Genomic DNA, 50,786 nt, shown 5'->3' on the forward strand with positions numbered 1-50,786 from the left:
TGCAACAACGATTCTTTGGGCAAAAATTAAATATGGAAAAAATTGTCATGGTCAGTGCATCCTAAAGACAGAACAGACCTACCAAATTTTCATGAAACCACAATTCAACCATCAAATAATAAAAAACCAAAAGAAAAAGAAAAACGAATTAGCAAAATGGACACTATTGTAGTAGTTGAACGTCTACTTTATCAATCCAATCGCATTAATTATTAAACAACCCATCCACAAAATCACAACCATTTTTTCTCCCTTTTTCTTTTTCTTTTTCTTTTTCTTTTTCTTTTCCACAAAAAAAAGTCAAATTTTTCTTCAAAAAACTACCAAAAGAATCATAGAATGCAGAGAATCGGGGCCGAATTCGCCGCTGTATTTGCTCATTCGCTATGTTCGCGATGCAGCAGACCATCTCGTCTCCTGCCGTCGATATCCACCGTCCAAATCGACGATGGACGACCAGTCGTACGCTTAAAGTCGACCAATGGCCGTGATACGATGCGCCCCGTCTGGGCACCGTTATTTTCTAAAGCATCCTTGCCCCATCGTCCGGTCCCACCAATTAGGAACGCCCACGTTTATGTCCTCGTTCAATTCTCCGCATCAATTCTATTCCTTGCGTATAATGCCTCGCGGACCGTTATAAACAACTTCTATTATTGGCGAATAGCGTTAATCTACCAGGAAGTCTTTAGCTAATCCTGATCCGCCACTTGCGCATGGAAAAATGCTATTTTTTTATGCAAATAAATAAAGACGGCGCTCGTCACTCATCGGAGAGGTCAAAGAAGGAAAGGGGAGGGGAAGGAGGCCGCGGAGATCCGTCGTTGAAGGATCGGAATGTGGAAGCTCGCGCGAGTGGCCTGGAGCCTACGCCAGGCCCGGCGGATGTCGATCCCCGGTCCCTGTATCGTCAGCAAGCGGGGCACCGACATACTCCATGATCCATGGTTCAATAAGGTACGGTCAGCCTCCGGCTCCTCCTATGGGACCCTGTTTCTGATTTCTTGGAGATCTCTCTGGGATGGGATGGATCGTTAGGCTTATGAAACTCCTCCTTTTCTCAGGAAAACCATCTATTTTTTTTTGTTCTCCCTTCCTGGTTTGTGGGACATTTTGTTTGTCAGAGATCATGAAACAGCTTTACGTTAGCAGGTTAAAGATTGATGAGACTGTTGAACTGAGGCCTGCGGTTTTTGTGGGGATTATAGTATTTGATGAGACTATAAATGCTGATTTATCTATCATTTGCAACGAACTAGTTAATCACAAAGGAATCCAGTTGAGCCTCAGTGGCACACAATTGAATTTTCTCTCAAGGATGTATATTTTTTATTTATATCTCCTTCCTGGTTCATTGACATTCTTTTGTGCAATATCTTTAACATACTGTCGATCTCGGTGCTAACTTTGTCATTTCCACGATGATATATTCAAAATTAACTTTTTCTTTCATCCTTCAAAGCAGTTCAATGTTGATGCATTGAAAAATGTGAAGTATGGAATTTCCTTTTACAATGTCTCTTTACTCAAGTGCTGTTTTTTCTCAATATATATTTCATTCCTAGTTTATTGCCTTATATACCTTTTCGAAATATCATAAGATACCATTGATTTGGGTGTTAATTTTTGTTGTTTTTACCATGATGTACTACAAACTTTTATTTTTCTTTGGTACTTCTAAGCAGTTCAATGTCTTTATGCACTAAAAAAATTGGAAAAATGATATTTTTTCCTTTTACAGTGTCTCTTTGCTAATGTTCCATCAATTTTGACAATGGAATTGAAATGATCTTTACGCAACACATTGCCCTCATCTTATTTGAAACTTATTTTGGTTCAGGATACTGCTTTTCCTTTGACTGAAAGAGATCGTCTTGGGCTTCGTGGTCTTCTTCCTCCTCGTGTTATATCATTTGAGCAACAACATCAACGTTTTAGTGAGTCAAAGGAATCTTTTGTAGCCTGGGCATGTTCAATTATTTGGAGATTTTGCTGTTCATTATACATGTATTTCTGCACATAGCAGTTTTTGCTTTACATTTCATATAGCTTATTTTGGTTGCCTAAATTGTGTAAACATACTTTGTCAGGTCAGTGCATACCTTCTGCACCAGAGGTTTCCTGATTTAAAACTATTGCTCATTTGTTTGTCTACCTAATCATGTATGTGTTTATGTAAACTTCTTGAGGCTAATAAAGCGAATTCTGTTGAACTAATTGAAGCCTAACACCTTTTATTATGTACTTAGAATGTTTATGTATGCATGAGTTACTTATGATACATATTATGCAACATTTCTTTTATATAATATTTTGTTCTTTGAAAATCTTTAAGATAATTACTGTAAAATGCAATTCAATAAGTGTCTTTTCTGCATAATGCAGCAAGTTTTCTATAGTAAGTTCAACATTTATGAAAAAATGATTAACTTATTCTACCTTCCTGAACAACTTGTTGCAATGCAACATAGTTAGGGCTAGTACGATAATATTTCTAAACTATTGAAAGATATCCGTATTAGACTGATGTTTTCTATTGCTTTGACTGGAAACTTTTACTAATCTGGACTCTCTTCATTTGGTCTTTCTTTTTTACTTTTAGATGACTGTTTTATCAATAAATTTATCTAGAACTGGGACATGCTTCTAGTATAAATAATCTATTGTATATTTTGTCAATACTAAGCCTTATTTGTGTACATGCAATATGAAATTTCAGATATATTGTAGTTTAGATACCAGATGAAGCTATCATATAGCAGTGTTATGAAAAACTGGACTAGATTGGCATGTTCGACCAGTTAAACTGGAAACCAAAAGCCAAAGCTTTCCAGGTTGATTAATGGAAGATGGGTTGCCATTGTGTTTTTAAATTTCTAGTGAAATTGAAAAGAAAAGAACACTAATTTCAATATTAATTAGCAATACAAATAAGTTTTAGATTCTTTGGTTTCTATTTTTCCAAAATGGATAGTGGAAATGTTTATCCAACCAAACATGACCTTAGTCTTTTTGGCTATTAGTTAGTATGAGAAGTTTTCTCCAGTATGGATAAGAACCACATTACAATTGACGTTTGTCTTTTTTTTTTTTAAATACTAGAAATTCATTTTCTTAATTATTGAAACTATAATGCCTAATGGATTGAACTCCAATGCAGCCTTTATTGCACTTGTAATAAAGTACTTTACTTTTCTCATTGTGAACCAATGGACTAGAGTAAGTTTATCCTTGAGCCTGAAATCCTTAATTTCTCACTATTTTAAATTGAGAAGAATAACATTTCTTATTTTCTTTTATAGAATAATACCACAGATATCAAGCTTAACTAAATTGAGAAACCTACACAAGTACACATTATTTATCCCAAATTGCTAACCATCATGGTTATCTTCATGCATCTGAATTCTTTATTTCACATCTATCATGTGCAAATTTCACTCACCCATTTTATGTATGTGTTGTCTGTGACTTGTTTCTGATTTTCTTCTATATATTATTTCGCTTTAATATTTCTTCTGGGTTCTTACCTTCTCTTTCTCAGTGGACGCATATCATTCGCTGGAGCATAATACCAGAGGTGAAAAAGAAACTACTGTATCTCTAGCAAAGTGGCGGATACTGAATAGACTGCATGATAGAAATGAGACACTATACTACAGGGTGGGCTTGTTGAGTGACAATACCTCTTAGATGTTTTAATGATGTTTATGGACAATTCTGTGAAACTATTGATATTCTTCTCTCTTCAGGCTCTCATTGACAACATAAAGGACTTTGCTCCAATTGTTTACACTCCAACTGTGGGTTTGGTGTGTGAAAACTATGGAGGTTTGTATAGACGGCCACGTGGCATGTATTTCAGTGCAAAGGACAAAGGAGAGATGATGTCCATGATTCATAATTGGCCTTCTAAGCAGGTATATGTACATAAATCACCAATAAATAGTTATAGGATGTGGACAAGAATGCTTTTTGAGGTAGGTTTTATCATATAGATAACTTAGAATTGGAGAGCTGGAATTGCTGGTTTAGAGTTTAATTGGAGAATTTTAAAATAATTATGGATCCTTATGAGATGAAACAAAAACTAGCTCATCAATTCCAAGTGATAAGAGTTTATTAGAAGAGTGTTGTAAAAGAAAGTTGATATGCTAGTATTACTTATGATGTGAGATATGAAGTGACAGTTGCCATCATAAAATTTCTTAATCAAGGCTTACTTTTGTTTATTACTTTTTGACTGATATTGAAATTACTAAAGAATTTATGATGATTTGCCAAATAGCATATTAGTCAAATAGTAGAAGTTTGAAAGAACATCTCTAACTAGGAGACTATCAGGTCAATGGTCATTAAATGTTAAGGGGCAGATTAGTTTTAAAGTGTAATAAATTTATTCTTAAATGTTTATTCCACTTTTCTTCCGAATCTATTTTGTTCATGTTTCGGAGTGAGTTTCTTACATTTTTGTTCAACACAAACAATGCCTCTTGACGTATCAATCATCTTGATATTTGCACCCTTTGTGATGTTTAACCCAGGTCAAGATAAATTGAGACAATCTTATTTTTCTTAGCTTATGTTCATTAAGACAATGTCAAAACCATGGTTTCAAATCTCATTTTGTTTCGCCTGATACAAGCGAAACATTTCGTTTCACCCACCGATCGGCATCGGCACAAGTGTCAGCACACCTCGAGGCCCCGTGGATGCGTAGCCGGGCCCAGAGGTGTCGCGTGGGTCCGATGACGTGTCTGGAAGCATTGCGTTGGCTTGGCGACACGTCCGGAGGCCTTGTGCTGGCTTGGCAACACGTCCGGAGGCCTTGCGCTGGCTTGATGACACGTTCGAAGGCCTCGCGCTGGCTTGGCAATGTGTTCGGAGGCGTTGCGCAGCCCTTGCGATGTCGTTGAAGGTGTCACGTTGGCCCAAAGGGAGGCCGCCAATGATGCGTAGCGTGGAATAGGGGAATGGGGGCAGGACCTAGGTTTAATTAAAAACTCTAGGTTAATAATTTTAATTAACTCCTAGTTATGATCGAGATAATTTAAATAGACTTAATCAAGGCCTAATAAAATTATCCTTTTTTTTTTAAATATTTTTTTACTTAATATATTGTATATTTAAAAATACCGAAACTATGACGGCATAGCACGATATGGTACCGAAACTGTATCGTTCGTAGGATCGAAATCTCGACATGGGTTGAGATTTTAAACCATGGTCAAAATTGTACCATTCTAAATGCAACACAAAATTCAAGTTCGAACTTAATTATATAGTTGTCTTATTTTATTCTTTTTCTTTTTCATCTTCTTTCTCCAATTTTTCACGAGTACCATACATCGAAATATCGGCGACATGATGCTGAGATTAGGGATGTAAACAAGTCGAACCGAGCCAAACAGTATTAGGCTCGAGCTCGGCTCGTTTAAGTTATATTCGGGCTCGAGCTCGGCTCGAGCTCGAATCGAGCATTTATCACAAGGCTCGAGCTCGACTCGTTTTAGAATTATCAAGCTCGCGAACAGTTCGTGCTCGGCTCGTTATTAGCTCGATTATCAAAGTTAACGAGCCTAACTCGTTAAGCGAACTCGGGCTCGTTTAGAGCTCGTTTTTGACTCATTTTAGAGCTTGTTTTTTTGGCTCATTTTAAAGCTCATTTTAAGGCTCATTTTAGAGCTCATTTTTTTGCTCATTTTAGAGCTCGTTTTTTGGTTCGGTTTAAGGCTCGTTTCAAGGCTCGTTTTTTTGGCTCGCGAGCCTATAAACGAACATGCTCGCGAGCTCACAAGCTGAATATCCTTAAGCTCGAGCTCGGCTCGATAAAACTGTCGAGCTCGAAATCGAGCTCGAGCTCGGCTCGATAAGATAAACGAACGAACTCGAACGAGCTTTTTACCGAATCGAGCTCCGAATAGCTCGCAAACCATTTGGTTCATTTATATCCCTAGCTGAGATAGTATCATTCCAATCAAAGACCGAATTTGAACTTCAACTTGATCACAATTAAAGACTTGATTGGATCACAATCGAAGAGACTTTTGCATCCTCAACTTGAAGAAACATATCATGTAGATATTGAGAATCACCAGTTCGAGAGTCATAGTGTTTCCCTCCAATGGTGAAGAAGCTTCTTTAAGCAAAAATGGTCTGAGCTGAAGATGACTACACCTTTGCACCTAAATAAAGTGCATCCAGGTGTGATTGTAAGTGTGGCAAAAATTGAAATAGGCTTTTTGGCATGCAGATATCAAGTGATAGTCATATTTCAGGTGAAAAAGATAGAGTTTGAAAATCTGGACACCTCAACACTAATGTTAGCTGCACAAAAATTTCTAACCAGCCAAAGATGTCTCCATATTTGGGACCAATTCTGATCCAGTGTTTTTGTTTCCCAATAGCTCATGGAAAAATATGATCAACTAACAATAAATAGCCAAAAATTATTAGAGTTGCCAATTCCCACCGTCCTTTGCACAATAAAGCTAAGTTATAATCTCGGTTGTTCAAGATGTCCAGACTTCCAAGAGTGGTAGGCTTGCAAATAAGATTCCAACTACAAGATAGTGCACCAAAGATTGAGTGCTAGAGCTATGATGCCAAAAGAATCCTTTCCTTAGCTTGCTTAGCTGAGTGCATACTCATGTGGGAGTTAAGCATGCATGGACGATTAATAATCTCGAGATGACACTCTTAGTTAATGCCAGCCGGGAATATATTGTGCCATGAATCTAACCTCCTCAAGAAATAGAGAGATTCAATAATCTTTGTTCAGTCTCATAATAGTGGGTTGATATTCCAAATATTAGAAGAGGTGTTTGTGAGGCTTTGTAAAACTTCCTAACGCACGATGAGGTAGGTGAGGCCTCCCAATGGAAGGCTTTGCAAGACTCCCTAATGCATAGTGAGGTAGGAGACATCCTCTTTTGACTCATTCTCTATCTTGCTAATGATGATGAGGCTTCCAAGCCTTAACAAGACAATCTTGCAAGTGTTTCCAATGATGCTAATGCTCCATGTTGAATACTGCCAACGATTCCCTTAATAATAGGGATTATGATTGATTTGGATTAGCTTGATTATAGAGCTTCAGATTGATTGTAATTAATGATTGATAGACATACCATAATTATATGATCCTTTTTTCCTCCTTATGTATATAAATACCTACATGTAAGTAGATTATTGTATATGAAATAGATTATCTTTTTCTCTTTTACATGGTATAAGAGCAGGTTCTCCTTCTGACCTAGTTTTGTTTTTCCTGCCGCTACTACTATTGTTGTGCCTTCTGCTACTACCTCCGCTTGTTGCTATTGCCGTCTAGTGTTGTTGCTTCATGTTGTTGCCGCCACCTTCTACTATCACTGCCTGCTGCTGGATCAACCAGCGCTGCCGCTTCCTGTTACTCCTCCTGTTGCTATTGCCCTAAACCCTATTGTTGCCGCCTCGTACTGCAACCAGCGCTGCCCTAATTTGCTACTACTCAGGTTCTACCTTTGATTTCCTCCTACGATGAGGTCTTCAGATTCTAAACCCAATTTGGCTAGCACTATTAAATTGAATGAGACCAACTATCTCTTGTGGTCACGTTTGTTTGAATTATTCCGGGGTCTCACAAGAAGAAGGAACATATTCTGTCCGGCCTTCCTTACCCTAAAGATCCAAAATATTCAGATTGTTCTGTTATGAATTGGCTTCTCAACAGCATGGAGGAGTCCATGAGCACTAATGTTATGTCCGTGGAAACTGCCAAGGAGATGTGGGATGACTTACATGGCATATATTCAAATGACAAGAACATTTTTGTGTTTTCGAATTATATGAAAAACTCTTCGCTCTTTGCCAGGATGGCCGATCTATTAGTAATTATTTTGCTACTCTTAAGGGGGTTGCTGATGAAATTCTGTTATACCATCCTCTCTCTTGTGACGCTTAGATTCAAAATAATCAATGGGAGGAATTCTTGGTTGTGAAGTTCCTATCCACTTCTATCCGATTTGGATTCTACTTATGACTGGTTCGGGATAATCTGTTGGTATGTGATAACATTCCAACGTTATCGAATGCTCTATCTCGGGTTCTTCGTGTGACCACGATCCGTCCTCACATTAGTTTTTCCTCATCTTCTGACACTTCGGCTATGGTGGCCTACGGTCGGGGGTTCTTTCAAGGTCGTAGTACTAGTCACGGTCGTGGAACCAATACCACTAGGAGTAGCAGTTCGTGTGTTCAATGTGGTCGTTCTAATCATGTCTCCGAAAAGTGTTGGGCGAAATTTGGTAAACTTGATTGGGCTAATAATGTATCTACCGAACTATCAACTCCTTCACTGGACATTGACGATCATGATGATATGGTCTCTGTTTCTCGTACTGATTATGAAATATTGCTTCGCTCTTCTGCTAGCATTCCCTCTATCACTACTGCCTCATCTTCTCCAGGTATGTTTGCTGTGTCTTGTGATAAGTCTTGGATGTTGGATTCTGGTGAGTCTACTTATATTACTGGTAACAAGTCTGTTTTCTCTTCTTCTTTTGTTTCCTCATCTTTATCACCTGTCCGTCTAGCCAATGCCACCTATTCTCTGATTATGGGAAGAGACGTTGTCAAGTCCATTGCAAATATCATTCTTGATAATGTTCTCTTTGCACCTAAATTTTCTGTTGGTTTACTGCCCATAAGCCAGGTAACAAAATCTCACTGTATCTTTTTATCCATCCTATTGTATTTTTCAAGACTTACACACGAAGAGGATGATTGGTGGATGACATGAGAATGCTGACCTATACTATCTGGATTCGGTTACACCTGCAAGTTCCCAGACACTCTCAGGAACTGTGTCTCCTTATTAGCGACATTATCGTCTAGGTCACCCATCTTTTTTCGCTCTCAAAAGTTTAGTTCCTGTTCCGTCTACTGATTTCCAATGCGAATCCTATGAGTTCAGCAAACACCATCGTACTTCTTTTCCTTCTAGAGTTGATAAACGTAGTTCTTTTGCACTTGAACTTGTTTATTCGGATGTTTGGGGACCTAGTATAATTGAGTAGAGAGGAGGTTTCCAGTATTTTATAATTTTTGTTGATGATTATTCTTACATGACTTGATTATATTTACTCAAAAGTAGGAATGAGGTTCCTGAGGTGTTGACATCATTCTATAATGAAATAAAAACCCAATATTACGTTGCCTTGCGCATTCTTTGTACCGATAATGCACTTGAGTTCACTACAATGTCTACATTATCTGATTCTCATGGCATAATTCATCAAACCTCTTGTTCATACACTTCCCAATAAAATGGAGTTGTTGAACGCAAACACCATCATATTTTAGACGTAGGTCATACTCTTTTTTGTCACATGCATGCTCCTAAGTTTTTGTGGGGTGATGTTATTCTCACAACTTGTTTTCTCATAAATAGGATGATATCCCCATCTCTTATCTTCATCTTGACAAATCTCTTTTCTCTTTGCCTCCTCGTATATTTGGTTGTGCTTGTTTTGTTTATAATTTTACGTCTGCTTGGATAAATTGTCTCCTCACTCTATTAAATGCATCCTGCTTGGATATTCTCGCACACAAAAAGGATATCGTTGTTTTGACACATTCACAAGATATTATATTTTTTGAGTCCCAACCATACTTTCCCCCGTGTAGCTCAGCCACATGATACATTAGTATTTCTCTTCCATTACCTATCCCACCATCTGTGTCTCCCACTATAGATGCTCCATCTCCTAAACCATTGCAGGTGTACACGATGCGTGCTCGGCTAGAATCAGATTCATGTCCCTCACATCCTCTTCCTATAGCTCCTTATGTTCCTTGCCCCTCCAATATTGATCTGCCTATTGCTCTTCATAAAGGTATTCGGTCTTGCACTACTCATCCTTTGTCTAATCATATCTCGTTTGATTACCTTGGTTATGCGTTTCATGCTTTTGCTATTTCTCCATCTACAGAAGTTCCAACTATTTACTTTGAGGCTTATCAACACTCGGCTTGGCAAACAACAATGGATGGGAAATGTCTGCCCTTATCTCTCGTGGTGCTTGGGAGCTAGTGGTTTCACCATCTTCTATTGATATTATTGCCTGTCATTGGGTATTTACTCTGAAATTTAAAGCTGACGGTATTATTGATTGATACAAAACTCGTCTAGTGGCCAAAGTATTTACACAGTGTTGATTACTTCGAGACGTTCTCTCCTACTGCTCGCTTGGATTTTATTAGAGTTATATTCTCTTTGGCTGTCAATCAATCTTGGCCAATATATCAACTAGATGTGAAGAATGTTTTTCTTTATGGCGATTTACACAAGACTGTGTTTAAATTTGCATGAGACCGTGTTTATGGAGCAACTTCTACTTTATGTTACTTAGAGGGAGAATGTTACTATAGTTTGCAGACTTAAAAAGGTTATTTATGGTCTTAAACAAAGTTCGAGAGCTTGGTTTGATAAATTTAGTAATATAATCAGTGTTGTTGGCTTCAAACAGTGCAAATCGGATCATTCTATGTTTGTACAACATAGCACGAATGGGATTACCGTGTTTATTGTTTATGTTAATGACATCTTAATATTCGACAGTGATATAGGTGGGATAGACGAAACTAAGAAGTATTTGCAACAATACCTTGTGACGAGGGATATGAGATGTCCTAAGTATTTCTTGAGAATTAAAATTGCTCACAACAAATCTGGAGTTTCATTATGCCAACGGAAGTATGCTACAGATTTACTCAAAGAAATTGGTTTGCTGGAACGAAGTCGGTTGATACGCCTATGGATATCAATTCAAGTGTTTGGAATGATACTAGAGAGTTTTTTTAAGGATAAAGTAAAATATAGATGGCTTGTTGGGAAACTCATCTACTAAACAGTAACGAGACCTGACATCTCCTTTGTAGTTGGAAGAGTTAGTCATTTTATGGATAAACCGAAGCAAGTTTACTAGGATGTCGCTATCAGAATTCTTAAGTACATTAAGAAATCTTTTGGAAAAGGGGTGTCATTTAAGAGAAATGTGCACCTACAGATTGAAACTTATTTCGATGCCGACTATGATGGATCTAAGACCAACATATGGTCCACTTCTGGATATTGCACTTATATAGTGGAAATCTAGTAACATGGCGAAGTAAGAAACAAACTGTTGTTGCTAGGTCGATTGCCGAAGCCAAGTACAGAGTCATAGATCACATTGTAATCAAGATGTTATGGCTGAAGAATTTGCTTGAAGAATTAGGATTCACCTACAATGAATCACTGTCAATGTCATAACCAAGCAGCTAGTCACATTGCAAGTAACTCAGTTTTTCATCATAAGACTAAGCATATTGAGGTTGTCTGTCACTTTATTCGCGAGTGTGTAATGAGTTAGAAAATTGTCACTCCATTCACATCATCATCCAACCAAGTTGTCGATGTCTTCACTAAAGCATTACGAGGAAAACGATTCTCAGAACTTTGTGACAAGATGAATATGATTAACATATGCTCCAGCTTGAAGGACAGTGTTGAATACTTCCAAAGATTCCCTTAATTGTAGGGATCGTGATTGATTTAGATTAACTTGATTATAGGGATTAAGATTGATTGTAATTAATGATTTATAGACATGCTATAATTATAGGATTCTCTTTCCCTCCTTATATATATAAATACCTACATGTAAGTAGATTATTATATATGAAATAGATTATCTTTTTCTCTTTTACACGTTAGGTACACAATGTTCTCTATCTCCTTCTCTTCCTTCACCTTGTTTTCTCTCTACCTAGTTCTCCTCCTCAACTTAAGTTCTTTCTTAGCACTAACATGAGCACAACCAACTCATTCTCATTCCGTTTGTGGATCCAAACCTATGCTCAAACAAGATTTCAAACCTTGATAATGACTAAATCAAGTGATCACGATATGGTTAAGACTAAACCCTAGTTATTCATTAAGTTATTTAGAGTATAATTAATATTAATCTCTTATTAATTATATTAGTCTTGGATAACATTCTTAATTCATAATTTAGTCTATATAAGTTGAACTAGATTTCAATTAAAGATTAAAATTATTAGTTATCTTTAAAGTGTTACGCCTTGACGATCTAGGCCCGTCGAATGGTACATTTGATGCATATGAATTGTAATAATATTGCCTCTGCTATGCGTGTGGTATGCTAGAAAAATAGATCCAGATATGAGCTTGCCCTTAGCTTCTATGGTTAATGAGGTGTCAATGCTAGACCCAACCATGGTCCTGAGTCAATGGTTTGATAGTTTGAAACCGCTGGTTTGACGATTTGAAAAATCTCAATCCTTAACCATAACATTTAAAGGTGATTACGATTCATGATTTGGTAATCAGTTCATGGTTCGGTGCTGCCGATTACATTTGAAGTCGCTTCAAGGTTCATAGATGGTTCAAGAATATTATTTATATTTTAATTTTAAAAAAATATTTATAAATTTGGAAAAATAAAAAAAAAAACGGTTTGAACTTATTTAAGTTGCCTACTTATCCCCTTAGGTGTAGGAGAATCTAAACGCATATAGGTTATTTACCTTTTTACCCTTATTACCTTAGAAAGTGACATTGTTTACTCACTTTTATTTTCCATTCCCATAGTAGTAGTTCTTTTAGTATCAAAATCGTGTAACTCGTCCTCCAAAAGTTGCATTACTTGTATTCTTTTTTAGCTCTTGTCTATTTGTCAAGTAATGTTTGGGCTTCCAAAGAGTTGAGAGACAAATATATCGTCTTTTATCTAGATATTACCTCCGGAACTAAATATTTGTTTTGCGAGAACGGTTGACATTAGACAAGCTAGAATCTTCTTTGATATGATAGAGAGGATGAGATAACTTTGGGTTTTCTGCGACCAACATCATAAAATATTGAAATCCAGCTCGTTATCTATTTCACTAAAATCTAAAGAAGTCATAAAATAATTCTTTCTATTTGGAACTTGGGGATCCCTACATTTCACTTGTTCTCATAATAAAAGTTGTACTTTCGTGAGTTTCAAACTACTATTACCACTATTAGTACTTTGTGTTTCAGCCACATTAACTTATAATCCGTATTTTAAACTATAGTCTTTGTAAATATAATATAAATTTTTTCTAATATTTTGCACAATAAAAGTAGGATCAAGAGAAGAAGAATCTTTAAATGGTATTAAAACATTATAATACATAACTAACATTTAATACAAAACATCTAATTTTAAGTCTATAATCTAAAACAAATACAACTAAATCAATATCTTGAATATAATAAAAATATTTCTCTCATTTTGCTTTCATTGCTAAATGCAGGGAGATAAAAATTCATTTATGATATATTCATTTAAAATCAAAGCTATGTTATAAAAATTCATTATAACTAAATGAGAAGTAAGATAATTGTTTAGTTACATCATTAAATACTTTTAAAATTTCATAAATACTACTATATATATTCTATTGATGCAAAAATAATACATTGGTCGTATTAGCATTTTGTGTAAAAAATGAATACAATAATTCTCTATAATGAAATGAATCTCGTCGTAATTTATACGTTGAATTCCAACGTGTTTGTACATCACGTGGAAAATTTTCAGGTCACATTCTATTAATTTTACAACACCCCGTTGTTTCATTATACTACAATATGACCACAAATATGAAATAACAATTTTAATTGGTCTAATTTGATTTTCTATAGTTTTTAATACATGTTGGATGCATTAATTTAAAATATGATAAACACATCGAATATGAAAATATAAACTACAAATAATAGGATGAAATACAATTTTAACTTCTTCAGTACTTGCAGTATTAGAATTAGCATTATCAAATCATATTGAAAATGTTTTAGAAGTTAATCCATATTTTTATAAAATTAAGTACATCAATTGAGATATGTTGTGATCAGTGTGTGCCTCATGAAACACTCGATATGCTAGTAAACATTTTTGGGTTGACTAAGAATTGTCAATCTAATAGCAAGTCACTCTCTTACACAAATGAGTTTGCCAATGATCACTCTAAATATTGGAACATAGAGACACTTTATTATTTAATTTGCACCATTGGAGAAAATAGGGCATGCAAGAGGCGACTGAAAACTATGGGAAGAAAATTGCACCAGAGACTAATGAATATCACATAGTTCAAGTGAGATGAGGAAGTTGGAAAGTAGGGCATATATTTGGTGTGCGTCAAATGATGGACAACATATCCCTGGGGTATTGGAACATGAACACAGAGGAAAGAGGGCGTGGAGTATAAAACTGAACAACCTGTCTTTGACCTTGAAACTAATTTATGAATACCATGCTGTCAATAAACTTCACGAGAAGAAGATATTACCAATTGAAAGGGGAGTTGGGGTCCCTTTTAAAGGCTTCAATGCAACTAAACTTTTAAAATAAAATAAAACTGATGGGTAAGAAATACCCATTTACCTAATATATCAACAACTTATGAAACAAATTGTGTACCATTTGGACAAAAATACTACCAAATACCCTTAATATCAATATCCCCTCAATTGGAGAGTTTACCAAATAACCAAATTAAACAGCTAATTAAACTAAAAAAAAATTCCAAATTTGCATCACCAAGTAGTCATATTCGTAAGAAACAAAGGAAGATGATAAATGCTCTAAATGATAAGATGATTCTGCATGATGCCATGACCAGTGGGGCTCAACCAAGTTGATTAAAAATGTCTCCTGTTAAGTCACTATGTTTATGACTTCTTGTGCATCCACAGCAGAACTTGCCCTAAAGGCAACTTGTGTAGATGGGCCAGTTCTTCGATGAAATGAATAGTTTAATGAAATGTGGTGTAGAATGTAATGCTTGTAATAGCTATAGAATCTCTGGGAATGGTACACATTTTATATTTTAGTTACTTAGCTCACACCTTTATAATGAATACAAGACATTTTGATTGAAAGGAAAAGAAGTTCATATTGCAGTTCAGTATAAATTGGGAGCCGAAGTTTGAATATCAAAGTTCTAGACTATGCACCACTTTTACCCATATACATGCATTAATATCCCTTTCTTCATTTGCTTTATAAAATCTGTCTATATTCTTCCTTTTTTTCTTATAGATCTTTAACTTTTGGTAAATTTTAGGCAAATTTAGGAAAAAAAAAGTTTCATTGTGGCTTACAATGTGATTATCTTATTTATTTTAGGTAGACATGATTGTAGTGACTGATGGAAGTCGGATTCTTGGTCTTGGTGATCTTGGAGTTCAGGGTATTGGAATTCCTATAGGAAAACTTGACATTTATGTTGCAGCTGCTGGAATCAATCCACAGAGGGTTAGTCTTTTTTCAGCTCATAAACATTTAGCATTGAGTTAATGGTGCTTTTCAGGGTTGGTGCTTTCTTATGTATGAGAGAGATGGTTAATTTCTATTTCTTTTCTAGCTATGACAATGACAGTTTATCTATTCCTTGCATTGATTATGTTATCTTTTCTAGTTATGAAAATGACAGTTTGTCTTTTATCTATTCCGGTAATGGGTGCCTAATATGCTTTCTTTTTAATTCCATAGTCAAATGAATGACATATCATTCTTTATCAACATGGCAGATTCTACCTGTTATGCTGGATGTTGGGACCAATAATCAGAAACTTCTTGAAGATAAGCTTTGTGCGTATATTTGTGAATATATTTCATCTTTTCCCTAGTATCTTCTGAAGTTTTGAAAGATGTAAACTGTCTTCCCTCAATTTTTTTTTCTGTCTGACTCAAACTCCTCATCTATCTTACTAATTATTTATGATACTTGGACTCCCTCTTGGACTCAATGAAACTCCCTGTTGTAGCTAGGACACAAATTCTATGGAGCCTCCTCCATAGGCGATCTTATGGAGGGGGTTGCCTCATGTAAACACTATATCCTAAACCTCCACTAGTACAAATCCAAAAGTTTTTATTCTACTGCATATGAAAAATCACAGTATACAAATGTAGTAAACTGTAATACACGGTATAGTGTAGTTTTTAGTCATATATTACAGTGTCAATTTTGTTTATTCATAGTATTGAAATTTTGAGTTCTAAAGCTGTGTATAGAACCACAATATATTGTAAAATTCAAAACTGTGGTTCTATGATATAACTGTAATATATGATTACATAAAATCAGAGTGTACCATATATTGTTGTTCAGTACATTCATACATTGGGGTTTTCAAATACAGCATGAGAGAAACCTTGGGATTTGTGCTAGTGGAACTTTGGTATTAGTGTTAGTATGATGAAATTCCCTCTATAAGATCACCTATGGATAAGGATGGAGAAAAATACTGAAAATTTAGTATACCGCACATATCGTACCGAAATATACGATATTATCAAAAATTTCGATACAGTATTATACCATATTGAATTTTTCGATATCGGTATGGATTTAATATTGGTATACCACATATACCGTATTGATATCGAAATTTTAATATAAACGGTATGAAATTTATACCATGCCGAAAATTCAGTATATCGGACTTTCGGTAGTATGATTTTTTTTTTATACCGAACTTTTCTATACGGTATACGATATACGGTTTAGGATTTGATAAACCATACCGAACCACCCCTATGGAGAGGGCTATGTGGAATTTGCGCTCTGGTACTTATGTTGCCATTTGACACGACATAGAGCGAGTATGTGTATAAAAAATATGCTTGAGGTAGACCCATTTGTTTACCCAAATGCTGAGTGGGGAAGAGTAGAGGTGCACGAGGAAGAAAAAAAAGGAAGGAGAAAAAGGAATAATAAGATATGGAGGAAGCTTTCCATGGTGAGGTGCATGAGGAAGATAAAAGGAAGGAGAAAGGAATAATAAGAGATGGAGGAGGCTTTCCATGGTGAGGTGCATGAGGAAGAAAAAAAGGAGAAAGCGGAATAATAAGAGATGGAGGAAGCTTTCCATGGAAAGCTGCTCAAACTCAGAGATTCTCACTATGGATGGGAGATTAAACTGTGGGAAAATGTTGAGGTGGTAGGCTCATGGACGGGAAGAGGAGGAGACATCATGTGTTGAAGGGCTGGGCTTGTGATCTGGATAAAAGAAGAGAAGAAAAGGTGCGATCCTTCTGAACCTATAAAAAAACCCTACTTTATCAATGATCCATCTTTTATTTCCATTGAACCTGCCGGTTTACTACAGAAAATGCTGATTTAGGTTTAGTTATGTGAAGAAGCACATGTTCACCCCTTTTCTAGTCCAACTTGAGTCCCAACCAATCCAAGCTTAATCCTACACACTGGGAATCCATGATTTTTGTATTTATCACAATCTGAGTTAACTGTTTTATTGCAATTAATTATTTACTTAATAATTATAATTTATTTATAATATACTTATTTAATTATAATTTAGTGATAATTATAATTGATTATTTATTGATAGTTCACTTGTATTACTGACGAAAATTAATTAAGTTATACAATTTATAACAAATTAATTAACATAATCTTAATTAATCTTTATAAAGGATATAATAATTTATGAACCTAACCTATGCATACTTTTATGAGGCCGAAAGAAACTCATCCGTTGCCAAGTTGACTTGAAAAATTGTACCATATATACTTATTGATACACACACAACCAAACTTGTATATAAATATATGTTACATTGGCGATTAATTATTTCGTCCATTCTTCAATTAATCATGAAAAGAAGAAATTGCGGCTGCTGAACTCTATCAGTCCTTTGTCGTCTCACCTTCGTTGAATCAGCCTCAGAGAGCTCGTGAAATCCCCCTTCAACCACCTTCGGCCACTGTCTCCTTTGCCAATGTGGACTACTGCAACTAGTTGCCCCCTTCACCCGTTAGACTTCAGGTTCACTTAGATTTAGGTCTCTTCTCCTCTTCCCATGATCTTGTGACCTTGTGCAATTATAGTGCTCACAGACGACTTGAACAAGGAATTTAGTTGTGCTGGGATGTTCCACGTGCCAATTAGTAGGCAAAATAACATATTTTGCCCATGCCGACAGTCACAGAATAACACATTAAACCATGATTTGATGTAGATGTCAACTATGATGCAACACTTGTGCTCATTTGATCGTCTTTGATGACACAATGCTCTAGATAGAAGACATTGATTTGTTCGCTGAAGATAATATCTTTTCTTCTCAAGCTGATGATATGCAAGAACATGGAGTTTGCAAAGATGGAGGAAAGCAATTTAGTTGATTTTTAAAGCAAGAAATTAGGATACTGGTGTTTTCTCTTTTAAGGTAAATAAGAGGAAAATGAATCAATGAAAGTCTCATAATTACTCATGAAATGAAAAAAATGTCAAATTATACTTGAGTTCTCACATCTAGAATAAGATAGAAAACGGTGGCAGGAGAACTAATGCATTCTATAAACTTGCAATCAACATAGAGAAAAATTAACCACCAACTGGTTTAGCTGATAAAAGATATTTAATTTAAGATTTAAGATAGGAGAAAGTCATAGTATTGTACTTTAAGAGGAGAAAACATTAGAAATTTATAATTTTTTCAACCAGTAAATACTGTAAACACTAAATCAGGTAATCAAGCATTAAATCAAATATGAACAAGACTTGCATAGGATGGTAGCAGCAACAAGTGGTGAGAGAAAAGCAATCACCTTTAAAACTACCTGTGCGGATGAGGGTGGAGCATATTGACAATGAGAGATTAAGACTGTCTTGTGAGGATGGTTAAAATGTGATGGGAAGTAAGGTTTAAAATTTCCCCAAGTGTCAAGGTTTTAGCGGTTGCTCAAAGGACATCGTTATAGTGTCAGATGACATATGGTATGCGAGCACATGGTGTTTCACCCATCAGGTGATGAACAAAAAGGAATGAAGAAAGAGTAAGAGGAGAGGTAAGACCACATGTTGTACACTTTAGAGGCCTTGGAAAACTACCAAGACCTCCAATTTTTTTCTTGCTAGCCTTTTTCGCCGGTATGGAGACTTAGTGTTGGACCTTGCTCACATCATTTTGTGCTGCAGAGCACACTAATATGGTTGGTAACAAGATTTTAGTACAAGTGGGGAGGGAAGGAAAAAAGAACATGGGGACACTAAAAAGCAGTCTAGGTGACTGCCAAGGTGGGAATGGAAGGGGATCACTTTTGCTACTAATATCCTTTATCAAGAACTGGATACTTTATACTGTCCATACCTACTTTAGAAAACAATTAAAATTATAATGTCTAGGTGACTGCCAAGGCGGGAATGGAAGGGGATCACTTCACTTATTAAAAGCATAGAACTTGCATTAGCTTCTACATATCTCTACTAATTTCCTTTATCAAGAATTAGATATTGTATACTGCCTATCCCTACATTATCAAACAATTATAAATATAATGTTAGAGTCAATAGTTTAGTCTCACATTTTGTTGGTCGAAAGTTGTAAATAGAATGAGAAATTATATGTCTATTAATATCTGTGCTTGTCCATAGCCGCATGGTAGTTACAATGTGTGAATTCTCCTGTGTTGCTCTTATAAATTGTTCTATCCATTTATGTATCTCAAAAAAGCACATACATTGATGTATGTACGTATAACCTATTTGACAAATGTAATCTCTTTTAAGATTTAGGATTACGACAACCAAGACTAGAAGGAGATGAATATTTGTCTATTGTCGATGAATTTATGGAAGCAGCATTTGCACGATGGCCGAAGGCAGTCATTCAGGTTTAAATGGTCAGATGATATTTATAACTAATGCATGGTAATATTGTTGTTTTGTTGCATGATGAGTTTCTATTGTTTCAGTTTGAAGATTTCCAAATGAAGTGGGCTTTTGAAACTCTTCAACGATATCGTGAAAAATTTTGTATGTTCAATGATGATATCCAGGTTTATTTCTCTAGCTCCACCATGTATTTTGCTTCCCCGAGGACATCTCTCGTGTCATATGAAATGTTGGTTTTGTTCATCAAAATAAAGTTTCATTTACTTGAATAAAAAATATGAGGGGGAGGAGGGGAAATGAAACAAAAGATGCAGAGTTCCATATGTAATATGTGATCTTTCTCTCCCCCTCTTGACTTTCCATCCAAATAAACAGACCCTAAAAAATGTATTCTAGAAGGCTTTCTTCTTCTTTTTCTTCTTTTTTTGTGTCAAATGCTCTTCTTCATCAGGGAACTGCTGGTGTTGCACTAGCTGGATTGCTTGGAGCTGTGAGAGCACAAGGAAAATCTCTAAATGATTTCATGAAGCAGAAAATTGTTGTGGTAGGAGCTGGAAGGTATACTAAATCTATGGTTGCTGACTTTGTTGTTACAACTAAAATCCACCAAAATTCATGAACACAATTCCTAATCATTTCAATTAACATAATAAGCATGTTGAGATGCACACATTATGTGCTCGATTTTTTTTTTTTTTGTGAATATCCTGTTCCATCAGTATTAATTGTATATATAAAATGCCTCAGCTAATAAAACTTTGTGAGTAGATTATGCATTCTATAGTAGATTTCCTTGCATTCTCTAGTAGATGCATATGGGTGTGCGGGTAGATAGATCCATGTCCATATTGTTTTGTTGTAAGCATCCGTATGTCAAATTTTTAGTATGAATTTGGCAAAACATGGATCTGATTCAACCTGCAACTTGTCCAGTCTGCAACTTAATGAGTTACACAGAATGCATCTACCTATTCTTAGTGGGATTATGTTATAATTAGTTTAGGAAAAAGTGACCTAAAAGGGAAAAAATCTGAAGAATTCTCAAACAAGTGTCCAGTTTTGTAAAATGACCTAGCTGGGCCCTCACATGATCATCATTTAGCTGGATCCGAAAAAGCTTCTAAGAAAGTTAACAAATATTTAACATGTCAATTTTCTTTCTAAAAAATGTTTTCATAGAGGTGCTTATGCCATCCAGATTTTTTTTTGGGTTCAAAACATTTAAGTGGTATTAGGGAAATATCACCTAGGGGCTGTTCTAGGTCATTTTCAAACATGGAAATCTTGTTGGTACATTTTTGAACATTGAAGTCCCTATTAGGGAAATCCTCCAATTATGTTTCTGAAGCATTTGTTTATTTGTTTTGTGACTGAATATTTTTTATGATATTCAGTGCAGGAATAGGTGTCCTCAACATGGCTAAAAAGGCTATTTCTAGAATGTGGGGAAACAATGAACCTTTTGACGGAAATCAATTCTGGCTGATTGACAAAGATGTCTGGTTCTCTTCTATATGCCTCAGAACATCCAACTTGCTTGAAATTTGAAATATATTCAATTCAGTTAGTTTTGTGTTCCTTCATTTGGTGGAATAGAAGTGTGACAATTGGAATTCCAGGTTCCAAAAGGTCAAGGATTCAACAAATATCACCAAAAAATTGGACATAAGAAATTTCACACCCTTTTTTGATGCAAGATTACTATCATACAGATAGTGAATTAGTTAAACAACATATCCAACATAATAGTTCAATGAGAGTTCAGCAGAAACAGACTGAGAAATTAATATCATTCTGGGTTCCCAAACACGAGATGCAGTTTAAATTACTTAAACTTTGTCTCTTTTAGAACTTGTATCTTTTGGAAATTGGTTTCAAAGCTTGTTGAGAACTTTCTCTAGTTTCTTCCACCAATTTGAACCAGCTTAGTCCTCTAATGCCAATTCCACAATATTTGATTCATCTTCATTAACTAAAATTTATGAGTTTAGTCTATTTGTCTCTTTAGTCTATTTCCCTCAAATTTGTATAAAAAGGAGAGAATGTAACATATTTTGTTAGTAGGAACCTCTATACTAAGTCAATTAACATTCTGCTAGTAGGAGTAGGACGAGGAGCCTTAGCACAACGTTAAAGTTATTGCTGTGTGACCTGGAGGTCACGGTTCTAGTCGCAGAAACAACCTCTTACAAGGTAGGTAAGGCTGTATACAATAGACCTAATATGGTCTGACCGTTCCGCGGGACCCCGCATCATGCACGGGTGCCCTTTTTGTTAGTAGGAGCAGCTCTTACTACTAATAAAATGAATTTCGTGTAGTATGAGAATGGACTTTGTGTTGAGATTGTCTTAAACTATTTTGCATCTTTAGAATCGTAACTTAAATACATTCATGATATCCGGTACTGGACTACTGGAAGGCCATGTCACATATGTTTGTGCTTCAGGGAATCATGATGTACTTGTACAATTTACACTAGTATGGTTTGATGCAAATTTAATATACTGTCTCTATTAATAACATAGGTTACACTTTTTTTTTTTGTCAGCGTGTTAAGAAAATTTTCCATCTATCCATAGGCGTTCACATCTGGCATGTGAAATCTTAGTCATGGCATGCAAACTACTTTGGCTAGCAGTGTGTTTACGTGTAACCATCAAGAAGTTAAATTCTTGCCATCAGATGTCAATTATGAGCAGATGCAAAAGAGGTCAAGATGAGATTAAAGTGGTCAATTGAACTTGTTCCTTGCAGTTAAATTAGTCATTGCATGAAGCAAAATAGGGTTCTGTATCAGGCGATACAGCTTGATACAAACAAGTCCAAAGAATTCACTGGGTTGAATTGACTTTCATTCCTTACTTTTTTCAATCATTTGTTCAGAATGGTTTTGCCTTCTCATCTACTTCATTTTTTTTATCTTGTCAACAAGATCACTATTATTGCTAAAAATTCACTAATGCTTATCTGCCTCTACATGCACATCAGCTGTCCTGCATAAACTCTTATCATAGATCTGAACTATATTATCTTAAATATCTGTACATGTTTTAATTATTTTTGCCCAAGTTTTTTATGATATTTTTCATTGGGTAAGTCTTTCCTTGCTTATTTGTATGGCTCTTTCTCACTCCGAGATTATTTTGTTCGACTCCATAAATGCGATGCAAGGAAGCCACAAATTAGTTTAGCTGTAGTTGTTCAGTCTTCATATTGTATGAATTGAAATATTCTTTACACATTGAAAATTTATTGACCAAAATTTGGCACTTTTATATGGCTACTTGTAAATCTAACAGGTGTACTTAAATTATTATAAGCAGGGTCTTATTACAAAGGATAGGAAAGGAATTGACCCTGCAGCTGCCCCATTTGCTCGTGGCTATGGTCCAGAGGAAGTCGAAGGACTTAGAGAAGGTGCTAGCCTACAAGAAGTAGTAAGTATTCAATATAACTCATCTTCTAGACTGGATTAGATTAGATACATGATGCTTTGTAATTTTTTTGAGAGGTAAGTTTTTTCTCTTAGGTTTTTGTTATCAATATGCAACTTATTGATTTTTCTGGTGATTAACTAATGAAAATATCCAGTACCTTTAGGTGCTAACAACAATATGCTTGCCTTCCAATTTTAACCAAATTGTCCTATCGTATTCAATTTTATAACAAATATATGGGTAGTATGACATCCCAAATAATATAAAGCAAATCCAAATCGTTTGGTGATAGAAAAGTTCAAAAAATATAATTTTGATTTTTTTTTCTTGAAATTGAAAGGTTAGACTGAATTTCTAAAAGCTGGAAAGTATATATATTTTTTTCTGTAATTAACCCTTCCTTTTATTTACATACAATAGCTGCTTGGTATCAATTATTTCCATACTTATGAAAGACCCTAATCTATTTTAGGTCAAAAAAGTGAAACCCCACGTGCTTTTAGGATTGTCAGGAGTTGGTGGTATCTTCAATGAGGAGGTATGCTGAGCTTTCCTGCAAATGCATTCAATGGTTTTAGACAATATAATTCTATAGTTGCATGGTGATGATCGTCATCAAGTAGGGACTTCTTTGTCATGGAATGAATTAAATGTTCATATCCATAGGTTCATCTACACCATATGATCCCAAAAATTGCCTTTAGTGACATCCAACTGATCTATACCTGTCTATAGGTCCTTAGGGCCATGCAACACTCTGATTCCTGTCGCCCTGCAATATTTGCTATGTCAAATCCCACAAAGAATGGTATTTTTTATTAAGCTTCACACAACATTTAGCTTTACTTTTGGCTAGTAGTTGTTTGTATATGTTTAAAAGCATGCCTTTTATTTTGTAGCTGAGTGCACTCCTAAGGATGCATTCAAGTATGCTGGTGAAAACATAATTTTTGCTAGCGGAAGCCCTTTTGAAAATGTAGATTTAGGTAAGAACTCTCTTTTCATGGAAATTATACATATGTACTTTGTGAAGTTTTGGTTCCTAAACTTTTCCTCTCCTGTTTCAGGAAATGGGAAAGTAGGTTATGTCAATCAAGCAAACAACATGTATCTGTTTCCTGGGTATGAGTTTCTTTCATGTAGCTCATGTTTCATTAGAGTTTATGTTTTTTCGCTTAGGTAGACCTCTTCTTTGAAAGAGATTGCCATTATTGTTCTTATTCATTTACATCGCTGAAGTTGGTATACTTATAATTGTGTCTTGTTCTCTGTTTACTATTTTTTTCTCAACACTCCCTTTTATGTTGGTTCAAAAATATTATAAAAATTAGCTTATTACGAATCTACACAGTTCTAGTAATTCCTATAGTTTGTGAACATATTAATTAAGTGATCATTCAAACTAATAAAAGTGATGAGAATCTCCTTGGAGTGAGCAACACCACCACTGAGGGCAATGTGCCTAGCAATTTGATTATTACAATATAATTGCATTGGCTCGCTAGCAACATTACCTAGCTCATTCATTAGCTATTTGAACTAGATAAGCCTAAATGTTATAAGAACCATAATTAAGTATTTCACCTAGTTACAACTATTTTCTTTATTCTCTTATAAAATATCAGATTGCCTTCAAGAAGAACATGATGCCCTTATAATAATCTATGAGAGAGCCTACCTTAGGTATAATAGAATTCTTAAGGCTACTTCCTAATGGTCATGGCATGGAGCCTCAAGAAATTGACTATACACAAACTAAAAATGAGATATATGACTTGTTGACGGGAAGGTAATACAACTTTTTGATTAGTCTCCTATACTTCCATAGATCAAATAATATCTCCCAAGATACTAGCCTCTTTGATCATGTCAAACACAGATTTCCATTGAGAGATATAGATCTCTCTCCCTAACCTAGCAATTTTTATGCTAAGAAAACACTTCAAGGTGCGAAGATCTTGGTTTGAAAGTTCTAAGAAAATTATGCTTTTAGTCATGATTTATACAATAATCACTAATAATGATGACACAATTTACATAAACAATAGCATATGCTTTCTAAAGTGAGTTAAGGGAAAATATTGGGTGACGAGTTGTTCCAAACTGAAGAACAACAGGTTAATTATAAAATCATACAATAACAACCCGGCCTTATCCCACTAGATAAGGTCGGCTAAGGTTAATTACAAAACCATGCCTTGGCAAAATAACTTTAACCCATACAAGCTGATTTAACTTAACACTGGATCAATCTCCTCTTGAGAATAAACGTTGGAGGTGCTCCATGTATACCTCCTTATTGCGAAATACATTATTTATGTCTAGTTGATATATTAACCACTAAGATGGTTGCTAAGAAAAAGGTGAATTGAATAACTTTAGCCAAATGAGAAAGCATATCAAGGTATCAACTCTAAAATTTTAATGTATCCTTTAACCACTTGTTTGGGCTTTAACTGATAGACAATGCCTTCAAAGGACATCTACATAGGGAATATCCACTTGCAGGCAAGTGTGGATTTTCCAGGAGGAAGTGCAATTAGTTGCCAAATGCCATTAGAATGGAAGGTTGTCACCTTATCAATTATAACGTATTGGCATCTGAATCAGGTAGAACATCGGAAATAATCTTAGAAATATACATGAGGTCAAAGAAGAAATAAAGTCGAATTGGTATGTATAAAGAAGAATAGGAGATACATCGAAAAAAAGAATGCAAAATAGTGCACCTACAGACAAGGGTTAAAGTTTCCACTCAATTCAGAGTTTTGGCCAAAGAACGACTATGTTTCGGAACAATATCATTCCTTTTTAGTTGGGTGTTGATTGCTCCAAGGAGGTGGAGAAAGAGTATAAGGTAAAGGAGGATGTGGAGAGGTAGAGGAAGAGGCATACTAGAACCCTTGTTTGCTTTGGCGAAGTCCTCGTAGTGCCTTGTTGCTTGCAGAGGAAGATCACTGATGTTGTCACGGTGTCATGAAAAGGAAGAGGTGTACCAGAAGGTTAGAAGTTAGAACCCTAGTTTCCTTTGATGGAGTGCTTCTCACAGCGTCTTCAGAATCTTGTCACTCGTGAAGGAGGTAATGACACAGTGATGTTGAGGTGTCACTCGAAGAGGAAGAGGCATACCAAAATCCTAGTAGCTTCAGGAGAGTGCTTCTTGTGGAGATGCAGGTGTTGTTGGGGTGTATTGTGTGTTCTTGCATGACAGTTGGTGGGCGGAATTAAAATATTCACATGTGCTGACTGGCATAGAGCCAAATTTGAGTCCTTGCTTATACGTACCTCTCCAAAAGGTAATGGAAAGTCCAAATCAGTGGCTGAATTTGGGGCTGAAGACAATTTTGGAACAAGAGTGGGTTTTCAAGGAGTAACACTAATAGGGTAAACCATAGGTTTTTTACTATAAATCATCAGCAATGTCAATACTAGTACATTGCTTTAAAAGAAGAAAATACAGTAGGTGCAGAGAGCAGGGAGAGCCTCTAGCTCTATGACAAATCAAAAGTAGGTGAGGTGGGAAAAGAATGGAGTAGACTTAAAGAATGTAATCTGCAATATTAAACGTATGTTGCAACTCAAGAGAGTAACATTGATACCCTTCCACATACGAGGGTAACCAAGAAAGATGCATTTGATAGATCTAAAAGACAATGTTTCTATCCGGAGACATGAAATGAAAAACATTACAACCGAATAACTGGTTAGAGAATCACGAAGGAAATGATTTGTGAAAGGGATAACCAAGATGAATAGTAGGCGACTTTGATTTTTAACATAACATACTATGAAAATGGTATTGTCCTAAATTTAAGAGGAACTCCTATACTAGTTATATTGTATGTGTTATCTCAACTTGATCATTTTTTCTCTCAGTAACACTGCTTTATTAAGATTTATAAGGACATAAGAAAAGTGAAGAATATTATGAAAGAGGGAAAGGTCAAATGTGTGAGAAGAATACACATTAGCTTGATTATTTTTGAGGCTTTAATGGATACTCCAAATTGAGCTCTTATCTCAGAGGAAGAGAAAATGAAAAAAAAAAAAAAACATTCAAAAAGTCTTTTTTTTAAAGAAAAGCTATGCCATTCTAGAATAGTCATCTATGAAAATAAACGAAGGATTCAAAATCAGATTTTGAGGAAACATGACTTGGACCTCAAAATTTAGAACACACTAAGGATTAGATGCTAGAAGGCCATCTTTTTCTCTCAGCAACTCCTAGTTAAGCTGTATGTGAACACGAAGATTGATTAAGTACACCCTTGCGATAGAGAATGGAAAGTTTATGAGAAAAATACTTCTTGTAGTTATTGCAAGCTAATAGACCCTAATTGAATTATTATCTCAGTGCAGAAAGAAGAGAAAATGGAAGAAAACTTGGAATAGCCTTTTAATAAGAAAAGTCTGTGACTCTCGAGTGGTTGTCTAAGTAACGAGGAAGTTAAACCAAATTTTGATGAAACATTGACTTGACTCCCAAATATTAAATCTACTAAAGATAAAGGTGCACAGGCACAGCACATTTATAGATACTAAGAGGCAATGATTATTGTGCATGTTTTCTTAATTGACAGGGCATTCAAATTTCTGAAGATCGGACAAATTAGGACTATATTGTGTAGGTTTCCAAAATGTTCTTGATAACTGTGTACGTGGAGAGGGTCAATTACCAGAGCAAATAAATGCAGTTTTACTTAACAATCTTACAACTTAGTTTATTAACATAAATAAATTCAAAGAAATTTGGGTACAAAAGAGGACAGACGAAAGTGTTAAGGATGGTGTAAGATGACCTGAACAACCCAGCACAGATAACAGTGATTCATCCGCTAAATTAGCACTCCTAGGATGAGATGTAGCTTTAAGATTAGAGAAAAGAGTAACAGATACCTGAAAAGAGTAATATTATCAGACATATTCAGAGTTCCAAAATCTATAATTCTTATTTTTGACCAATGAACATTTGTTAAAATATAATAGAAGCATCTTAATGAATCAGGGATGACAAGGACTGATATTGAGTAGTCTTCCACTGGAGTAAGCGTAGATATTCCTTGATATATCAACAGTTTGTCTAGCACTAGAAGGCTTACTATTAAGAAGGCCAACGTGAGAAATTTGCATGGAGTGCATCATGCTGAAAAGATTAGATATCTGAAAATGAATAGAAATTGAATCCCTGAACAGAGAAGATGATGTGGAAGAAGTAACAAGGCCTACTCAAAGTAAAAGAAGCTTCAGATTGATCGCAGGCAATTGAAAGAAGATTGTAAGTGGGAGTAAACTATTTCACTCCCTTGGCTGCCTGTGGCACCTGTTGAGCTCCAGGGTGTGGAAGAGATCACTGTGTCAGACATCGGCTGGAGCTGGGCAAGTCAGGCGTCGGACCAATTGGCGAACAAGGGGAAGCTCATGAAGAGGACATTATGCTACAAAAGTTACATGGAGGAGCTCATCACTATGCTGCCATGTTTTTGCAAAAGGTCATGCGCTGATCTCAGCACATGACAGTCATCTGTAGAAAGGTAAATCCGGAAACCGAGTAGGCCACCAGATGGGAAGATATTTCCGCCGGCTTCGTCGGGAATCGACCCTTGCCTATTTTTGCAAATCTACTATGTGGTGACCAACTGGACTATGCCCTGGGGCTACTATGCTGCCATGTTAACAGCATAGATGGTTGAATCAGTTTGAAAATAGCTAGAAAAGCTTTGGGTCATTGGTCACTAGTTGAACCAATGGATCACTTAGTCAGATTGCAATGCATATCAAACTGAGAACCAATCCAAATAATTAATTGGTCAGACCAACTCTGTTAAATTGGTCCAATTGCAGAACTATTATAACATTTTTGAATTTTAGTTATAAAATTTGTAGTTATATTAACCATTTTAGATCTATCTAATTTATCAGAATCTAAAAAATAAGTATTTTTTGATATGCATTTATACATTGACCAAGGTTCAAGTGTGGTGGGTCTCTCAAATTAATGGTCTCAAATTATCCAATTAAGGTTTCTTAGATTTTTTTATGCTACTGGTTTATTAAAATTGTAAAAAAAATACACCTTTGTCTATCTAATATTAGAGTAGATAAATGAATATTTTAGGAATTCATGGGAGAATGACAGCTAGTTTTTATAGAATTGGTCACCTCTACCCTTTATTAATCAGTTCTAATTCAGATCTGGTCTAATTTGACAACTGTGTTGTATCCAAAATCAGTTTTTTTTTTTCTTCTAGTTGAACTGCATTGTCTGGTTTGATTTTTACCTCAGATTGCTATTGTTATTAAAGTTGGCATATTTAAAATTGAGCCTTGTTCTACATTTTTTGCGACTAATGCTACTGAAGGTATTAAAATTTCAGGATTGGATTAGGAGCACTTCTTTCTGGCGCTAAACATATTTCAGATGGGATGCTTCAAGCTGCAGCTGAATGGTAAGTCATTACTTTTTTTAAAAAAAAAAACTTACATTTTCTTAAAAAAGAAACCTTACCACTTTGGTTGTGATAAGGGAATGAGATTATTAGGCGGGCTTAATTTGAATTAAGTTCACAAAGATCTGTATTATCTATTTATTTAGAAATGGTCATTCAAAAGCTGCAGCCTCTATTACTCTATTTGCCATTTACCATGCAAAATGGATTTGGTTCATCTCGGTTACTGACTGGAATCTTGACTTAATGGTTCTTAAAACAGTCTGGCATCATACATAACAGATGAAGATATTCAAAAAGGAATCATCTTCCCTTCTATTTCAAGGTAAATTTAGCATCCTATAAGAATGAAATATGGCTGTAAAATATTGGTACCTTATAATCTGTCTTCTTAACTTACCATCTTTATCCAGTATAAGGCATATTACAACACAAGTTGGGGCAGCCGTAGTACACGCTGCTGTCGCTGAAGGTCTCGCCGAAGGGCATGGTGACGTGAATATCAAAGAACTTTCTCACATGTCAAAGGTACTGCAAAAAATTTACGTCGTCTTTTATCCTTAATTTGATTGTTTACCTTGTTATCTAGAAGTTATGGAAGTGCCTTTACATGCATTATTGCAGGAGGAAACAGCGGAGTATGTTGCTCGCAATATGTGGTACCCTATTTACAGCCCTCTCGTTCATGATTAATAAAGCGATGTTATAAGAAAAAAAGTCGATGTTATCAACTGATGAACTCGATACCATCTGGTGTTTACCATTTTACTCATTTTTTCCCTGGGTGTCCTATGGGTAAACTTCCAGAGGAATTTAGTTAGTTATGTGGAAAAGTGTTTCCAAATAGAACAGTTTTGCTGGTGCTTAATGTTCATTACTCCCTATGGACAATGGAATAACAAATTTTAACCCTCTAATAATTCGCGATTTCAGGTTTGGTTAGTTGGAAAACACCAAATCATGTGCATGTTTGTTTCTGCTTACCTTGCTTGCTAGAGTCGATAGTTAAAACCTGCTTAACATAATGTTTAGATTTTATGTTGAAATTTAATATTCATCAATTGATGATTAAGTTGCTGTTAAAAAAATGCTGTGATCCATGCAGTATAGTCCCATGCCTACAAAATTTATCTTCCATGCACTATTCAACTGTTCAAATTAGTAGTGATCCGTGATTTATTTTTTTCATAATGGTCTGTAGACAAACTGGCAAAGGTGCTAAGGCGAATGAATCGTTTTTGTCACCATATCTACAAAATGTATATTGGGCATCCTACATGGAATATTCATCTAATTAAATTCTTATCCATTTTCTTTCTTCCTTTCCAATTTCCATGCCACTATGTCTTCCACCTTCTCTCTGAAACCCACAGCTTGAAGCTTCCACCAATAACTAATTCTCCATCTAGCACAGTAGTAGTAGTTGTTGTGTGTGACAAGGTCTTCGTCACAGACATGGATGAACTGCCATGGTGAATGAGATATCTGCTAGCCATCTCACCCTTGACAGAGACACAGAGGAGCTTAAGCTTGTACCTTGTTCATATACCCCTCTCTCTCTCTCTAGGGTTGTGAAAAAAATCTCCCAAGTGGCATAGTCAGCACTGTAGTGTGGCTTTTGGCGAGCCTGTAGGAAGTTCCGGATGCTGGATGTTTACTAGGAGTGCAGATAGAATTGCGCTCAGAATTGATTCAAAAAATATTAATTTATATTTTAAGTTATCAAATTTAAGTGAAACTTGAATATATTCTATAATTTTTTAAGTCAAATTTTAACCTATAATATTATATCAGTTTGTTCCTCGCAAGTTTTTATTTAATTATGATTATTTATTATATTGTCTAATAACTGGAATTGGAGTTCTTAAAAAAAATTCTAATTGAAATGGAGTTCAAATTGTATTTTGAATTAAGTTCAAATTAAAATTATTTATATTTTTAATCTTCGAATTAAATTTAAATATTATGTATTTTTCGAACTCAAATTTAAATATTAATATTTTTATGCCATTAGTTTATGTTCATTTGCACTCTAAATTGGTTCAAATGAACTGCATAAGGTTTTGTTTTTTTTCACTGCACATGCAAATCACATATGCAATATACAAATCATTAGTAACCTACATATGGTTCTCTAAAAAATTGAGGGTAGATTCTCTGGTGAAAAAAAATTAGGAGATGTATTATTTATAATTGTAGTCGGATCATGATCGTTATATAATTACAATTGGTTGTAATCTTTCCTTGAGTTCATCATTTCTCCCAGGTTATAGTTTGGGTCGGAACGGATGACTAGAAGTTGTTGGTAGTGTGCAAGTGATCAGGTAACCTGGCGCTGAGCGAGGGTCGACCTTCGGGTAGCCTCCGACTACCTACTCTGACCCAAATTGTAACCTGGGAGGATGGTAAATTTAAAGAGAGATCACAACTAATTAAGATCGGATCGTGATGATGATCCGATCGCAATTATAAGTAATCCATCTTTTAATTCACTTTTTGATGGATCAAGAAATCCGAGCTCAATAAAATTACACCTAGGAGATAGAGATGTCTCTTTTTGCCAATTTCCTAACTTGTGGTTAAAAAGTTGGAATGGCTAGATTCGTGTGGTGTGGAGAAGATAAGAGGGTTTTTCGAAAAGGAATATGGAGCTTTGGGGCTAGGAAGGTGGTTTTATTAAATGAGGCATGTTCTGTGAGATACATATGGGATGTTGCACCAAAGAACACCTTGTTTGTTAAAGTGGTTGTCTACGCAATTTTTTAAGCAACATTCTGTATCGACGGTTGGTAGAGGTTCTTTATCTTTTGCACTCACAATTCATTCTAAATCTGACAAAAGGTAAGATGATAATGCCCATCCCAAGTAATCAAATATTAATTATCCTATCGCAATATACACAAAGATAAATCATAATAATACAACAGCCTTCCTAGGTGGAAGGGCATAACCTAAGGCGATGAACCCCTCAAGAATTGACTCGTGCCCAATCTGACAAGTTTGTCATCTGAATACCAACTGCGTTATGCCTAAAAAAGATAGATCCACTACCTTAACGGCCCCCCTAAATACCAACTGCGTTATGCCTAAAGCAAAGAGGGTATGTTGTCCAGTGCTATTGATGATGGTAAGGACACAAGATTGTGGAAGAGTACATCTTTTATTATCAAAGACAATTGTCCAGTGCTATTGATGATGGTAAGGACACAAGATTGTGGAAGAGTACATCTTTTATTATCAAAGATGATTTGTCGTGCCATTGCAGAATGTAAAATTTTAGGTATTGTTTGGAGGGACTTGCCTTTTCTTCTGAAAGTCTAGGCTTGGGGAAGAATGTTGATTGAATGGGTATTGTAGAAATCTTTACTATTATTTACAGCTTAATTGACGTTGGATATGATATCAATTATTTTGTGGGTTGATGAGAAGACAATTAATAAAGAGAAATATGTTGTTCTCTATAGTTTTACCAAAAAAAAGAAAATTTTATTAAAAATAGAAAATTAATTCCTCAAATAGCTAAATATGTGTTTATGTAGATTCTAGATCCTAAGACTCAAAGAAAAGAAGGAAATCCTAATATATATATATATCTCAATTTTTATTTTGTAAAGAAAGAAAGAAATCCTTACTAGAAAAGTAAAATTTATAACAGAAATCCTAACCAGAAAAAATTACCAAATCACAATACTTATATAAACAAATCCTAACTAATAAATGGCCATCATACTAAAATACCCTAAATACCAAAGAAATAGAAATTGTTAAAAATAGAAAAAAGAAGTTTGAATCCTCCGAAAAAGTCCTAAATAATGTTTTTTACGTAGGTTTTTAAATTTTACAATCAAAAGTTATGACCAATTGAAAATTAAATCCTCCTATGTGGTTCTGTATTGTTGGTCCCTTGGGTGACCGACTAGAGGTGGGTGAATAGCCTGCAAAAAAACAGACGCAACCTTTCTCGATCTTTTATTAGTTAGTTAAATAAAATACTTGCATAAAAAGAATTAAGAAATTAAATAAAGAAACAGAGGAACAATCGATTTACTTGGTTACAACCGGAGAGACTATTAATCCAAGGAAGTTAATGGCTCACTAAAGTCTCCTTCGGGCCGAGAAGCCTCTTACAGCAATCACAATACAAAAATAGAAAGCTAAACTCAAACAGAACTAATTACAAGTGTTGTTTCTCTAATTTCTTGTTCTTCTGAGCTTTTGGGACCAGAGTTGTATTTATAGCTCTAGTCGAGGTACCTGGAAGGGTTCCAGGCGCCTGGAGGGGGATAAAACTTTATCCACATTGTAATAGATCACGTTTAACGCAATCAGGATAAAGATCCTGGTCCGGGCGCTTGGAAGGGTTCCGAGCGCCCGGAGTCCGGTGAGTCCAGGCGCCTGAACCAAGAAGGTCAATGACCTGTTGACTTTCAGTCCCGATCTTCTGCTCCGGTTGTTGGGACCGAAATGTAGCTAGAGGGGGGTGAATAGCTCGTCGCGTGCTCGTGGTCGGCGTTGCTTGTTTCTTCAAAGATGTGCAGCGGAAATATACAAGAAACAACACATACAACGCTAACAAGTAGATTTACTTGGTATCCACCTCCAAAGGAGGTGACTAGTCCAAGGATCCACACACTCACACACACCTCCACTAATGAACACTCTTTTTTGGTAACTACCAAAGGCGGAGAAGCCCTATAAGTTCACACTACAAGAAGAAAGGGAAAGGATACACAAATACAAGCAAAAGCTTACAATGAGTATAGAAAACCCTAACCCTAGCTTTCTTCTTCAGCTGTAGTTCCGCCTCTTGACTTGAAAAACCTCCAAGAACCTTCAAGAACTGGCGATCTGAACTTTGTGGAGAAGCTGGGAGCACAGTGAAGATCTGAGATGAATCGGTGAAGCTCTTACGCAGGAATTGAACGCCTGCAGCTAAATACGACGCCAACGGTCGGATCCCTATCGATTAGATTGCTCCCAATCGATCGGGGATGCTTTGGATCGATCAGTCGATCAATCCAGAGCGCCTATGTGCTCTGCGGGAAATGCCTGGATCGATCGGCTGATCGATCCAGCCTTTATCGCGTGAAAACACGCCACCCCAATCGATCCACTGATCGATTGAGGTCTCTGGATCGATCGGTCGATCGATCCAGAGACGTTTTGTGTGCTCTGCGACTTGCCCACTCGAGGCTTGTCGCGGGGACCTTCCCAATCGATCGGCCGATCGATTGGGCATCAGCCAATCGATCGGCCGATCGATCCAGACATTGGTTTTTGTCCAAAACCAAGTCCCAAGCCCCCAAACCAACATTCGGTCAATCCATGACCTATTGGTTCATCATACCTAGCATCCGGTCACCCTTGACCTGTTAGGACTCCCTCACTAAGTGTCTGGTCAATCCATTTGACCCACTTGGACTTTTCTCCTCGTGCCAAGTATCCGGTCAATCCCTTGACCTACTTGGACTTTCACCAAATGTCTGGTCAACCTTGACCCATCTGGATTTTCCCCGTGCCTGGCTTCACTCACCAGGACTTCTCATCTGCGTGGCTTCACCCACCAGGACTTCCAACTGCCTAGCTTCACTCACTAGGACTTCTCATATGCCTGGCTTCACTCACCAGGACTTCCAACTGCCTAGCTTCACTCACTAGGACTTCTCATCTGCCTGGCTTCACTCACCAGGACTTCCTTCTACCTAGCTTCACTCACTAGGACTTCTCATCTGCCTGGCTTCACTCACCAGGACTTCCTTCTGCCTAGCTTCACTCATTAGGACTTCCACCTGGCTTCACTCACCAGGATTTCCTTCTTGCCTAACATCCTAGTTAGGACTTCCTAGTCAAGTATCTGGTCAACCTTGACCTACTTGACTCTTCTTCAACCAACCTGATCAGTCCCTGATCAGAGGGGAATTGCACCAAATAATCTCCCCAAATGAACAACTGCACCTGCACTTGTCCATATCATCGAAGTCCTGTATTGTCAAACATCGAAACCCAAACCAAGACTCAAGCTTGGTCAACCAGGTCAACCTTGACCTGAGGGATATTGCACCAACAATCTCTCCCTTTTTGATGTTTGACAATACCTCATTTAAGTTAGGCTAATTCCCATAGCCTCAACTTCCTTCATGCCACTAGTTAATGAAGGCGTAAGTTAAACCCTACATTCTCCCACTAAGAAGGCAAACTCCCTCTTAGATAATGAAGGCCTAACTTAAACCCTACATTCTCCCCCTATTGGCACACATCAAAACAAACTCTCCCCCTGAAGAGTTACTCAACGTTGTTCAGAACTTCACTCGTTGTGATCAACCCGATAATGAAAGTCCCATACCTTTCATTTTCTTTTAACCCTACTTTATTCCCCAATATAGACAAATGTCCATCCTTGAGCATTTTTAACTTAAACAATGAAGACATCCACTCTCCATTGTAAACAAATGCTCAACCTTGAGCATTTTTACTAAAGAAGGTTAATCACCTTCCAAGGTATATGAAAAATAATTTGCATGTCCTTAAAGAGTAACTCACCTAAAGACATGGTCGTGAACTTCTATCATTGCACCAACAATGACTTGGAATCCCTAAACCTTTAGGAAACCGAAATTTAGAAGTTTGAGGTTCAAAAATTCAATATTGAAACCAAACCTCAACCTAAACTTCAATTTAGTCTTCCTCAACCAATCCATTCTTGTTTTCAACATGAAAACACCCTTTTTATGTATACAAATGTATTTTGAGGGGTTAGGAATGATTTCCTAGACTAAATTTGGTTTGGAATGCTGAAATCAGGCTTTCCCAACCAAAATCAGCTTCCTCAATCGATTGGAGTTGGGTCCCAATCGATTGAACCAGCTTGAATCGATCCACTGATCGATTCAAGAGGGCTGGATCGATCGGTGGATCGATCCAGGAAGCTTCTGTTCGTGAGAAGCTTGCTCTTAATCGATCGCCCGATCGATTGAGACCCTTCAATCGATCGGGTGATCGATTGAATGTCTGATAGTTCTGAAATTCACTTGCGGTGAATTTCAGAAACTCCCCAAAACTTTCCTAAAATTCTAAAAATCATGAAAATTTGTGTAGACACTATTTAGGGCATATATTATCATGGAAAAATAGTTTTATAAGAAAATACTTCATATTTTCAAAGATTTACACAAACTAGAAAACTTGCAAAAACTTTAGTGTTTTCTTCTAGTTTGTGTCTAACTATTCAATGGTGATTACTGTCAAACGATAGCCTTCACCAATGATTTTCCAAAAGCATTTTAAAACAATTTTCAAAAACCAATATCCCACCATGTTCTTTGGGCTTAATACACATGACTTGTACATTAGCTTTCCCAATAATGGGAAAACACATAACTATGTGTTTTGATGAACTTAAAACTCAAAAGAATGCACTAAATCAACATCTTGAGTTTTGTTCATCATCCTAACATCTCACTTGTATCTAATGTACACTAAAACACATACAAGTCACCTTATGGGTCTTTGTGAGACGTAAAGTGTGGTTTTTCCCTAATGTAGGGATCATGCATATCTATCTAGGCATTTTTGAATTATAGACATCCACCAAGGATGTTACTTGTTAATACTTGTTGATAAATGCCATTTGTCCTTAATTTTAAGGAAATAAACATAATGCATGATAATGTTATGACATACATCAAAAAGAAATAATTTTCAAAAGAAAATTTCCTATAACTACATGATGTATGGATGACATGACATAGTATTTTTATGTTTTTCATAATAAGGCATGAGAGCAAAATACAAAACTAAATATGATGTCATGGCATATAGTGAGCAAACAATCATGGAAAGGTTTAGCATAAATAAAATACCTAGATTACCTATCTAAGTGTCCTTAAATCTTAGCTAAGTTAAAAATTAAACCTAGATTGCCCTCTAAACGCTCCAAGAAAATGCCAAAACCTAAATTGACATTTCTAGTTCTCTTGATTAACTTATGCCAATTAAAATTAATCTTATTCCTCAAATGTTGGCATATTTCGTTCTTCCACGGGAGTAACACTAAGAAAATACCAAAATCCCAACTTGGTATTTCCTTATGTTTTCCCAATATGTGCCATTTTAAAATAAATTCAATACTTCTCAAATTTGGCACATTTCACTCTTTCAAAGAGTACATCATAAATCTATTTTTATTTTCAAAGGTTAATAATAACCTTGAAAATGTTCCTTGAGTGTCAATTTCTTCAAAGTTGGGTTAACTACCATTCTTCTTAGAGTTGACACTCTCTAACCCATCTATGGGGTAGAGAAAATGCTCCTAGGAACCCAAAACCTATTGGTGCTCCTTGGATGCTCTAGGTATTCACTAGGGATAACTTCCTTAGATACCTTCCTAGTGACCTTGTTTGGCTTCTTAGAAGCCTTGGTCACATTTTCTAGGTCAACTCTAGGGATTGCTTCCCTTGTGACCTTCCTAGTGACTTTATTAGACTTCTTAGAAGTCTTAGTCACATTTGTTATTGCAAAGATATTTCTAGGGATAACTTCCCTTGTATCCTTGACTTGAACCTTAGCCTTAGAGTTAGTTCCATAGCTATATGGAATCCTATGATAGGAAATTACATCCTTCTTGACCTTTGGTTTGTATCTCAAACCTCTATGGACATTGGATGACTTTGATACTCCTAGCCCTAGATTTTTACCCTTAGACCCTTGTGTTTCATTTTTGATTTTTCTAAGGGTCTTCTCTAATTTATCAAGTCTTGACCATAAGACTTGATTTTCCTTCCATAATCCCTCAACCATAAATTTTTCACTAAAATCATGAATTTTCTTTTTCTTAAGAAAATACCTAGAATCCTTAGGGTTCTTGCCTAAATTCCTATCTATCTTTCTAAACCTAGGTTGAGAGGTTTTAGCATGAAAAGCTACATGATTTTCTTTAACTTTATCATGCCTCCTATTTTCATGGTAAATAGCATTGAAATGATATTGATCCTGTCCGAACGCTGAGTCGATGGACGCTGGGGGTGCGGCGCTCTCCGCTGTCTTCGACTGGCTGAATGAGTCTTCGGCGAACCTGCAAGGAAGTCGAGCCGGGAAGGGGTTCCCGGCGACGACCCTCCGACGCTCAAGTCAGGCAACAGGAAAACGATGAAGTGGCTCCAAAGATCAGCGATCCCGTCCCTCCGGCGAAGTCTAAGGGCTCTTATATAGAGCTGTGAGGAGACTTGTGCACACCTACCGAGGCATACACGTGTCCTGTACCATACCTTAGTATGGGCTTGCCAGAGGAGCATGCCTGACACCATACTGCTACAGTCTGAGCACCTCTCTGATGGGACAGCAGAACTTCTGTTGTACGATTCTGCGTATGGCCTGGTCGTCGAATATGCCTGCTGTCAGAAGATGATGTTCCCCAATGTCCCCTTGTCCCCAACTCCACTTTTCCCGAGTCGAGCGTCCATCCGCTCGGCAGGCATCGGTCCGACCGGGCGTAGGTATCGGTCCGACCGGGAAGATTTCACTCCATCGGGTGCTCGGCTGAGACTGTTTCTTCACAGCATTGCTGCTTTATGCCTCGGCCGAGCGGGCTACCCGCTCGGCCCGGCGACCCTGTTCACCATGAGCGTCGGAAACTCGACTCCCCATCGAGTTGTCTTTGATTCCGCCCGGGCCCGTTCGGCTGATCGACCCAACCCTTCTCCGATCGAACGGACCTTATGTTGACCCTTTTGACTTTTGACCTCCACGTGGCGTTGACTCCCCTCCAGAGGGGGTCCCCCGTCCTTACTGCCGGATCACTTGCCTCCCCTTCAAGTCTTGTCGAAGGAGGCGATTAGTCCGACTGATTGGACCGACAGTTACGTCGAGCGGCGTCTCCGTGACATTATCCTCCGCTCGACCCCCACGGGGGTAGCTATGGCGTCAGTCAACGCCAACATTCCTCAGATCTCTTCGAAATTTGCGCCAATCTTCGACATTAAGGCCGGACATGCGCTCTGTGCCTCGTGAAGGCGCTCATTAAATGCACTCCAATGGCCGACTACCACGTGGCACCGCTGTCGTCATCGTACGGCGACGACGTCGCGGGCGACGAGACCGAGGTGGTTTGAAATGGACGGCCCGATGCGTGCTTCGGTTCCCGTGACCTGCATCCGACGGTGGAGGCCACTCGGGCTCAACCCTATAAAGCCTTCGCATTCTCCCCCTCCTTGCCGCATTTGTGCTTTCGCGTGCCCAGAAGCTTGCCGTTCCTGCTCCGGTGATCTTGTTGCTGCTTGTTCCGGCGACCTCTCACACTCTTCCTTCGATCTTCGTCTGCTTCTTTGTAAGGTCCCTACCTCTTCTCTGTCATCCTCGTGTTTTTTTTTGCCGTGTTCTCGCTTTCTGGTCGCTGTATTGCTTGTCATCTTCTTCCTTCTGTCATTGGCTTTTCCTCGCCTTTTGTGGTTTGGCCCGTTCGGACAATGGCTAGTTCTTCTCAGCCTCAAGACCCAGCCCTCGGCCCGTGGTATACCACCATGGAGTCGCGCTTCGATCGGCGCGACGCCGATATTCTGATGGATAATTTTGACATCCCCTCTGATTTTGAACTTATCTTACCCTCCCCCTCCGCTCGGCCACACAAACCGCCGCGCGGAGCTTTCTATGTTTTCCGCGACCAGTTCATAGTCGGTCTACGCTTTCCAATCCATCCCTTCATCATAGAAGTTTGTAATTTTTTCGGCATTCCGCTCGGAAGCTTAGTCCCTAACACTTTCCGCCTTCTATGCAGCGTTGTTGTCTTGTTCAAAATCCACAACATTCCCCTCCGACCGGAGGTCTTCTACTATTTTTATTATCCTAAACAGTCCGAGATGGGTACTTACATGTTCCAGGCTCGGCTCGGTTTAGTCTTCTTTAATAAACTACCCTCTTCCAATAAACATTGGAAAGAGTATTACTTCTATCTCCGTCTCCCCGAACGGGCCTCTTTCCGGACCCAGTGGCAGGTCGGACCACCAATCTCCCCTGAGCTAAAGAGGTTCAAGACCCGACCGGACTATCTTCATGCTGCCAACATGTTAGCCGGTCTGAAGCTCGACATCAACAAGTTCTTACCCGAAGGGGTGATGTACATATTTGGCCTGAGTCCGATCCGGACTCCCCTCGCGAGTGGCTTCTGTAAGAATTTTACTTGTGCATTCGCCTTGATTGCTAACTGATTTTCTCCTTTTTCCTTTGCAGTGGACATTGTCATGGAATCCGTGATGGCCGGAATTTTGAAGAGGAAAGCGGCGGCGCTCGAAGCCACCACTGCCAAGGAGATGGAGTCTCTTGGCATTGAGTCGGTCGGCTCACATGAAGGGGAGAGCGGGACTCACGAGGAGTCGGCCGCTTAAGCCTCCGCCCGGGATGTGGCCAGAGGCACCACCCCTAACAGGGAGCTAGTTGTCCATGAGGAAGGCTCCGCTCAGGAGGAAGAGCACCCCCTCCGACAAAAGAGGCGCCGAACGGAGACACCACTTCGCTCGGCCACTTCCGCGGTCCAGCCGTCCGAACGGACCACCGCCGATTCTCGCGGCAAAGCCCCAGCGGTTGAGGCGATTTTGTCCGATCGGACCCCATCCCAGCTGGATGCGTCCGCGAACTCCCTCGAGGCCATTCCTGTTAGCGCCCTTCCGCCCGCTCCCCGCCAAGTCCAACGTTCGGCCATTTTGTCCCAGTTTTCTGCGCCGGCCTCCGATCCTTCCCCAGCTTCCGCTCAGACGACTCCCGGTCGGCACCGTACCATCAGGGTCTCCTTACATCTCCCCACCGAAGAGCTGATGCCCGAGTCCGATTAGCCAACCTCGCCCGAGCACATGATCACCATGAAGGGGCCACTAGCGGAGATGTGGGCTGACTCTCGGGCGCGTGTCGCGATGATTCCACTCGGCAATCTGGCCAATAGCCATATGCAGCAGGCCACTGGGGTAAGCATGTTTTCTCAAGTCCATTCCGCATTCTTTCCGATCGGCTATTAACAATTTTACTTATGTCAGAGATGGGTGGTGGAGATCGTTGTCTCCAATCGTCTGGCCATGGTGGACGAGGAGCTAATGAGGTTAAGGAGTTCGGGCGGCGCACCCTCTCAGGGTCCTTCATACGCCGAGCTGCAGAAAGTGCTCAAGAAGACCCAAGCTCTGTTGGCGGCTGAGCAAAAGAAGACGGCCGACTAGGCCCATACTATGGCCGAACTCGAACAACAGGTCAAGTCACTTGACTGGAAGATTAGCCTCGCTACCGATCGGAAGAAAACAACCATCGCCGATCTGGAGAAGAAAAATGTCGAGGCTCGGGGTCTGGAGCAAAAGGTAAAAGAGCTGATAGAGCAGATGGACGGCGAGAAGGCAAGCCGCTCGGCTGAGGCGCTTAAACATAAAGATGCATTGAAGACATTGCAGGAGTCTCTCGAAACTTCCCAAATTGTCTTCAAAGAATATCAAGAGGCGGAACCCGGCCGAGTCGCAGCCCTGAGGCTGAAGCACATCCGCTCGACCGAATTTTCAGAAAAAGTATGCGAGCGGATGTATAATGCCTTTGAGCTGGCCATCACCGCCACAACGGACTACCTGAAGTCCAAGGCTCAGCTCCCTAACTCCGCCAGTATCCCGGCCCAAGACTATGCGGTGCTCCTCAACACCATCCTAAAGGACCTTTATGATTTCCTGGAATGAAGGCCTTTTGTAATTCGGTCGTTCGGCCAAAACTTCCTTTTTTTTGTAATTCGGCTGCTCGGCCTTGATTTTTCTAATTTCAATGAAAAATTTATCTTTGTGCAACTTTGTATTTACTTTGCACGCTTGTGAGTGATTGGTCGGGGCCTATGACACACAACTTGGCCAACTAGGCCTTCCGAGCGGGCGCAGGTGGCATGCGACTTGTCACCACTTTCCCTTGCCGCTTATCTTCAAGCGTCTTTCGTTCTGGCCGGAGGGTTTATAGTCGCCGGTTCGACTCTCGATATTTAACGTTGGAGCTCGACGGTCTTCCGGCCGGAGGGTTTATAGTCGCCGGTTCGACTCTCGATATTTAACGTCAGAGCTCGACGGTCTTCCTACCGGAGGGTTTATAGTCGCCAGTACGACTCTCGATATTTAACGTCGGAGCTCGACGGTCTTCCGACCGGAGGGTTTATAGTCGCCGGTACGACTCTCGATATTTAACGTCAGAGCTCGACAGTCTTCCGGTCGGAGGGTTTATAGTCGCCGGTTCGACTCTCGATATTTAACGTTGGAGCTCGATGGTCTTCCGGCCGGAGGGTTTATAGTCACCGGTTCGACTCTCGATATTTAACGTCGGAGCTCGACGGTCTTCCCGGGGTTTATAGTCGTCGATACGACTCTCGATATTTAACGTCGGAGCTCGACGGTCTTCCGACCGGAGGGTTTATAGTCGCCGATGCGACTCTCGATATTTAACGTCGAGCTCGGCGGTCTTCCGGCGGAGGGTTTATAGTCGCCATTCGACTCTCGATATTTAACATCGAACTCTCGGTCTCGCCGGAGGGTTTATAGTCGCCGGTTCGACTCTCGATATTTAATGTCGGAGCTCGACGGTCTTCCGACCGGAGGGTTTATAGTCGGCGGTACGACTCTCGATATTTAACGTTGGAGCTCGACGGTCTTCCGACCGAAGGGTTTATAGTCGCCGGTACGACTCTCGATATTTAACGTCGGAGCTCGACGGTCTTCCGGCCGGAGGGTTTATAGTCGCTGGTTCGACTCTCGATATTTAACGTCGGAGCTCGACGGTCTTCCAACCGGAGGGTTTATAGTCGCCGGTACGACTCTCGATATTTAACGTCGGAGCTCGACGCTCTTCCGGTCGGAGGGTTTATAGTCGCCGGTTCGACTCTCGATATTTAACGTCGGAGCTCGACGGTCTTCCGGCCGGAGGGTTTATAGTCGCCGGTTCGACTCTCGATATTTAACGTCGGAGCTCGACGGTCTTCCGACCGGAGGGTTTATAGTCGCCGGTACGACTCTCGATATTTAACGTCGGAGCTCGACGATCTTCCGGCCGGAGGGTTTATAGTCGCCGGTTCGACTCTCGATATTTAACGTCGGAGCTCGACGGTCTTCCGATTAGGCTGACGATGCCCTACACTTTCGCTAATTTTCTAATTTTTTACTCCTGCATTTCAAGTATACAGCCGAACGGAAAGTATACAACATATGTTACATTGGCGCACCTTTCACCCAGCTCGATACGGTTGGAGATGATTTGCGCTCCACGGTCGATCCAGCTGCCGCCCGTCTTCATCCTCCAGATAATAGGCCCCCGAGCGGAGCTTTTCGATGACTTTGAAGGGGTCTGCCCAAGGAGCCTCCAGCTTGCCAACGTCCCCGACCGGCTTTACTTTCTTCTATACTAGGTCGCCAACCTGGAATGCTCTAGGGATCACGCGCCGGTTGTAGTTCTGCTTCATTCTTTGTCGGTATGCCATCAGCCGGACGGACGCCTTGGCTCACTCTTCGTCGATCAGGTCCAACTCCACTTTCCTCCGCTCGACATTGTCATCATCATAGTTTTGGATGCGGACGGACTCTACGCCGACTTCAATTGGGATAACTGCTTCGCCGCCGTACACTAAATGGAATGACGTGACGCCCGTTCCCTCCTTTGGGGTCGTGCGGATAGCCCATAGGGCACCGGGCAGCTCGTCCACCCAGCTTCCTCCCATATGGTCGAGTCGAGCCCGAAGAATGCGAAGAATCTCCCGGTTGGCTACTTCGGCTTGACCATTGCTCTGGGGATACGCTACGGAAGGAAAGTGTTGTTCGATGTCATAACTTTTGCACCATTCTTCGAGCTGCTTCCCGACGAACTGTCGCCCATTATCAGATATGAGCCGGCGAGGAATGCCGAACTGACAGATTATATGCTTCCAGATAAACCTTTTGACCATCTGCTCGGTGATCTTGGCTAGTGGCTCGGCCTCCACCCATTTGGAAAAGTAGTCGACCGCCACTAGTAGAAACTTCCGCTGACCGGTCGCCATAGGGAAGGGACCTACAATATCCATTCCCCACTGATCGAATACACAAGACACTGTAGATGCTTTCATCTCCTCCGCCGGTCGGTGGTAGACGTTGTGGTACTTCTGACAGGAGAGGCACGTCGCGACGGTCCGAGCGGCGTCTGCTTGTAGGGTCGGCCAGAAGTACCCGGCCAGTAGGATCTTCCTAGCCAGCGATCGTCCGCCCGGATGTCCTTCGCACGATCCTTGGTGCACTTCCTGTAGGATGTACTCCGCGTCCTCCGAGCTCACACATTTCAAAAGTGGGCGGGAGAAAGCCTTCTTGTAGAGTTGGTCTCCAACGAGTGTGAACCGACCGGCTCTCCTCCTCAATAGCTGGGCTTCATCCCGATCGGACGGTGTCGCACCCGAGCGCAGAAACTCCATGATGGTTGTCCTCCAATCGCTCGGGAATGCGAGGCCATCCATCCGGTCAATGTGCGCCACCAAGGATACTTGCTCAATCGGCTGCTGGATGATGACCGGAGATATGGAACTTGCGAGCTTGGCTAACTCATCTGCCGCTTGGTTCTCTGCTCGGGGTATCTTCTGGATAATGACTTCTCTGAAGTGGGCCTTGAGCTTTTCGAAGGCCTCAGCGTAGAGCTTGAGCCGAGCGTTGTTAATCTCGAAAGTGCTTGAGAGCTGCTGGGCAGCCAGTTGGGAGTCTGAATGGAGTGTTACCCGACCGGCTCCTACGTGCCGGGCGGCCTGTAAGCCGGCTATGAGGGCCTCATACTCCGCTTCATTATTTGTGGCTTTGTAATCCAGCCGGACGGATAGGTGCATCCGTTCTTCTTGGGGAGAGAGTAATAGCACACCAATCCCGCTCCAGAGCCGAGTGGACGATCCATCCACAAATATTTTCCACATAGCTTCGGGCTGGGGATTTTGCACTTCGGTAACAAAATCTGCTAAGGACTGCGCCTTTATCGCCGAACGGGGTTGATACTGAATATCAAATTCACTTAACTCCGTTGTCCATTTGATGAGCCGTCCGGACGCTTCTGGGTTCAGCAGCACTCTTCCCAATGGGCTATTTGTCCGGTCGATGATTGTATGTGCTAGGAAATAAGGACGAAGTCTTCGAGCGGCGAGAACCAAAGCAAAAGCCAGCTTCTCGAGCCCAGTGTAGCGAGATTCAGCATCCTTTAGAATATGACTCAAGAAGTACACGGGTTGTTCTTCATCGCTCGTTCTCACTAATGTCGAGCCTACTGCCCGCTCGGTTGAAGATAAATAAATACAGAGCGGCTCCCCTACGGCTGGCTTGGCTAACACGGGCAAGGAGTTCAAGTATGTCTTCAGCTCCTCAAACGCCCGATCGCATTCCTCGTCCCAATAAAACTTAGTAGCTTTGCGTAGGATCTTGAAAAAAGGGAGACTCCGGTCGGCAGTCTTAGAGATGAATCTTGACAATGCATTTATCCGCCCGGTCAGACGCTGTATTTCCCTCAGATTTCTTGGGGGCGGCATATATTGCAACGCTTTTATCTTGCTAGGATTTGCCTCTATGCCCCGCTCGGTCACTATATAGCCCAAGAAACGCCCACCTTTCACTCCGAACAAACATTTCTGAGGGTTTAGCTTGACTCCATACTTCCTCAGCGTTCAGAAGGTTTCCTCCATGTCCATAAAAAGATCAGCCGCTCGGACAGATTTGATGAGAATATCATCCACGTACACTTCTAAATTGCGTCCGATCTGCTCCTTGAATACCTTGTTCATTAAGCACTGGTAGGTTTCTCCCGCGTTCTTCAGTCCGAACGACATTACATTGTAACAGTAAGTGTCGTCGGCTGTGACGAAGCTGACCTTCTCTTGATCTTCTCGGGCGAGCGGCACCTGATGGTAGCCCTGATAGGCGTCTAGCATGTATATCAGCTCGCACTCGGCTGTGGAGTCCACCAGTTGATCAATCCGGGGCACGGGTAGAAATACTTTGGGCATGCTTTATTGAGATCCCAGAAATCGATGCAAACCCTCCACTTGTTGCCAGGCTTGGAGACTAGCACTACATTTGCGAGCCAGCTTGGGAACTGGACCTCCCTTATATGGCTGGCCTCCAGGAGCTTCTCTACCTCCGCTCAGATGATGGCGTTCTGTTCAGCACTAAAGTCCCTCTTCCTTTGCTTCACCGGCCGAGCGTCCGGTCGGACGTGAAGCTCATGCTGTGCTGTACTTGGCGAAATTCCCGGCAGCTCATGCGTCGACCAAACGAAGACGTCACTGTTTCTCTGGAAACATTTGATCACCTCCTTTTTCTGGCTTGCATCCAGATCGGCCGCAATGAATGTGGTGGCCTCCGATCGGGTCGGGTGGATCTGCACCTCCTCTTTTTCTTCATAAACCAAAGAGGGTGGTTTTTCGGTTATGGCGTTCACCTCGATTCGTGGCATCTTCCGCGCGGCATTAGCTTCGTCTCGAACCATTTCAACGTAGCATCGCCGAGCCACCAGCTGGTCTCCTCGCACTTCTCCAACTTTATCTTCAACCGGGAACTTAATTTTCTGGTAGAAGGTGGAGACGGCCGCTCGGAACTCACTGAGCACTGGTCGCCCCAGGATAACATTGTATGCTGAGGGAGAGTCGACCACGACGAAGTTGGCAGTCCACGTCCTTCTGAGCGGCTCTTCTCCCAATGAAATAGCTAGTCGGAGCTGTCCGACCGGTAGAACTTCATTGCCCGTGAACCCGTAGAGGGGGGTTGTCATGGGCAACAACTCAGCTCGATCAATTTGCGGTTGGTCGAACGCCTTTTTAAATATAATGTTGACCGAGCTACCTATATCGATGAAAATGCGGTGAATAGTATAGTTAGCTATTACCGCTTTGATGATGAGGGTGTCGTCATGTGGCACTTCGACTCCCTCAAGGTCCCTGGGCCCGAAGCTGATTTCGGGCCCGCTCGCCCTTTCTTGACTGCAGCCGACCACATGGATCTGGAGCTGCCTGACACTCGCCTTCCTTGCTCTGTTGGAGTCGCCTCCGGTCGGTCCGCCAGAGATGATGTTGATTTCGCCCCGGGACGTGTTGCTTCTATTTTCTTCCTCCCGTGTGGAAGGCCTAGGCCGCTCCTTAGATACCCGGGGATTGTCCTCGTGCCCGTGAGGATGATACCGCTCGGGAGATTTTCTGGATAGACGCCGATCGGCTTCATGGTGTCGCTGTCGCCTGTCGGATGATGGCGATTGACGACGACCACTCCGGAGAGCGGGGTGGGCGATCAGGGGAAGATTTCGGCAATCTCGTGTGTTATGCGTGTCGGTCCGGTGGAACGAGCAAAACATGGGGGGTCCATACCTTCTTTTTTTGGTTTGGGTCGCTCGGCGGCTACCTCCTGAACGACGTGAGACCTTGCATGCTGAGGGAGGACTGCTTCGGCTCGGGGTCCTCTAGGCGGCTGGTGGCCGGTGAGTGGCTTCCGCTCGGCAGGTGCTAGCCGCTCAGTTGGAGCTTCTTTTCTTCGGACCGCCTGTGCTTCCTCCACATTAATGTACTCATTGGCCCGGTGTAACATATGATCATAGTCTCGGGGCGGCTTTCGAATAAGTGAACGGAAGAAGTTACCGTCCACGAGGCCTTGCGTGAACGCATTCATCATGGTTTCTGAGGTGGCCGTTGGAATATCCATGGCCACCCAGTTGAATCGTTGGATATAAGCTCGGAGCGGCTCCCTGGGCTCTTGCTTGATGGCAAATAGACTAACACTGGTCTTCTGGTAATGCCGACTGTTCGCAAAATGATGGAGAAAAGCGATGCGAAACTCTTTAAAGTTGGTGATGGATCCGTCCAGCAGTCTCCGGAACCATCGTTGCGCCGATCCCGAGAGAGTGGTAAGGAACACCCGACATTTCACTCCATCTGTGTATTGATGTAGTGTAGCTGTGTTGTCAAACTTTCCTAGATGGTCGTCCGGGTCGGTGGTTCCATTGTATTCTCCGATCACCGGGGGCACATAATGCTTGGGCAGAGGGTCCCGCAGGATGGCCTCTGAAAATTACCGGTTGATCCGCTCGGGGGAGGCGTCCGTTCGGGGAGCCTTGCCTTTTCTGTAGTCTCACCTGGGCGCCTCGTCGGATGAAGATCCTCGATCAAGGTTAGCTGGTGCGACTTCAGGAGGAGTACGGAATAGGGCCCGATGAAATGGAACTGGGGCAGGCGGTGCTTCCGCTCGGCCTCCTGACGTTGACGTCGCTTGTTGCTCCATTCACTCGGCTTGCGCCTTCTGTTTCTGTTGCTCCACGAGCTTAGCTGCTCTTGCCTCGATTAGAGCGTCGAGCTCCTCTTGGGAGAGCATCATGGTGTGCGGTCGTCCAGCTTCGTCCATCTCGTCCGCTCGGATGTAGGTGCGTTCCCACAGATGGCGCCAATTTGATCCTGTCCGAACGCTGAGTCGATGGACGCTGGGGACGTGGCGCTCTCCGCTGTCTTCGACTGGCTGAACGAGTCTTCGGCGAACCTACAAGGAAGTTGAGCCGGGAAGGGGTTCCCGGCGACGACCCTCCGACGCTCAAGTCAGGCAACAGGAAAACGATGAAGTGACTCCAAAGATCAGCGATCCCGTCCCTCTGACGAAGTCTAAGGGCTCTTATATAGAGCTGTGAGGAGGCTTGTGCACACCTACCGAGGCGTACACGTGTCCTGTACCATACCTTAGTATGGGCTTGCCAGAGGAGCATGCCTGACACCATACTGCTACAGTCTGAGCACCTCTCTGATGGGACAGCAGAACCTTCCGTCGTACGATTCTGCGTATGGCCTGGTCGTCGAATATGCTTGCTGTCAGAAGATGATGTTCCCCAATATCCCCTTGTCCCCAACTCCACTTTTCCCGAGCCGAGCGTCCATCCGCTCGGCAAGCATCGGTCCATCCGCTCGGCAGGCATCGGTCCATCTGCTCAGCAGGCATCGGTCCGACCGGGCGTAGGTATCAGTCCGACCGGGAAGATTTCACTCCATCGGGTGCTCGGCTGAGACTATTCCTTCACAGCATTGCTGCTTTATGCCTCGGCCGAGTGGGCCACCCGCTCGGCCCGGCGACCCTGTTCACCATGAGCGTCGGAAACTCGACTCCCCGTCGAGTTGTCTTTGATTCCGCCCGGGCCCGTTCGGCTGATCGACCCAACCCTTCTCCGATCGGACAGACCTTATGTTGACCCTTTTGACTTTTGACCTCCACGTGGCGTTGACTCCCCTCAGAGGGGGTCCCCCATCCTTACTGCCGGATCAGATATAAATTAGAACTATCATGCTTTTTACCATTATTTAAGGGGATAGGCTCAATGAATGATACCTTCTTTTTTACCTTGGAGGCTCCCCCTTGAGTTGAGCTTCCTCCTTGAGCCTTGACCGCCTTTTTCCCCTTAGGGCATTGACTTCGGTAATGCCCCTTTTGATTGCAAGAGAAACACACAATGTGCTCCTTGCTTTTCTTTGTATTGGGGATGGTCTCCTTAGACTTCTCCTTGCCCTTTTGTGCCACTTGGCCCTTCTTCTTGGCCAATTTGGGGCACTTGCTCTTGTAGTGCCCATTCTCTCTACACTCAAAACACATAATATGATTTTTATTTTTAAGTGAACTATTTATACCTTCTTGTGTAGGGGTGACACTTGCTCCTCCATTTGACTCAGGAGTAGAGGCTTCCTCTTGATCTGAAGATGATACTCCTCCATTTGATTTTGCTTGACTTGTGGAGGTGGAAGCTTCTTCATCCTCTTCTTATTTTGACCCGGATGTGAAGGCTTCTTCTTCTCCTTGATCCGGTGTCACTGAAATTTGCTCCCCCTCAATCCTAGAGGTGGAGGCTTCTTCTTCTTCTTCATCCTCTTGCACATTAAACAAGGAATATGCTCCTTCCTTGTTCTTTTGGTTGTAATCCTTTGAGGATGATGCTTCTTGGACTTCTTCTTCTTTGGAAGTTGAGCATCTCTCAACTTCGGAGTCCTCTTCCTCTTTCTTTTGATTTTGCTCCAATGAGTCACCCTCTTTGGATTCTTCTTAGATTGGTGCAGTGGAGGGGATCTCATGAACTGATGCTAATTTGCTCCATAGCTCCTTGGCATCCTTGAACTCTCCAATTTGAGCCAAAATGTGGCTAGGCAATAAGTTGACCAAAAGCTTGGTCACTTTATC

The 50,786-nt window shown here is 40.2% G+C and overlaps 1 protein-coding gene across 1 annotated transcript; it reads left to right on the forward strand.

The window, feature by feature from the left end:
• The first annotated feature begins 737 nt into the window (after positions 1 to 737).
• LOC121998276 (NAD-dependent malic enzyme 59 kDa isoform, mitochondrial-like) lies at positions 738 to 30,549 on the forward strand. The gene is made up of 19 exons (XM_042553122.1): positions 738 to 957; positions 1,841 to 1,937; positions 3,545 to 3,663; positions 3,753 to 3,920; positions 15,210 to 15,338; positions 15,614 to 15,674; positions 19,625 to 19,728; positions 19,810 to 19,893; positions 20,181 to 20,287; positions 21,124 to 21,226; positions 23,054 to 23,167; positions 23,640 to 23,705; positions 23,903 to 23,975; positions 24,067 to 24,153; positions 24,235 to 24,289; positions 29,542 to 29,613; positions 29,876 to 29,938; positions 30,027 to 30,141; positions 30,238 to 30,549. Exons 1-19 carry the CDS (start codon positions 838 to 840, stop codon positions 30,304 to 30,306), a joined length of 1,806 nt encoding a protein of 601 aa, XP_042409056.1. The 5' UTR covers positions 738 to 837; the 3' UTR covers positions 30,307 to 30,549.
• Positions 30,550 to 50,786: the final 20,237 nt, after the last annotated feature.

This window comes from Zingiber officinale, chromosome 6A (genome assembly GCF_018446385.1).
Source record: "Zingiber officinale cultivar Zhangliang chromosome 6A, Zo_v1.1, whole genome shotgun sequence".
NCBI lineage: Eukaryota > Viridiplantae > Streptophyta > Magnoliopsida > Zingiberales > Zingiberaceae > Zingiber > Zingiber officinale.

What these genes read in the sequence shown, in the direction of transcription:
- LOC121998276 (XM_042553122.1), top strand. Translation starts at nt 838, where the DNA reads ATGTGGAAGCTCGCGCGAGTGGCCTGGAGCCTACGCCAGGCCCGGCGG. An exon ending in ACTTCTTGAAGATAAGCTTT is followed by an intron (nt 15,675 to 19,624) that starts GTGCGTATATTT and finishes ATCTCTTTTAAG; the next exon opens with ATTTAGGATTACGACAACCA. An exon ending in CTTCAAGCTGCAGCTGAATG is followed by an intron (nt 29,614 to 29,875) that starts GTAAGTCATTAC and finishes TTCTTAAAACAG; the next exon opens with TCTGGCATCATACATAACAG.